This window comes from Mangifera indica, chromosome 13, assembly GCF_011075055.1.
Source record: "Mangifera indica cultivar Alphonso chromosome 13, CATAS_Mindica_2.1, whole genome shotgun sequence".
NCBI lineage: Eukaryota > Viridiplantae > Streptophyta > Magnoliopsida > Sapindales > Anacardiaceae > Mangifera > Mangifera indica.
In genome coordinates, this window is record NC_058149.1 from 3,906,030 (window position 1) to 3,978,118 (window position 72,089).

The 72,089-nt window shown below is 31.1% G+C and overlaps 3 protein-coding genes across 5 annotated transcripts; all 3 read left to right on the top strand.

Annotated features, from left to right (window-relative positions):
- Positions 1-2,536: 2,536 nt before the first annotated feature.
- On the top strand, positions 2,537-4,737 carry LOC123194440 (AAA-ATPase At5g57480). The gene has a single exon (XM_044607633.1). It carries the CDS (start codon positions 2,938-2,940, stop codon positions 4,519-4,521), a length of 1,584 nt encoding a protein of 527 aa, XP_044463568.1. The 5' UTR covers positions 2,537-2,937; the 3' UTR covers positions 4,522-4,737.
- Positions 4,738-29,954: 25,217 nt separating this feature from the next.
- Positions 29,955-34,786, top strand: LOC123194805. Of its 3 annotated transcripts, none has more exons than XM_044608236.1 (6): positions 29,955-30,298; positions 31,167-31,281; positions 31,642-32,316; positions 32,473-32,571; positions 33,859-33,923; positions 34,436-34,786. In XM_044608236.1, exons 1-5 carry the CDS (start codon positions 30,213-30,215, stop codon positions 33,895-33,897), a joined length of 1,014 nt encoding a protein of 337 aa, XP_044464171.1. In that variant the 5' UTR covers positions 29,955-30,212; the 3' UTR covers positions 33,898-33,923; positions 34,436-34,786. The 3 variants fall into 3 exon arrangements, with proteins under 3 accessions (XP_044464171.1, XP_044464170.1, XP_044464172.1); XM_044608237.1 differs by having other exon boundaries at positions 29,956-30,298; positions 32,473-32,575; XM_044608235.1 differs by lacking the exon at positions 33,859-33,923 and having other exon boundaries at positions 32,473-32,575.
- A 1,305-nt stretch (positions 34,787-36,091) lies between these two features.
- Positions 36,092-38,679, top strand: LOC123193902. The gene is made up of 2 exons (XM_044606974.1): positions 36,092-36,465; positions 38,345-38,679. Exons 1-2 carry the CDS (start codon positions 36,298-36,300, stop codon positions 38,390-38,392), a joined length of 216 nt encoding a protein of 71 aa, XP_044462909.1. The 5' UTR covers positions 36,092-36,297; the 3' UTR covers positions 38,393-38,679.
- Positions 38,680-72,089: the final 33,410 nt, after the last annotated feature.

The window sequence follows — 72,089 nt, forward strand, 5'->3', positions numbered from 1 at the left end:
CTTAAAGTTGAAAAATGATCAATTCCCACATTTTTCCAATTTTTTTCATCAATTTTAATAGTAAAAGGGCATTAAGGTAATTTGATCTATCTAATTTAGGGTTTAGGGTTAGTTATATTAAATTTTTTTATTATTTTCATTCCTCATATTCCTTTTTTTGTAAATCTTAAATCAAGTGGATATATTATTATTTCCACGATACAATCATCATCTTTCTTTTTTTCGTCCTCACTACTTTTTCTTATGTTAGTCTCCATAATCTCCCAACATTCAAATGTCGATGTTGCCTCACAAATATTTGTCTATGCCAACAAATGCCACTCCAACTTTTTCCCATACTTATGATACGTACCACTAAATCATATACAACTCTCTTGGGCTTGTGTCTTTGATGCAATCAAGTCTCTCCTCTCAAAACTACAACAAAATCAAATGTAGTGAGCATATATTCATCGATGTTATACATAGTTATGGACTAGCTTTTTATCCCAAATTAGCCACAAAAACATTCTTATGCATAAAAAGTTTAATATCCAATGTTTGGTAAGGTCATTAATAATTGTTAAACACTTTGGTGTAAAAGACACATTACAATTTTGTCAAATAATGTTTAAGGGGTGGTGATGGCGGTGTCGATAGTGGCAATAGACGGTTGTTTGAATGTAGTGACAATTTATTTGTAGACTGCGTTGGTGGTGTTGTCAATGAAAACATGAGATAGTGATAGTGTGGTCATTAGTAGTAGGGAGTGGTGATGATGGTGTTTTCCATCTATTTTTATCGCAAATCCTTTATAATTTACTATTCACAGAAATAAGTATTTTTCACTTCTTTCACCGTAACATGTACAAATTCTTCTTATTAGGGCTGGATTCGAACCGAGCTAAGCTCGGCTTGCTTGAGCTCGAGCTCGGCTAGGTTCATATATGGCCGGCTCGAGTTTGAGCTCGGCTCGTTTCGGACTCGAGTTCGGCTTGACTCATTTTTCGTTATCAAAACGACATCGTTTTTAATATATATTGATCAAAATGACATCGTTTTGTATAAAAAAATTTGTCAAGCCAGTTCGAGCTCGGCCAAGCCCGGCTCGTTTCGGGCTCGACCGAGCCGAGCTCGAGGTGGCTCGGCTCGAGTCCAGCCCTACTTCTTATTTGTCCGATAGAGGATTCTAATTTTCTTTCAACTTCTTCTTTTATCCCACTAATTAATGAACTCAAAAACCCTACTATAATTGTAACTTCATGATTTGTCTCAATAACATGAGTTCCGCATACTTCATTAGCCAAGATGGTTTCATGCTTAACAAGTTAAGCAAAAGTCTATTACTATGATAAATAAGATTTTGACTTCATGTTAGAATTTGTTTTCTATCATATCTCCACAAGTTGGATCATTTGAGCTCAAAATCTCACTGCCCATTTGTCTCCCTTGATCCAATTACTCATCCTTTCTAGTATCAACATTCTTATAATAAGTTTCATATAAGCTGTCTCTATTGTACACCTTCTAACTTTTTTCAAAAAAGAGGAAAAAATTTAAAGTAATAAAATAAATCGTATAAGTAGTTTCATCAATCTAACTTCATTACGAGGGTATAAAAACAATTAAATTTATCACATTAATATTTCAACTTTAAAAATAAATATTTAAATGTATTTTTGATATAATAAAATTTATTAAAAGAAGATAAAGATTTATTGATTTTTAATTTGAAAGATTGTAATTTATGGTTTTCACAAACAGAAAATATTATTGCAAGTAAATGGTAGAAGTCACCTGCAACTAAGAATTAGAAAGAAGCATGCATAAAATGCATAATTTGATATTATGAATCACAAATGGGAAGGGATTTATGGGATTACAACTTACAAGAAGACAAGTAGGGGCCAATGTGGAAGCAATGATCGGCGTTTGAAATACACGCGATGGGAGAGGAAAGTAGGGGAAAGAAAGTGGCAGCACCTAGGTTATCCCTCCTCTAACCTGCCCTCTTATTAGTTAAAAATTCATTGAAAGGCCTGCCCTGAGCTGAGCCTCTGACTTATATTAGACTATTCAGACTCAGACCTCAGAACACAGGCTAAACAAAAAACACACCCTTTTGCACACACCCCATCATAACAAATCTATAAACCCCTATTAACCTTAACCCACCAGGATAATTAAATTAAAATTAACCCCTTTTTTAATTCCCAAAAATATTATCCTCCAATGGTATCTTTCTGAATTCATCATATAAGATTTTATCTACCTAATCAAGCAATTGCTTTGCTTGCTTCTGCCATGAAAATAAATAAATAAATAAATAATCTTGGGTTTCTTTAACTTTGCCACCTTCACATGCCCATTTTAGTGTCAGTACTTTAAAATTTAGTCAGAAAAATTTACTGTAGTCTGCATCCAGGGAAAAATGGTTACTTGTGATTGTTTACAGGTTTTGTGAAACTGGGTTCTAATTTTTAACCTTCATTTATTGCCACTGACCTTGTGCAATCTCTCTTTCTCTTCACTAGTGACAGAGCAGAAGCTGACAGAGGTGAGCAATTTGTTCAAATCCTTCATAATATTTGTACAGCCAAAAAGCCCAGCAAAAACTCCTGTCATTCACTCAAGTCCCCAACCGCCCAACCCCATTTGGCCCCATTTCTGATTTCCGATCTCTTCCCAACTCAACAAATCCAAAATCCCTTTTTTCCTTCTTTGCGCCTCTTGTACTTAATATCCTTTTTCTTTCTTATTATTGTTGTTATTATTTTCTCACTGTTTCTATTTCTCTCAACCCTTCATATTCCTCCATGTAACCCATAGCATCTTCTCTATAAATTCTCCAAGTTTCGCCTTTCCAACCCATTAAAGGTTTCATCTTTCTTCTTTCGCAAATACTTTTGTAATACATTTATCTTTCTTCTTTCTTCATAAACACTTCGGAGGTGAAGAATGAAGGAGTATTGGACTTCTTTTGCTTCTCTGCTTGGTGTTTTAGCCTTTTGTCAAAGCCTTCTGCAAGCTATTTTTCCACCAGAACTCCGTTTCGCTTCTCTCAAATTCTTCACCAAAATTTTCAATGTCTTCTGCTCGTATTATTACTTTGACATCACAGAAATCGATGGTGTTAACACCAATGAACTCTACAACGCCGTTCAGCTTTACTTGAGCAGCTCCGTTTCCATCTCCGGTAGCCGCTTGAGCCTCACTCGTGCTCTCAATTCCAGTGTCATCACCTATGGCCTTTCAAACAATGACTCCATTTACGACTCCTTCAATGGCGTCACCGTTCTCTGGGAACACGTCGTTTCTCCGAGACAAACTCAGTCATTCTCTTGGCGACCTCTCCCTGAAGAGAAACGTGGCTTCACTCTACGCATCAAGAAGAAAGACAAGTCTTTGATTCTCGATTCCTATTTAGACTTCATCATGGAGAAGGCCAACGATATCCGAAGAAGAAATCAAGACAGGCTCTTGTACACAAACTCGCGTGGTGGATCTTTGGATTCGAGAGGCCATCCATGGGAGTCGGTGCCCTTTAAGCATCCCAGCACTTTTGACACTTTAGCCATTGACCCACAAAAGAAGACGGAGATTATGGAAGATTTGAAGGATTTTGCAAATGGGCAAGCTTTTTATCAGACGACTGGAAGAGCATGGAAAAGAGGGTACTTGTTGTACGGACCTCCTGGTACTGGTAAATCTAGTATGATTGCTGCCATGGCTAACTATCTTGGTTATGATATTTATGATCTTGAGTTAACTGAAGTGCATAACAACTCAGAGTTGAGGAAGTTGTTGATGAAAACAAGTTCAAAGTCAATTATTGTGATTGAAGATATAGATTGTTCTGTGAATTTAACTAGCAGGAAGGGTAATAAGAGTAAGGGTGGTTCATCAGGTTCAAGAAATTATTATGAGCCTGAAATGAGATATGGGTCTGGTGGCGATGAAGGCAATAATAATAACTCAGTTACTCTTTCAGGATTATTGAATTTTACTGATGGGATATGGTCATGTTGTGGCAGTGAAAGGATTTTTGTGTTTACAACTAATCACATTGAGAAGCTTGACCCTGCATTGCTGAGAAGTGGAAGAATGGATATGCATATCTACATGAGTTACTGTACTTATCCTGCATTGTTGATTTTGTTGAAGAATTATTTGGGTTATCAAGAAAGTGATTTGGAAGGTGGGGTTTTGAAGGATTTGCAGGAGGTTATTGAGAAAGCTGAGATGACTCCAGCTGATATCAGTGAAGTGTTGATAAAAAACAAGAGGAATAAGGAGAAGGCAGTGAAGGAGCTGGTTGAGACATTGAAGGTGAGAGCTGAGAAGAGGTTGAAGAATGTAGGGTTGAGGGAGAAGAAGAGTAATTCAGATTTTGTTGAAGAGGAAGAAGAAGAAGAAGAGCAAGAGAAGAGGGCTCTTGAGAGTCCTAATAAAGAAGAAGGAACAGACTTCAATGAGGATCAAAACAGTTTCAACAAGGAAAATGATGATGAAGAAAAAGAAGATAAAAAGAAAATTAAATGATGATTATGTATTAATTAATTAGTCTTAAATATTTTTTTCTCTTTTTCTTTTGTGGTTAATTAAGGTTAAGGTTGAGAAAGCTGAAGATGAAAAAGCTAAGCTAGAACAGCAGATTGATCTGCAAATTTTGTTGGTAGGGCCAGTGGGGGAAGGAAGAAATGGAAAAACTACAAAGAAAAATTAATATATATCTATATCTATAATATTCATGTTCAATCCTCATATGTTTCACATATATATATATATAAAATCTTAATTAATGAAACTATATAGTATACATCTTTTATATATGATTCTGATCCAAAGATAAGGTTATTTTAAATGTGGGTTTGGTTTGCCACGTGGGATTTTTGTGTTTTTTTAATGTTAATTTTGTTCTCTTGAAGAATTTTTCAATGTGTACCCATCACATGCAACCATAACAAGTAATCCTCTTGGAGTATGCTATTATTGGAACCCAAATTTCAATATTCATTTCTAACTAGCTGGATTGCCTGTCTTTAGTAAGAGGTAGATTATCAACCGGCCTTTCCAGAATAATATCATATTGGATACTGTGTAATTATCCTTTTCTTTGGGAGAATGGTTACAAATTACATGTCAATTCAATGTTGAGAAATTATGCCATGCTTGAAAATTTGGGTTTGGCTTTGCCTTAGCCATTGCAATGAAGTAGGGAGGTTGGTAGATGCATCAATCATCTCACTTATTTGAAGAGCAATGATTTGTATACCTGATTTTGATTACCTAATTAAATATCTAGATAATATGTTATTATATAATTATATTATATTATTTTTAATTTAAAATAATCTAAAATATATATTTTAGATATTTAATTTAATATTTAAAATTGAATACACGTAGATTTATTGATTAAAAATATATTTACTCGTAAAGACATGTTGTGATGTTTCCCCAATGAGTTCACGACGTTTGTGTAAAAGCTTTCGTACCCTTCTCAATTCACTTCTTTTGCTTTGCTTTATATAATTATTAAGTTCCAACTAGTGCAAATAGTTGATTTGAGAAAGTGATACTTCCTAGTCTTTTTCATCAGTTTCATAGGATGTTCTTCAGCTGAGCTAATTAATGGATAAGATTCTAGAGGCCCTTGAGCGATTACATTGAGTAAAAGTAGAAATAATTGAACAATGGGTCATGCTTTCACTGGCCAAATTCAAGTTAGGTCAAACAGTTAAATCAATCAATATACAATATGTTTGGTTTAGTAATATTTTATTATAAACAATAAATTATTATTAGATTTTTTATAAAATTATTATATATAAATTATTAATATATTTGATAAAATTGGTATGTATAATTTATTATATTTGGTTAATAATAATAAAAAATACTAATATATTTATTTTATTTTACTTAAATGTTTTTAAAAAAATTTTTGCATGCAAATTAGTGATACTATTCATGCTAATAATATATTATAATTTTTTTATGTTGTTAAATTATGGAATTAATTAATTAAATTATTTTTTCAAATTATCATCTATTGCCAATATATTTTTTATAAAATATTTTCAATGTTATTTATTATTTAAACTGAAAATTAGTTTATTTTTCCTAAAAAATTTAATAATGATAAAATTATTACAAAAATTAATATTATCTTGATAATCTTTTTCTATTTATTGCTTTCAACATTACTCTTAATAATCAAAATTGATTACTAGAGTAATAAAAGATTCCTTCAAATCAAACGTTTTTTAAAAGATTTGGTAATGTTATCAAACAAAAATTAGATTTGATTCGGGTAGTTCAAATAAGGCTCAGTTCAAGATTAGCTTAAATATGAAAGAGATTATTTGAGATCGATGAATTAAGGTTTGATATTGACTAAAAAACTATTTAACTCTCAATTTTATCTGAACCAGTTTAAACTTGACTAATTTATGAAAACAAGTTCAATCTTTAACTTCAATTTTGTTTGTTCAATTCAAACTCGAATATATCAAAATGAATCTAACCCTAATAAATAATGTAGGATTTTTCAAAAAGGTAAATCATCTTAGTGTACTTTTGGATAAGATTAAAGGGGTAGTTTAGGAATGACACAAATAAAAAAGTAGAAACAATTAAACAAAGGGCAGATTTTGTGCTGGCAAAAGAAGGATTGAATAATGAAAGCAAGGAGAAAATCTAAGCAGGATTTAGTGAGAAAAAGTTGACAATTTGTAGTGTGTCGGAAAGGCAATTGGTTGTCAAGCCACATTATAGAGATCAGCTTGCCTTATGTGCTGACAAAATGACAGCAAAATCTAAATCCCCTCTACAAATTTGGCTCAAAGTTTGCCATACATATTAAATTTAGCATGAAAAGGAAGACTTTTTTTCAACCATGTTATGCATGTTAAACGTTTCTATGTATAATAAGAATGAAAAGTTATTACTTTAGCCACATCTTTTTTTGATAGGCTTATATACAATATTCATCTTCTTTACTTGCAAGAAAAGAAGAGAATTGCGAGCCACTTTGTTTATTTTTTTGGGGTGAATTTTGGCCAATTAAAGGAGGACGCTTTCTAATAGTATCATTTGGACGTGGGTAAATACAATCAATATATGTATTTTGTCTGACAATAAAATTATGTGCATCTAGTTTTAAGTATTAAATTATCATTAGTTGATTGAAAAATTTTGAATTAAAGAGAAAATAACATTCAATAAAATGATAACATATCATTTAGATATGCACTTAAGTACTCAAAATTAAGTATAAATAGTATTACTCTTTAGTCAAATTTTTTAATTTAATAAAAATATGTATATTATTAATATATACCAATCTGTATACATGTCATTATATGATTATATAATTTTGAAATTAGAAAAAATATAATAGCTAATCACATAGTGATAACTTATCGTTAATATATAAATTAAAATTTGTCATAAGTATACATAGTCTTATTTAAATTATTGTTTAATGACAAAGAGAATCATGTTATCTTTTATTGATTAACTTTTGAATAAGATTGAGAAGAGAACATAATAAAGTGTACAAGAAGAACAAATTATATAGACCTTAAAATCACTCCATGAATTTCTTTAACACATCTTTTTCACGAATCTTTTCATAATTAAAATTTCTCAAAAATTGGATTCAATGAATGTCTAATATTCTACCTCTAAGAGGGTCAAAACCTAATCTTCAAAAACACAACATGTGCTTATACCACAAATTAGTTTGGCTTGCCCATAAACCAACTTAACAAGAAAGAATAGCATATTATACATTGTTTCAAACTTGAATCAAGCTAACCCACTTGACCAAGAATAAATGTTAAATCTAATTGAGATCATGATTAAAACTTGTTTTTAGCCTTTAAATTAGAATGATTTAAGGTTGAATAATGTGTATACTATTGAATTAGGATCAACCTAAAAGATTGATTTTTGTTTAAGGATTAGTTAAAATATTTCATATAAAGATTCTTGTAAGTATTGTAAATATACCCTTTTATAAGTTTTGATTCCCCCATAGCCCACATGTTTAAAAATTTTCTATTATTTGTTTCTAACCTTAACCTAAAATTCTATTTGACTCTCCAATTTTTCAAATTTTACAATTAACCCAAATTCCCTGTTCATTTTATGAAGTTTTTTTTTTTTCACCTTTTCTTTAATAATGAGAAAATCTTATTTAAATCAAATCATCTTTTGGGGGTAAACCTAAAATGCTGACAAAAGGGATTTAAACTCTTACTTTCTTATGCTTAGAATTCTTTCTATCGCCACTCCAAACTATCCTTTGGGAGCTTCTTTAAAACATTATTGAACCCTTAATTATCCAAAATTTTATTATTTTTTACACTTTTTTACATTATTTTTCGAAGGGAGAACAACTGTTTCCCACCTAAAATATGCTAAAAAGACAAGTACCTTTAAAGTTGAAAAATGATATATTTTCATGTTCCATCAAATTATGTTAGTAAAATTTGTTATATTTTAGTGTAAAAGTAAAGAAAGATGAAAATGTTTTTAATAAAAGAAAAGACAAAAGTTATCTTTATTGTTAATTATCAGTATATCCTTATTCTTTAATAAAATTACAAAAATGCTATATTTTTTCTTTTCCTTTTCCCTTCCCTTTCCCTTTCCCTTCCCCCTTGCAATCAACCACCACAACTCATGGCTCACCCAACATTGTATGTACATAATGTAATGTATAGAATACCACTACATTTAACCACACAAGTATCACAAAGTTGAAAGAAACTAATTTATATCATATCTTTTCCTTTTATTAAACCCCTTAAATCACATATGATTCAACATTTTTGAACCCTTCATTATCCGAACCTTGATTGTTTCTAATTTCATAACACAAAAACAATCATGGACTTTATGTATTTGGTTAGATACTAAACAAACTACACTAAAGTTTCGTCAATGCCTTAATACTCTTATACATCCAACCACATATTGGAAATTTTAGTAAATACATCAACAATCGTTGACCATGATGGTGGTGGGGGTGCTTCTTAGCACTTGGTTGGTTCTGGTGGTGATGGTCCTAAAAATCATTAGTCATGGTGGTGGCAGTGGTGTCAAGTGAAGGAAGAAGAAGATGAAGAGAGAAGAAAAGCAAGAAGAAAGAATGGAGAAAATTTCATATTTTCAAAAAAGTAAGAAGCAAGAAGGTCACAAAAGATTAGGCTGAAAGTAATGATTTTCTTCTTGCTTATTTAAATATTTAAATATTTTTTAACAGTTAAAGTTATTTAAATATTTAACAGTTAAATATTTCTCATTTCAATTATACCAAAACAACAAATTTTAACTCTTAAAGTGCTTTTGGTTTAGATAATATTTTATTATTAAAATTAAAATATTATCTTGAAGATAGATTAATTAGAAGATTATTAAGTATAAATGATAACTATGTTTGATAAAATTTGATAAATTTTGATAAATATAAATAATTAGTGTTTGATTAAAGGAAATATAAAAATATTAGTATATTATTTTATTTAAATACTTTTAGATATAATTATTTTAAAATATTTTTTTATGTTATTTGTTATATTAATTGAAAATGAGGTTATTTTATCTTAAAAAATTAATAAATAAGAATATAATTATAATAAAATTTAGACTGTCTCCTTATATTATTTGTCAAATCTAATAAAAGATTATCTGAATATTTTATTACTTATAAATAAAATAAAATAATATAAATAATAAAATATAGAATATCAGAGTAATTTTTATTTATCCCAACCAAATGCCCCATAAAGTTGAAAAAAGACAAATTTTTACTTTCAGCCTAATTTTTTCCATTAACTTTAACTGTTAAAAAATATTTGAATAATTTTTTAACCTTCTTGCTTCTTGCTTTGATTGTATATTTTTTCATGCTCCAATGTATTCATCTCAACAACAATTTCCAAAACACTTGACTGGGGCCATGAAAGAACTAGTTATTGGTGAAGATGGTCAATGATTTAGCAAATTATATTTCTCACCTAAGGGGTGGGGAAATCATAACTTCACACCCTTTGAATTCCTAAACTATAAACACTTATAACCAAAACTCAATTTGTTAATGGAAAAAAAGCCTTAACATAATATCAAACAAGTAAATAATCATATTATTCATTAGTATTTTACTTTTATGAATTACCACATTACTCTTAATCAAGTCACCGATAATTTGGTTGATCATGTTATTGAAATTATACTACAAATGTGTGATCTTACCAATGTGATTCAACAATCAAAATTGTATTGAATAGATGAGATTTAGGGAGATATCTTTAGGAGGTGGTTTTCTTATCTCTCAAACAAAGAACCACACTTGGACTATATAGTTAGGATGTTGCATTTTCGAAGTGTTTGATTGCTCATGGTTGAAGCTGAATAGGCCTCACCATTGAGCTGCCTACCATGGTGACTCTGAGGCTGTCATTTTGTGGCGTACTCACGCTTGTTTTAGGGCAACTATCAATTAAGGCTACCATGGCTAGCAACTCTAGATTTCTAGACCCTACACATAAGATGCAACCCTAGAATGTAGGGATTGAATTAAAAAATAAAATTGCGTTTTTGGTGTAAGTTTGTAATTTAGTAATTCAAAGATTTTATAATCTACAAACATTCATTGAATACAAGAAAACTACGAACATATACATATTTTTTAGTATTTAATTGAATATTCGGATGATATATTATCATATGATTAAATAATTATTAATTAAAAATAAAATAATATTTAATCATATAATAATATATAATCAAAATATTTAATTAAATATTTAAAACCGAATACACAATAATAACTTGAGGTTCTAGAAACATGACCACCAATGCCAGGCAAAAAGCATGATCAAGAATCGTTTTCAGCCATCATCCCATACGAAAAAAACAAGCGAATTTATTCTTGTGGTTCCCCATTGATTTGAAGCAAGAAATGGCCCACGAAAAAAAAAAATACGTGGTTGGTAGGCAAGCTTCGGCTTTGCTAACATTATAGTCCAATGATGTTGTTCTTGTACATTTTCAAAAAGTTATAATAATTTCAAAGGTGCCGGCTTTTTTCTACTTCTTCATATTTATTCTTCTTTGAATGAATTTTAGGGTTTTTAAATATATTATAGCAGGAGTGGAGTAAGGATTCCAATTTCCAACTCTAAGACGCCAAATAATGTAATATGTTTTCACTTTTATTATTATGTTCGTGAGAAACTGCATTTTTATTCATTAAAATGTGTGTCTTATCACGTTTTTTTCATTTTTATTATGTTTGTAAGAACTGTAAAATTATATTTTGAAGTTTCAATCACACTATTATAGCACGTAAATATTATGGATATTATTTACTTTTTTTTTTTTGGTTTTTAATCTAATTTTTCTAACTTATTTTATGCCATGTAAATTTATAAATGAAAAATTATTGAGGCAAGCCCTGCACTATTTTATTAACCTCTTCAAAGGAGTTGGCAATCAATTTTACCTGTTGGGATTAATGTTGAAGATCGTTGATGAGATTTTTTTGCTGCTAAGTGACATACGCATTTCTTTTCTCACTGTTTGGATCTAAGTCTATGGTTATGACAGTAGCAACTCAAAGAGAATACTCTGATAAAATATGTGTATAAAAATTAAATATAACACTCTTTGACAAATCTTATATTGTCAAAGTATGAAGAGATATTAAGTTTGTTTATGAATTTCACATCAATTAGGGAAGAGGAGATTTAATTGGTTAAACACCATGTGAACTCTTTAAATTGTCAAGATACATTATGAGTTATAAAACGTAAAAGCAAAACTATGATAAATTGGATGTATAGAGTAGACAATATTTTGATAATAGGTTAAACTATTGTACCAAAGATGTTATAATTGGTATCAGAGTCGTTCTGTATATTCTCTTGAACGATAGTAGGACAAACCTTAACAAAAATGTTGAGTCTTGTAAGGAGGGGTGAATATGACACTTTTAGACGAATCCTATATCGGTAAAATATAAGAGAGATGTTAAGTCTATTTGTATATCTTACATCAGTTAGAGATGAGAGGAATAGTCAGGAATAGTCTGTAATATTTTAAACAGTCAAGACGTGTTATAGGTTATAAACTCCAAAAGTAAAAATATGATAGACTGTGTGTGTAAAGTGAATAATATCTTAAGAGTGGATAAACTATTAAACAAAAAAACTTACAAGTATATGTACATAAATTATAAGAAACTGTCTTTATAATGACTCAATTGAGGATCAAAAAACTTATAGAGAACTATTAGATTTTGTGAGAGACTCCTTACCTCACTTGGGATGAAACTTATCTAATCCTAAGCATTGAACGGGTGTTTTCTTATGTGTATTGTTGCTTCTCTTCCTCTCTCAATAATCTTGTTTATTTAAAATAAAAGAGAGTGTGCTTACAATCTTATCAATTACATTTAAGATTTAAGTTCAAGTAAGGACTCCCTAATTAGTTACATTGAAGAATATATCACAAACGAAAGATAATAAAGTAAAAATTTATTATTTTCCGTCATAGATAGATGACATGAAAATGATATCAATTGATAGATTACATCATTTGAAAAAAAATGTCCATCTACTAGTAAAGATACAAATTGTCATTTTTACAGGTGGTCACTTTTCTAGTAAGTGCTCCACCGGTCGAGAGCTACCATATAATAAAGACAAATTTCATGGCGTGTGAGTATAAAAGACCGCTAATTGGGCTATGTTTGTTTTGAGATGAAGTATTTCTAATGAAATATCCCAAATATATTTTGTTTGTTCTAGAGTATCATCCATTTATGCCGCCCACATGGCAAGACTTTGTCAACCAAATGGTAGCCACTGAACTGATTGGATTACAATAAATCAATCAAGAATCTGATACTCAAGTAACAACGAATTATCACTTGATTAATTAATTCAATCAACTTTACAAAGCTTAGAATATGTAAACTATAATTTAAGTTGTAACCACTAATTTTATTCTTAGACCGAATAACCCTTTTGGAATATATTGAACTTACTTTAAAAGACCCAAGAAGGTGGGAACCATTTATTTATTTAGAAAATTAATTTTGAAAATTTGCAATTTTGTCTACAAGTTTATGGTTTTGGTTTAGGCCAAGAAAAATGAATCTATGCTCACTTTTCCTTTATTTTTTTTTCCAATTTATTTTTTACTATATCATATGAATTAGAAGTCTCAAATAGTTTCATACATGATTTGTAACAAAATTTGAAATTCATAGTCAATCTCCTCTAGATAGTCTTGGTCTTTATAAACAATATTACTTTATACACTAACCAATGAATACTAATATATGCTGACGGATTGACATTTTATTATATAATTAGATGCTTTTAAATTAGAGATAAAGTAAAAAAAAAAAAAAATCAATTGGGTAATATAAACTTGTATTCATGTTAAAATGTTAGGATTTTGACAATGAAAATTTTTGTTGAAATGTATATAATTTTCCAATTTCAAAAAAGTTTTTTGATATTTTATCATTTAAATTCATAAAAAAAAAACATTTTAATGTACTTTCTATTTTTTGAATCATAAAATTTCATCAAAACTTTTTTACAAAATCATCTAAGACCTATGTGACATTATTAGGGCAAAGAGGTATTTATGATAAAGTTTTTAAACTTTGGGGTTTTGTTTCATAGCACGTAATAGTATTCATTATAAGATTTTTAAACTATGGGTTCATTTGTAAAAAATTTTAAAGTTATCATCCAAACTATTCATTTCAAAACTTTAATTCCTTTTGTTTGAGAAATTACAAATTTCTCTAATAATTTATGTTTTATTATTGACGTTATCTTATTTGGTTTATTAATTAATAAAATATTAAAGTAATATTTAAAAGATTACAAGATATTATAGTAGTGATCTGAATATTACGTTCTCCTTAAATATTAAAAATATTAGTAAGTGCTCTTAATTTTGTTATAATTTTATTAATTACTTAATAAATTTAGTTTAGCATTATAAGAACATTCTTTTAAAACTATCAATCAAACATCATAATCTTTTATATATAATAATTAACCAAAACATATTATTAATTTATATTTATTAATCTTAAATACTTTATTTTCATAGTAATTTTTCACTTTCAGTAATAAAAAAAAAATCTCAAATCAAAAGCATCTTAAGAGTAATATGATAATTTTCTAATAATAAAAGTAAAACTTAAATAGAATAGATATATTACTTCATCTCGCATATGTCAGTAATATCATATAAAGAGAATTAATTATGCGGATATTTATTTATTGGGTTAGTAAAATTTTTTCTATAATGATAGGTATACAAAGCCACTTGCCCTCTTGAGTTTGAAATGAAATCATTGATTAGTAGCCTATAATCTAGAAATTAATAGGGAAAATTAAACTATACTTTTGAGGCTATGCTTAAACGCTTATGTTGAAGCCCAAGTTTATGCCAAAACCCAGCAATGAGTGTCCACTTGATTTCTTATAAGGCTCAAGGCCCTTTCTTTGGTTGACCTTTCAAGTTTACCCCAATGGGCTAAACACCCAATAAAATCTAAACAAAGATCCAAGTAGCAGTCTATTGCGCCCTTCTCCCTATTAAATTGAAAACTTTTAGACTTAGAGTTTAAGATGTGCAACTTTTACTTTAAGCAAGATTTTCAAAAATGCAAATACTTGGCAACCTTCTCATATTTTGGAAGGAAAAATTTTTTAGAGGTTTAGTATATATATATCCGTCAGCTGCTTTTCACTTGTGCAATACTTTATATCAATTGTTCTATCATGACCTCTTAAAAATTAGTACTTCTTATCAATATTTTTGCTTATTTCATGTGGCACAGGATTTTTAGAGAGATTGATGGCTGAACTGTTGTCACAAAAAATTGTAGTAGTTTGAAATGAGATCTTCAAGAAATTTCCTTAGTCATATAGTTTGACAAGCTCAAGTTATTGCAGCAACAAATTTAGTGACAAAATGACAATTGGTGGCTTCTTATATGATCATGAAGCGTTCCCTTTGCCAAGCATAAAACATAATCTGATTTGCTCTTCTATTATCTTGATTTACTGTATAGTCGTTGTTTGTAAAACTAATCAAATCAAATCTTTTATCCCTCTCTAATAACAACTCAAAATCGTTAATTCCTTGCAAGTTAAAACGATTTTCTTAACAGCTAAAATATGTAATTTTTTTGGGTTCTCCATATATAGGTGATTCAACTCACAAAATGCACTATTTATGATTTTGTTGCAGTTAAATACATCAAACTACTCCAATTTGCTTATAGAGTGTGTTGTCCAGCTTCTTCCTTCCATGATCTTTGTTTAGCTTCAAGCCAAACTCAATTAGATTACTTATAGGAATGCAATCCTTCTTATAGAACTTGTTCAAAGTTTCTTGCACTTACTTCTATTGAGAAATAAATATTTCATTAACAGATTGCACAACCTTTATGTCAAGGTATCATACCAAGATGAGACATTTTGAATTCAACAATCATAGAATTCTTAAACTTTTAAAACATGGCATCATCTTTTCTAGTAAATATAAGATCATCAATGTAGAAGTACACTATGAGCATTTTGCCTTCATCCAACTTTAACAAAAAGTGTGCTCATATATACATTTTTTTTAAAACCTTCTTTCCAAAATAAGTCTCAATGGGACTATACCAAACTTGAATTCTTTGCTATCAAAGCGATCACCAATTTAATTGTATCATGCCTTGCAACTAGATAAAAAACTTCTTTATAGTTGACTTCATACTTTTGTTTGTATCCTTAGCCATCAATCGTGTCATATGCTTGTCAACTTCATTGTTTTTTTTTTTTAAGTTTTGTTTTGAAGACCTGTTTCACTCCAATGGTTTTGCGCCCTTTTGGAAGACTAGATAGCTTCCTAGTATCATTTTTCAATGATTGCAATTTCATCATCCATCACTTTTTGTTATTTTGATTCTTTGACAACATTTGCAAAAGTTGTAGGATCACAATCTAAAAATAAAGCAAAGTGAGTAGTTGAATATTAAAGTTGGCCAATTCTAGTTACCTCATAATTTGACATCCATGGAAGCCTCTTTTGAATATGTTGAATGTGTGATTCAACTACCGCATCAATAGATTTTAATATAGTTGATGAAGTTTCAGTGACTGTTGGAGCTTCATTTGGTGGATTTTTAGGTATAAAAGTCACATAAATTTGTTGTTGTAAGGATTGTTGCCTTTTTTTCTTTACTTACGCCATAAAAAATAACTAGAGTAAATTGCTGCCCATTCCAATTTCAAGTGCTCTTTTTATAAAAACTGACATCTCTATTAGTCGTAGTCTTCTTAGTGAGTGGATTCTATAGTTAGATGCTTTGGACATTTTGCTTACACCGAGAGAGACACACTTTTCACCTTTATCATCAAACTTCTTCTTTTTTCTCATATGAGACATGTGCATAAGCAATTTAACAAAAAATTTTGAACACATCTATAACTAGTTTCCACCGACCAAGCTTCTTTCAATGGCACGTTTTGAATAAAAAAAATGTAAGACTTATGTTCAACACATAAATACTCCAATTTATTGCCTTTGACCAAAATTCCTTCGGAATGTTTACTTCTGCCAACAATCTTCTCACCATGCTAAGAATGGTTCCATTTTTACTCTTCGATATACCATTTAGTTGTGGTACATATGTAACTATAAATTCCTTACAAATTCCCTAATCATCACAAAAATTTCAAATTCCTTTGAGCAATTTTCTCCACCAAGATCAGTATAAAGAATTTTAATGGTTTTTCCTATTTCATTTTTGACATATGCCTTCAAGTTTTTATATGCACTAAAAGCTTCTAATTTCTCTTACAAAAATAAACTCATGTCTTCCTAGTATAATCATCAATATAAGTAATTATCTTTTACCTCACAAGAAAAAGAATATATCGGCCTACAAACGTCAAAATGAACCAACTCTAAGACATTTTTGCTCTCCATGACTTTCCTTGAGTGAATTGACTACAATGTTGTTTGCCAATAACACATTCTTTACAAACTTGAGAAAAACATAATAACTTCAGGAAGACTAGTCACTATAATTTTTTATTAGAGGTTCTTTAACCCACCAAATTCAAGTAGCCATATTTTCGCCAAAGCCATGAGGGTTTTTTTATTTTAGCCATCAAGCAAGGTTGAGCACTACTAATCTTTAACAAAAACAACTTGTTTGAACTCATTTGAACAACATCAATAGCTCATCTTGAAGGATCATATATTTCATAAGTGCCTTTCTAAATAATTATTACTTAAACCTTTTCCATCGATGGACCAACACTTAACAATTTGCTTTTCAAGTCTTGAATATAAAAAAACATAAGAGACCGTTTCTACAACACTATTCTTGTAACAAGTACCCTATTAAATTACTTCTTTAGCATGTAGGGTATTACTACGTACCCAGGATCTCTATACTATCACTTGTAATGACCCTTAAGTTCTTAGCCTAATTCCTTCCCTTTTTTTTTTATTTTGTTCTACACACACAAGTGTATACTTATAGACACACGAGGGTGTGTCCCTTTATTCTTTTGCACATCGCCCTTTCTTCTTACTCTCTCCCTATGTGGTATTTTCCTTATACACACGAGGGTGCCTCTTAGACACATAGGCATGTGCCCTTTTAGGTATTTATTTTACATTCCTTTTTAAGACTTATCTTAATCTTCCCACTTTACAGAGGTATTAAAGTTATTTCACCCCTACATATGGTCGTGCTAAGCTACACATGGAAAGTCCATACATTCTAGTTAATCATTTACTGGTCGACAACGTGCAACGATTGTTGAAATGTTAGAGAACTCCATTTAGATTCTAACACTCTAGTACACAAGCATGTGTCCCATGCTACACGACCATGTGTCGAGTTTAGAATTCAAAAGAATAGATGCCTAATTGATCCTTAATTTGCTATTCACATATCAATCTCACTTCCAAGCATACTAAACATGTTTACACTCTAACTATCATGCCTTTCTATGTATCTTTAAACTTAATCAAAATTTAACACAATATAACTTCCAAATATAATCAATATGGAGCATAAACACTACAAACATATGAGGACATGCACATAAACACTTGAATCATAAAATCAATTGAATATCTCCTTCACAACACTAACTATTAAAATCACTCATAATCGCTTAAATTCATATTTTATCATGGCAGTGCTTTAATTAACAAAAGTAATACTATGTGTATCCGCTTTGTGTATACACTTATATGTGACATCACATGATTAAATGTTATTTTATCCTTAATTCAAAATCATCCTATTATGTGATAACACATATAAGTATGTATATACTTGTATACCAAAATTGCGTATACATAGTTTTATTGAATTAACAAACATTAGGGATAGATCATTCAAATACCATTGCATAGACAATTGAATGACAACCATTATTATTTAATCGAATTGACATAGTCAATCCCGCTTTGATTGTTATATTAAACATGAACATTTGAACATGAACTTCTCAAAATCACCTCAATAGAGATAAGGTTAAATACAAGCCTTACTTACCTCAATTTCATAGCAAATAGAACACACTAACAAACCTCCTTTCTTTTTTCCTTGTCACCACATCATCGAAAGATGATCATTGGAGCTGCTACATGGAAGTCGGATGATCAATCTCAAAATCCTTCACTCTTTTAGGAAAGTTTGTGCATTTAGGAATAATTGTAAAAATCTCTAAAACACAGTGAACTTGCCTTACATAAACCTGAAACCATGTACAATACACATGGGTGTGTCCAAAGCACAGATTGTGTGCCATTAAATTTGAAAATTACATAGAGATCATCTTATTCGGTTGATGTGACATCGACACATGGGCATGACCTTGCCATACACAACTATATGTCACTCTAAACTCATAGTTTGACTTTAAAACCTTATTAACTCATGCAAGCATTAAATAAACTTATGCATAAAGACCGTTTTACCCTCAAAATGTACCTGTGGGTGTTACAATTTGAGGAATGGATAAAGGTGGAAGCCTTTAAAGCATATTTCTTTGTAGTTGAATTTCAATTCATCTTATATTTGTGGACCAACAAGGAGATCTAAAGTTAGAGGTGTGCAAGGTTTGGTTTGGTACAGTTTGAGAGTTTTTTCAAACCAAACTAAAAAAAATGATTTGAAAATTTTTTAAACCAAACCAAACTAAAAAAATACAGTTTGATCAGTTTGAATTATAGTTATTAGTATCTTACAATACACGATATGATACTCATGATATAATATGATACAAGTGAAATAAAAAATATATAATAAAATATATCAAATTAATATGATATAATAAATGTATCACACAATATAGTACATATCCTACGATACTATACATATTACTAATACGGATCAATACACTTTTTTAGAGAAAATGATAGTGCAATAAGGGTGTATATGAAAATTTTTAAAATGTTAAGGGTGTTTGTGATATTTTATTATTTTAATTTTTAAAAGACATATCATACAATATGATACAAGGTTCAACTATCATGATTTAATTAAATTAACTAAATTATAGTTTTCTAAAACATAATATATACGTGTAAAATAAATATGAAATATATATACAATATACATGTAAAAAAAATGACAAAATAAATATTAAAAAAAAGTTGTACATCTAATTGTTTATTGAAAAATTCGTCAAACATAGTTATATTGGTAACGTCGTTAATTTTTATTATTTTGAGTTCTAATTCCCTTATGTTGTGTGGAAATTTAATTCAATTTAATGAAATTATTTATATTTTACACTTAGGAAGTTTAAAACTGAAGCAGATTTACGAATTAACAAAAAGTTGTGACGCTAACTAGGCGTGGGCACGTGAAATGACGAAAGCAGAATTCGAAAACTAAATTTGGATGTCCAGATCAGCTGAAAAAGTCTACAAAATGTCAAGATTTGCTTCCTAGAAAAGGGATAATTATTAGCTGGAAAAGGGGATTAATTGAGATAGATAAGGAAAAATATTTTTGGAGGAAGGATATACATTAAAATATATATCTTTTCCTTTTTTTTTGGGAAGCTATGTATCACCTTTGCTTGGTTGGATTAGGAGATTATGATTGACTTTTATTTCCAGATTTTAGTAGGGAGAAAATATATATACTTTTATTTTTATTTTGCTGGGGGATTATTCATCCTTGTAATTGGAGGATTAGAAAGCTAAATATGGCTTACAGTGGCTGAATATTTTCTCTTGGTTGAAGGGATCTGAAACCATGGAACTACAATGATTGTGAGATTTATTTTTGTTCTTTAATGCATCTTTTTAATTATTTAAGTATCGATTATCTTTCTGAATTATTTTTTATGATTGTATTGGTTGATTGCTAAGGCGCATGATTAGTTTATCAATTAATATAATCTACTGCTAGTTTAGGTGTTGAATCCGTAATTATTCAATCCATTTAATCGAAGTGGCAACTAGGTTTATCGTTTGCTGCGTCAGAAACTGTAAATCCTAGGAAAATAATCAACTGGATTAAATGCAACATCGTATGTTTGTGTTGTCTTGCTTCGTTAGTCTTTCTAATTCGTAATACTATTGTTTAATTAAATTCGAGATCGTATTTGAATTATTAATCAATAAGGGTTGATTGAAATACATGTTTTTGGTTAACTAATCATAAGGAAGGACAAGTAATTTTAATACCACAATGAATATTTGAATAATTAATTTGATATTTTTGGTTTCGATGATCAATAGTAGTTTCAATGGTGAATATGACCGTAGACCAAAGTTTGTTTAATTGATTATTTGTTTTAGATTATTTCATTGAATTTTTATTTATTGTTTTTTTAATTATAATTTGCATTCAATTCAAAACCCCCATTTATTTCCTTGTTTTGATTGATTTGTGACAACGTAATAATTAAAACTCTTCGAGGGAACGATCCTTACTTTCCTTTACTATATTTTTGTTACAGGAATTTAAGATTTTAATTTGGGTGTCGACGACAGCACATACCAAATTTTGGCACCATTGCCAGGGAGTTTTTACTTTGTATGTTCGTTACACAATCTTCAAAACAAGCTAATTTACAATTTAATCCAGAGATTGAAAAGATTGCAAAAAGGCTGAGAAAAGAAGCAAAAAAGAAACTACAAACACACAGATCTGCTCGCAAAATAGAAGAAATTATGGTTGAAAATCGGACTTTAAGAGAGCTTGCTGCTTCAGATTTGAATCAACAACCACACTGCATTTCTTTTCCTAATTTAGATGTTAATACTACATTTGAATTAAAATCTAGACAAATCTATCTTTTACCTATTTTTCATCGCTCCGCAGGTGAAGATCTTCATAAACATTTAAAGGAATTTCATGTGGTGTGCACAGGTATGAAACCGAATGCAGTAACCGAAGAACAAATCAAGATAAGAGCTTTTCCATTTTCTTTGAAAGATGATACGCAAGATTGGCTTTATTATCTCCCTGTTGGAAGTATCACCACTTGGCATGAGATGAAAAGACTATTTCTGGAGAAATTTTTTCCAGCATCAAGAGTTGCCAATATAAGGAAGGAAATCTGTGACATTAGACAGTATAGTGGAGAGTCTTTATACGAATACTGGGAGCACTTTAAAAAACTCTGTGCAAGCTATCCACATTACCAAATTAGTGACCAGCTTCTTATTCAATATTTTTACGAAGGACTCCTATCAAATGATAGGAATATGATTGATGGAACGAGTGGTGGAGCATTGGTTGACAAAACACCTGAAGCTGCCCGAAATTTAATTGCAAACATGGTGTTGAATTCACAACAATTTGGGAATAGATTAGACCATTCGTCTCAGCGTGTCAATGAGGTAAATGTCTCTTCCTTTGAAAGACGACTTGATGATCTAACTACTCTTATACGTCAAATAACTGTAGGAAAAATGGAGGCAACAAAAGTTTATGGAATATGTTCAATGGGGGATGGTGTGGCTGTTGGGATGATTGAAAGTTATTCGAAGGTTGATTTGTATGTGCATTCCCATAACGAAGATTAGGATGATCTCTCCAACCTGAGTTGTAAGTATTCGAATAAGAATTATAATTATGATTTCGCTGCTACTGTCCTAGAAATCCACCTACTGCATTAGCTTGTTCTGAGCAGTCCATGTACCATATATATATGTATTTTTAAAAAATATGGTTTATGGTTTAATTTGGTTTAAAAATTGCCAAAATCATATCCAAAATTGAAAAAACGGTTTGAAACATTTTCAACCCAAACCAAACCATTTTATAAATTAAACCAAACCAAATCATAATTTTTAAACGATTTGGTTTGATTTTATAGATTAAACCGTATTACATAAACTCTTATCTGAAGTTCATCAAAAGAAAGCACAACTATAACTTTGGATTCTTCTATTGAATTGAAGACATAACCGAACTTTGGTACCAAGGAACACAATATTTTCTCAACAATGCTAGCCTCTTCCTTTTTTCTCACCAAGGAATCACATTTTGTTGGCAATTCGATGTCCTTGCAAAATAGTCCATTACAGTGTTGTTGAAAGACTTCATCTGGGTGCAGTATAATATATTGTGAAGATTGATGGCATGTCCTCTGACACTCCAGTGCTCTGGCATATGTCCCATGCCACACGACCATGTGTTGAGTTTAGAATTCAAAAGAGTAGATCCCTCATTGATCCTTAATTTGCTATTCACATATCAATCTCACTTCCAAGCATACTAAACATGTTTACACTCTAACTATCATGCCTTTTTATGTATCTTTAAACTTAATCAAAATTTAACACAATATAACTTCCAAATATAATCAATATGAAGCATAAACACTACAAACATATGAGGACATGCACATAAACACTTGAATCATAAAATCAATTGAATATCTCCTTCACAACACTAACTATTAAAATCACTCATAATCGCTTAAATTCATATTTTATCATGGCAGTGCTTTAATTAACAAAAGTAATACTACGTGTATCCACTTTGTGTATACACTTATATGTGACACCACATGATTAAATATTATTTTATCCTTAATTCAAAATCATCCTATCATGTGATAACACATATAAGTATGTATATATTTGTATACCAAAAGTTGGTATACATAATTTTATTGAATTAACAAACATTAGGGATAGATCATTCAAATACCATTGCATAAACAACTAAATGACAAACATTATTATTTAATTGAATTGAAATAGTCAATCCCACTTTGATTGTTATATTAAACATGAACAAATGAACATGAACTTCTCAGAATCACCTCACTAGAGATAAGGTTAAATACAAGCCTTACTTACCTCAATTTTATACCAAATAGAACACACTAACAAACCTCCTTCTTTCTTTTTTCCTTGTCACCACATCATCAAAAGATGATCATTGGAGCTGCTACATGGAAGTTGGATGATCAATCTCAAAATCCTTCACTCTCTTAGGAAAGTTTGTGCATTTAGGAATAAGAATAAAAATCTCTAAAATGCACTGAACTTGCCTTACATAAACCTGAAACCGTGTACAATACACATGGGTGTGTCCAGAGCACACGATTGTGTGTCACTAAATTTGAAAATTACATAGAGATCATCTTATTCGGTTGACATGACATCGACATATGGGTATGACCTTACCATACACAACTATATGTCACTCTAAACTCATAGTTTGACTTTAAAACCTTATTAACTCATGCAAGCATTAAATAAACTTATGCATAAAGATTGTTTTACCCTCAAAATATGCCTATGGGTGTTACAATTTGAGGATTTGATAAAGGTGGAAGCCTTTAAAGCATACTTCTTTGTAGTTGAATTTCAATTCATCTTATATTGGTGGACCAACAAAGAGCTCTAAAGTTAGAGGTGTGCAAGGTTTGGTTTGATACAGTTTGAAAGTTTTTTAAAACCAAACTAAACAAAATGATTTGAAAAATTTTTAAACCGAACCAAACTAAAAAAATACAGTTTGATCCAATGTAAATTAAGATTTGAACCATAGTTATCAATATCTTATAATACACAATATGATACTTACGATACAATATGATACATGTGAAAAATAATACATATCATAAGATGTATTAAATTAATATGATATAATAAATGTATCACACAATACAATATATATCCTATGATACTATATATATTACTAATATGGATCAATACACTTTTTTAGAGAAAATGATAGTACAATAGGGGTGTATATGAAAATTTTTAAAATGTTAAAGGTATTTGTGATATTTTATTATTTTAATTTTTAAAAGACATATTATACAATACGATACAGGGTTCAATTATCATAGTTTAAACTTTTTAAAATTATTCATTTATATATATATATACACCATTTAATTAAATTAACTAAATTATAGTTTTCTAAACCATAATATATACGTGTAAAATAAATATGAAATATATATACAGTATATATGTAAAAAAAAATGACAAAATAAATATTAAAAAAAAGTTGTACATCTAATTGTTTTTTGAAAAATTCGTCAAGTATAGTTATATATATGTATTTTTAAAAAATATGGTTTATAGTTTAATTTAGTTTAAAAATCGCCAAAATCATATCCAATATTGAAAAAATAGTTTGAAATATTTTTAACCAAAACCAAACTATTTTATAAATCAAACCAAACTAAATCATAATTTTTAAAAGATTTAGTTTGATTTTATAGATTGAACTGAATTACGTACACCCTTATTTGAAGTTCATCAAAAGAAAGCACAACTATATCTCTGGATTCTTCTATTGAACTGAGGACATAACCGAACTTTAGCACCAAGGAACACAATATTTTCTAAACAATGCTAGCATCTTCCTTTTTTCTCACCAAGGAATCACATTTTGTTGGCAATCCGATGTCCTTGCAAAATAGTCCATTACAGTGTTGTTGAAAGACTTTGTCTGGGTGCAGTATAATATATTGTGGAAGATTGATGGCATGTCCTCTGATCTATGTTGCTGCTGTGGAGCCTGAAGGAGAAGCGAAACTGTAACTCAAAAATCTGGAATTACTTGGAAACTTTACGAAAAGAATTCAACACAGGCATCCCTTTGCTTTTCCTGCTTTGACTTGTTTTAATTGATACAGGATTGAGCATTGGAGTTGATGCAATCACAAAGGGAACTTGTTGCTAGAAGAAGCATTTCATGTGCGACTTCCTCAGACTTCTTTGTGTGCTTGACTTGTATAAATCCAAGTGGAAAGAAAAAACCCTTTTTGAATCCCTTTTTTCATGAAGGATACCCAACCAATTTCAACATAAACAAAGAAAAACACAAACCGGCAATTTGAGTCAAGCCTCTCAATCTGGCAATTCGAGAAGCCAGTACCTCCTAAATCAGCCTAAAGACCCATACAAATATATTTCCCCTCATCTTCCCTCCTGCTGCAACCTAATCTTTTATTATTCAAATTTCCTGTAAAAGAGTCCTGGAAGTTCCCTTTGTCAAGAATCCTGTGCTCTATGAAATCCTTTTTCATGCGAGCATTTATATTAATTTAGATCTTTCCTGTGTATGATTATTATTTTTACAGTCACAAGCTAACTTGGAAAGTGAATTACAAGTTCTTGAAGACCTCCAATCCACGTTCACTGGCATGATGGAAAATCTTGGTGCAGAGATTTTGGTGATTAGTAAAGAAAAATCTTCCAGTACAAAATTCATAATTTAAGCTGAAAAGCTTTCCTTCTTCTGAAAAGAGATTTCGGATCATCATTGCAGACAAAACACGAGTCTAAATAGTTCTACAAAGGAGGATTATCTCCTTTATTTTAACTTCATGCTCTGCTGGTTGAAAGTGAGCTGTCCAGATTCGTGTCTTGAGGAGTCAAGATACCCTTGCCAATACGACCTGGCTGGCAGCATATTCCATATTGTGTCTGCATCAGTTCCGGAAAGGTCTTTCAATTATTTATGATACTAATGATATATCCACACAGCATAAACACCATTTGCCCACATGAAGTGTCACTCCTAGTCTTCTCATATGTTTCTGTGGAGCATAGTGATAAATTCTTGCTTTGTATTAGCCACCACAAGTACAAAGTCAATGACCCAAATATTATGCAAAGTTTCTGAAGATTTGTTTGTCCCTTTCATGAAGGCCGAGAACATGGAATCTGACTTTGTAGCAACATTTATTTCCAATTGCAACTTTTGCTGGCGCATTTAAATAATTTATCACAACTTTATCTAATATTTGTGATGGCTGATATAGAGAAAACTAATAATATTAATGGCATGCGTACATGCCCATTACTTTTAAAGGCCAAATGATTATTTTCCATCCAAAGTTTGATAAAATAACAAATTCTTATTATATAAATTTTCAAAATATATTATTTTATTTATCTATTAAAGTCAATAATTAGTTGTAACAATAAAAGATATATGTGTCGGTTTCACTTTATTTCTATAACTTCTTCTTTCTTAGTCGAAAATCACACCATTTTGTGTGATTTCATTCAAAATTATACCGATTTCAATTTTTCTTTGTAACTTCTTTTTTTTTTGGTCAAGAATCACATTGTTGGGTGTGATTTTATTTGAAATTGAATCAATCAATACAATTTTAAATGTCATCAACAATGAATGTCGCTAAAGACTATTACATTTTATTTAATTTACATTTTTAATTAAAATTAATATAAATTAAAGATAACAAATATATATTTAATAACATTTGAAGGGTAAAGTATTGTCTAATTTGAGATTTTTTTTTAATCTTTTCAATAATTTTATTTAAAAAATTTGTAATTTTTTAATAAATTTAATATAATGGTGAAAAAAAAATATTTTCTAATTTATTGTGTGAAAATTTGTTATTGCATCGGGTGGAAAATAGTCATTTGGCCTACTTTTAGATGGGTGGTCAATATGCTATTAGGCAAATTTTTTAGGTTCCGGAGGTGGAAGAAGTGCTCCTATATTCAGGATAAGATTTGAAAAGCCAAATTGACTTGAGATGGTAATTGCCTTTTTTTCTGCCAAAATATTATTTCTAAGACCAAAGGACTATTTCCTATTCAAAATTTATCCTGATCTAAAAATTATATTTACGACAAATAAAAAATTTAAACACTTATTTGTAAATTAATTGTTATTAAAATTTATAATTAGAGATAAAGATAAAATCATTATTTTATCCCTGAACCCTAAAATCTTAAATTTTTTTTATTATTTTCTCTTCTTAGTTTAAAAAATTAACAATTTTTTTTTATAATTAAATTTAAAAAAATTCACTTTTCCCCTATTTTTAGGTTTTATCTCAAATAGTTTAGAGAATTTGATTGCCGATCTTAGGATTAGGGAATCCAACCGAAGATCTTCTTGAATTTGATCGACAATCTTCTCTAACAAAAGGCAACATTTTGTGGTCTAGATTTAGACGACAAAACTTTATTTAGATTGAGAAGAAGTGACAGATGATGCGACCTTCGTAGTCGTGTTTGGACAATGTGCATCATTTGTTGTTATGTTTGGACAATGCAACGAAAGACAATGTTGTCTTTCGTGGTGGTTGGTGATTGTCCTTTTCATCATTCGAGGTTAGATTTGGAGGATGGGTAAAAAAATATTAACTGTTGATCAGAATGGTGATGACTAGTGATGAGAAACAAATTATAGAGATAAAATTTAAACTTTTTAAACTTTCAGAATTGAGTAAAGTATTAATTTTTAAAATCTATGAGGAAAATGATATTAACTTTTAAAGTTTTAAAGTTTAATAATAAAACAATAATTTTATCTTTATTTTTAATAAAAAAATTAATAATAATTAATTTATAAATAAATATTTTCATTTTTATCTATTATAAGTGCGTTTTTTAAGTTTACGCTAAAAACTTGGATGGGACATGTGGTTTGGCCTATTTTTAATTTGTTCTACCGTTGTTGCTCTGTTAATTGGTGAATTCTGTACGATCTAAGAGTTGTCGAATTTTGACCATCAAGATCATGAGTCATGGAGCAGGAAATAATACATGACATTATTTTATTGGGTTGTTGTTTATTGACAGCATGAAGCAGCTGCTCAATGTTTTTCACGTTAGACGGTCTAGGCCAGAGGCAGACCATATCCCTCGAGGCACCCTCTTTGTAAGGGCTCTTCTTAGGCATCAATTTTTAATTTTAGTATAATCTCAAGATTTATGGTTAAAAAAAACTTAATTTTTCTTATGAAATATGAAAGTTTATGCCCGGAAATTGCTAATTCTTTAATATTTGTCTAAATATTTTAAACCAAAATTAAAAAAATTAATAATTTGAGTAATGTTATATGCATCCAATTTTAAACATTTCATTACATATTCAATTGGCGTATCATCATATGATTAAATATTATTTTATTTTTAATTTAAAATCATTTAATTATATGATGATATATCATTTAAATATCTAATTAAATAATAAAAAATAAATATATGTAGTTTTATTATAATAATTTTAGTTGGTATTGTTTTCCTTTTTCCTTTATTTATTAAAATATAAAAATATTTAATTGAGCATTTAAAATTAAGTATATATACTTTTATCAAATTTTAAAATATGCTAAAAAATTAAAAAAATAGTCTAAAAACTATAATACGTTAGTATAGTATGATTTTATAGGGGACTAAATAAATAAACCCAAATACACCTTTATGATTAATTTTTTTTCTCATTAAAATATTATCCTTCAAATCATAATTAATATGTGTTTAGGTCAGATTCAATTCAGATTGAATTGAATAAAAATAAATTTAAGCTTAATTTAAATTCAAAAAATTCAATTCAAGATTTAATTAATTGAAATGCATATTTTATATGTAATTTAAATTTGTAAACAATTTAGGTAAAATTTAAATTTGAATGTTTGATTTAATTTTAACTTGAATTATTTATTAAAATGAGTTTAATTTTTAACTCAATCAAATCCGTCGTCGTTTTTGGGTGATGTTATTTTGTATATTTAGTGGAAATATTAAATATTGTGAAATGAAAAATACTTTAGTTTTACAACGACAACCATAATTATTTAATGAATGGTGGTTATGCGAGGCTGTGACGAGGACTGTCACGTGTTACTCCCATTGTTTTATTTTTATTAATTTTTATCAATTTTTGGTAGAATTAATATATTTTAAATAATAAAAATATTTTTTAAATTTTAAAAAAATAACGAGAATCTAACTTTTTTATGAAGTAATGAATATTTTTCTAATTTCTCTTCGATTTTTATTTAAATCTCAATTAAGTGAAAACAAATTGAAATGATGACATTGAAAAGGCTCGTTCATCAACCAAATTTTCTTTTAATTTTAATTTTAATTTTAATTTCTAATATGCCTTGCCTTGTTTGAGAAATTCTTTATTATACTATTTATTAGTAAAATATCATGCGCCAACCGAACAATGCTTCCTCAATATTCTCCATTATGAGCACAGAAAAACTGATTCACCATCACAGCCGTGAAAAAAAATAAAATAACTAAATAATTAATTAATTTCAACGGTCCACAATACGACAATTTTTTTAAGGGCCCCAAATAAAAAGTTGATGGAGTAGCTGTTCCACCATCCACCTCTTTATTTTCTCTCCAACCGCCGACGCCGTTTTTACTATTTTTAATTTATCCCCTGTGAGCGTTCACATTTCCATTCCCGATCCCTGCTCGACACGTCAGCGAATTTTCAAAATTAATTTTAAGAATTTTTGAAGATTTAATTCTGATAATTAATGAAGGATTTCCCGGTTTATCTATTAATAATTTTAAGATTTTATGACGTAGTGGTGGTGAAATGGGAAGTTAACGTGTCAAAGGATGATTGGCGTTATATGTTACATATAGTCTCAACCATAACAGAAGATAGAAACTTTTATTTCTTAAATCAGAAACAAAAACAAAATCCGACTTACCCGAACCTTCACCATAGGAGGGAGAAGAAGAAGAAGAGTAAAATTACTAATACGGCATCGTTTCGTCTCTTCTCTTCTCTCCTAGTGTCTCCTTTACTTTCGCTCTCTTCATTCCTTGCTTCTCTTCAGTTCCCAACCTAACACAAGAAGGGAAAACAAAATCATTCAGCTTCCAACGATTTGTGCTTATTTTTTACAGATAAAAATTATATCGTTTTGGTGAAGATGATGGTGGAAAATAATAGCTTTGATTTATGGAAAAACGACTCTTTTTTTTCTGCAGCTGAGGAGGTTCAAGAATCAACTGATAGGTATGTTATTTTGATATTATTTTATTTTTTCACCTGCTTGCGTTTGGTTTTTGTGCTTGATTCATTTGTTAATTGTTTATTTCACTTGTATCTATGATGTGAGCTGTGGATATGTATAAATTCAATAATTTGATGGGTTTTGTGATGTGGGTTTGGGTTTTTTAAGGTGGAAATTCAAGGGATCCTAACGCTTTGGTTGAATATAATCTTTAGTTATAGTATATGTTGCTTTTTAGTTTTTCTTTTCTATGTATTTTTTGGGGTTTGATTTCTTGTTCTTTTTGTGTGTTTTTTTTTTTAAATTTTGATTTACTAAATTATTAGGTTTGAGTTCTGTGAGACTCTGTGTAACGGGGCATTCTGAGCAGCAAAGAAATAAATTTGCCTTTTTTTTTTTAAGATTTGATTTGGGAGGGAAATTTTCATGTTATAGTTCAATTAGATGTTCATATGACATATGACGGTCTTGATTACTTGTATTTTTATTTTAAAAGTGAGAACCGAGAAGTTAGATATTTGATTCGTGTCTTAACGGGGTTTTTTATTCAATATTACAAGTTTTGCAATTCACTAGTTGTACTATTCTCTTTTGTAAGTTTGATGTTCTTCTTGGTGTGCATATCCGCAGATATTTTAGTTAATCTGAAGTTATTATGAATATGCTATCAGAACACACTGCTTTGGTTTAGTTGTCGGTTTGGTATATTATATGTGCAGTTAACATGAACATACAAAAGAATCGGCTTTGTGTAATTTAGACCTATCTAAATTATTCTGTGAATGTAATGATAATAGAGATTTCCTAATCTCATTTGTAACATTAAGCACCATTTTTACTCCTTGAGTTGTTTTTTTTTCCTGTTTGCAGAATGGAATCAGCATACAGGTTGTGGATAAGAGAAAGGAGAGAGCGCCTAAACCGAGAGGATTTAGATGAACTCTGTAGGGAGCTCCAAACGGCTTTAGGTACTGCTAAATGGCAGGTATATTTCCTTTTCTGATAAAGTCCTTTATTTCCTTGGCTGATTAAAAATATGGCAGACTTGAACTCTTTTCAGTGATCATTACTTTCTGAGAGTCTAGTGAAGTTCCTAGTTTTGTGTTATGCATTATTGTTTTTTTTAAAGAAAATGAAAATTTTTGAATAAATTGTTTGGTGTGTCTGAAGAATAAATTCGAACTTTTCTTTTTAGGTCTTTATAAGTATCATAATTGTGTAGTCTAAATATTCGTGTGATCTAAGCAAAACTTTTATACTAAGTTTTTCCTTGTTTATCTTTTTTTGGCTAATCAGTTTCCCCAAATATTGATTTTGTTTTATTGAACTGTGAATGTTGAATAAGTTGGAAGAATTTGAAAGGGCTGTCAGGTTGAGTTATAGCCATCGTTGCAATGATAATGCATCAGCTAGGCATAGACAATTCATTGCTGCCATTGAGAACCAAATTTTGCATGTTGAAGCAGCATTAAGAGAATCTTTTAGTGAGGAAGGGAAGCAACCCCTTCAGTGGATAAACTTGGATGAGGAAGAACGTGATGATTTAGCCATGTTTCTCTCTGGAAATTCCCCAACCTTTTCTTCTGTGAAAGATGAATGCAACAGGTCCAGATCTCCTGTGAATAACTCACATCTAAAGAACAGCCACCAAAGAAGAGATGCAAGACTTAACTTTAATGTTATCTCCCCTGGACAGAATTGTGATGAATTAGAAGTTTTAAAAGATGCTGGCAGTATTAATAAAAATAGTGAGTGTGTCATAGAAGTAAAAGATGAATCTCCTGGAACAAGCAATGACATAATCTGTAAAGCAGATAGAGGAATTGGTGCTAGGAGAACATGCAGTTCGCCAAAGTTCAGTGCATTGAAGATTGTAATTGCTGATGAAGGTGGAGGAAATAACAAAGTGACGCAATCTGTGGAGGCAACACCTAAGGAAAAAGGTTTCAAACCTGTTTTTTGGAAGCAGAGTTGTGTGGAGAATCCACAGGCAAGGGGAGTCGTTAATGTGTTCAATCAGGTAACATTTACATGCATGACTGATGACTCTGACTGCACTCCATAAACTTGTTATATTTTTCTGTGTAGCGATCTATAATTTTGTACATATCGATGGTTGAGCATGATTATAATCCATAGAAGTCCCAGGAAATCTAATAATCATGTTGCTCTGCAGCTTTTTGTTGGGGTTCAAAGAAAGCGGCAAAATACTGTGCTTCTGCCATTTAACCGTTCTGTTCGACTTATGCTTGTGTTGATGCTAACAGTTTTCTTGGTTGGTAAGCTGTTGATTGCTTGAATTATTTTTAATGAACCAAACAGGAGTACCATTTTGTGATTGAAACTGCATGTATTCATTTGCTTTATTGAAGCATTAATTTAGAGTTCTTACTCCACTCTTATTCACCCATTTATTTTTTGCCGGTAAAACTCATTGGAATCTGAGTTCTGAACTGATTCAGTGGGAAGTATCAATTTCAACATGATTATAGTTAGTTCTTTTCATTTGTATGGTCACCGTTTGTGTACAAGGAAAAACAAATTCTGAATAGCTGAGTTGCATACGTGGGAACTAGATGGATAGAGATGAATTAATTCTATGACAGCAATTAACAGTGTCAGGACTTGAGCTTGCTTTAGGAATATCAAGTTTCATTTCTCTTCAAGATGTTATGAAATATGAGTACTTACCTTTTTCTTTTGTGATTATTGTTCAGATCATCTAAATCTTTTAAACTTGTTATATATATGATAGCAACTTTGAGGATGATTTTTTTTTTGGTGATCAGTAGATGACATTGTATGGTGTACTTTTGCTGAATTTGTTTATAGACAATTTAAGTAAATTACCAGAATTTTCTTGTGCACATTGCATACTTCCAGGATTAGGTGGTGTAGGGGGAATGTGATGTTGCCTTCGTAAGTGCTATATTGTTAGGGATGATCAAATTAGAAAATATACTTTCGGTGAGAATTTTTGACTATTAAAGCTGCACTATTTTAAAACTTACTTATATTAATTATTTGAATGGACATCTTGTCCATTCTTGTTTTTCTCCCTACCTGTTTTATATGATCTTTTTGTTTCTTAGAAAAAAAGACAAAGGAACTTATATTAATTATCTCTCCATGCCTATGACCACACGTTCTGCTCTTGTGAACACTATGCACAGCTTTAATATTGAGTTTCACTGCATTCTAAGAAATTCTGAGTTGATAGACAGTTAGTGTCTGATTGTGTTGTGCTATACCAGTCAAAACACTTGCTGAAATTTTTTAGCATGAAGGGAATATCATTTGTTATATGAAGTTACTGTAAACAATTTTGGAAAAGAGCAGTTTTAGATTCAAAATTGTTTAATGTTAGGAGTTCTGTTGCCTTGAAAGTGACTTTTTTTTTTTCTAACCTCAGTAAAATTATTTGACAATTGTGTACAATATCATTTGAAAGATAAAATCTGAGAGATCTTTGAATCTGAATGTTTTTTCTCTACTGCTAATGGTTTTGTTTCTTTTTTAGCAAAACATGCTAATGAGGGGTTCTCATATTTTTATTCTGCAGTGCCGTTTGTGCTTTATTCAACATGAGAACAAATCTTAGTTTAATACTCATAATCAAGATCAGAGGTAATTGTAGTGCCTCAGCTACTCAAATTATGTTACATACAAATTCTCAGCTTAGTCATCTATATATTGATGTTATGGATTCGTCAGCTTAATCTTGGCAAGTTAACAGTTTCGATGAGGCTCTTTAATGTATAACCTAAGAATTAAAAATGATCTCTGCACTGATGATGTACATATGAGTTCCTCTTTTGAAATCAAAAGGCATGACACCTCAATAATTTCCAATGTAATTTAAACCCAACAATAGTCTGTTATTCAACTTCTGTTTATGCTTGGGGAGTTGGGGGGAGGATTATATGCCTCTTTGTTGACCTCGTAAAGTCTAAATATTTTGAACTTAGAACCAAGAGAGTTGACAGTTAAAACTGTAGGTACCATTCAGTGGGTGAGTAGGGAAGTTCTTCTCATGCCCTCTAGTTGTACCTAAAGATACTGGCATGCATGCAAAAGCCTCCAATTGCTCTTTGTTAATTTTCTGAACATCCCAACAATTGCTTTCTGTTGCACTGCAGGAAATGGAGCTATTCATGAAATTGGAAATGCCTGGGGGCAGAGGATGCTTGTTATTCCACAAAGTTGTCCAGTCCTTTTATAATTCCGGAAGTAGCCTAAAATTAAATAGAGATAGGTTTTCATTTTAGATGTGTCTGCCATGGAAGCTGTAAATTGATTCATGTAGTTGTAAACATATCGTTGGAACTTGAACTGAGTGCTGAGAATCCCATTTGAATTTGGCTTCAAACTGAACATGGATGATTTATGGAAGAATTGTCAATCATGCATACAGGCCAAAACCACGACTTTTCTATGTATCATTTATATTCTTGTGTAATTTAAGAGTCCCATCTTTACATTTGGTTGCACTTAGATGTAATTATCAAATCTAAGAGTCTTTTTGTGGCACCTTTAGGCAAATTTAATATCGAAGAAACATAGAAGAGATATTAGCTTAGTCTGTGTATCCTAAATTGCTTTGAATGTTAAGTTTAAACTGGTTAAATAATATAAAAGCTTTTTAAATTGTCAAGACGTAAAACCGATAGATTAGAGATGTTAAAAATAGTATCAGATTTGTTTTGTGCCTTCTTGAGTAATGATGAGACAAACTTTAATGAGGACATTGAGTCCTGTAAGTAAGGTGTGTATGTGTCACATTTACACAAATCTTACATTGACAAAACATGAAAGAGATGTTAGGTTTGTATGTACATTTTACATTGCTTGGGTATGAATCTTACATTGTTTGGGGATGCTAAGTTTAGATTGGTCAAACATTTTATGAGCTTCTTAAACTATCAAGACACGTTTTGGATTGTAAAGCTCAACAACAAAGTTATGATATATTGTGTGTTTAAAGTGAATAATATCTTGACAATAGAAGATGTTATTGGATAAGATATGTTATATTTTTTTTCTAGTTTGCATTGATAAAGATTTATACAATTTGTTTGATCTGGTTAGATTCGATTTTAGTCAAGTTTGCAATTAGCTGGAAGTTTGGGTTAAAATTATAGTGTTCAGTTTGAGTTCAAATTGATGTATAATATTATTTAAGTCAACAAAATAAATTGTATCATCAAGAAAATGAATAATATTATTAACAAAATAAACCGTATAATCGGAAAAAAAAAAGGACAAATTGATCTTTAGGGAAGCTACTCAATTTGGAGATCCAGAGCGAAATTAACTTATTCAAGTTGATCTGTGGATTCAATTTGAATAGGCACTCAATGGATAGAAATGTGTTTGTTCAGGAGAGCGAGATTTAATTAAGTATAGTTTTAATAAAATTTTCTTACTGGAAAACTACAATATTATAATATGAAATTCCTCACAAATTTCACAACAATTGTATAACCGGTGGAAAATATTAAAGCAATCTCTCAAAATAAAAATATGTTCAAAGGATATTAAAATTTGAATAATGTTATGTGTATTTAATTTTTAGTAATTAATTAGATATCTAATTAATGTATTATTATATGATTTAATATTATTTTATTTTAATTTAAAATAATTTATATAATAATATATTATTTAAATACTTAATTAATTATTCAAAATTTGGAAACACGTAATTTTATTGGAAATTTTACGAGCAGTGGAGTAACCTAGAACTCTCCCAGTCTCCCTCGTCCTTAAGGGCATGGGGGTATGGCTGATATTTTATAAATAAATAGGAGTGGAGGAAAATTGATTAAAACATTCAAATATTAAATTAGGATGAGGGTTTGTGTGATTAATTTGATCAGAATATGCTAGTTCTCATATCCAAACAGTGGGCATTTCATTAACATCGAAGTTTCAACCACAGCTGAAAACAGACCCATCGAACAAACGGGATACTGTGAAGAGAGAAATAGCAACCGCAACAATGGGAGGAGGAATGGAGGCAAACAAGAACAGGTTCATAGAGGAATGGGGCGCTGCCCGTGAGAATCTGGAGTACAATTTCAGATGGACTCGCCGTAACTTGGCTATAGTCGGCTTCTTCGGCATCGCTATCCCAGTCTTCATTTACAAGGGCATCGTCAGAGAATTTGTAAGTTTCTTTGTAGATCCTTCTAATTAGCTACAACATTAATTCAGCCTTATTACTTTGATAATCAAAAGGGTATGATTTATTATTAAATTAAGCTCTATTACAAAGCCCTAATTCAATGTGTTTAGGAATCTGAAAGTCACAGGACATTCTCTTCGAGAGATATGATGCCTTTGTGTGTCCACTCGATTTGATGAAACTGTTAGTTATGAGGTAATGCTGTGAGATGAGGCACTGAGCTTTGTAGCCTTAACATGATTGGGGAAATCTCTAGGGCTAGGCTATCTGGTAAAAGCCTTTGGTCTTGACATGAGGTTCAGGGTTTAAATTAGTTTTAAGTCCGTTTTTGAATCTGTTTGAGACCACCTACTTGGGATGTCATGTTATACAAGTTTCCTGGTTATCAAGGTTGGTGGGTGTGTTTGATGTAGCGCCTACTTTAGAGCATGGAGGATGGTGAATCTGTTGGAGATATTGAGGGATTTTTTGGTATCAAAAGAAAAAAAAAATGTTGGGGATTTTCATTACATAACCAAATATGTGAGTGATAGTTGTGGTACAAATAGAATATGATATAAAAGAGTGTGGTTGTGGTGGTTGTCTTGGGGAGGGCTGATTCAGTATTTTTGGTGTAAGCGATCAAAAAGAGAGAAAAGCTGTGAGAAAAAAAAAGACTGTCTCTTGTAGGTAAACTTCCTAGTGCCTGTTAAATGTTTTGGTTACTAAATTTGCTCCATTATGTTTAGGCAATGGTTTATGGTATGTATGAGCTTATCCTTTGATTCATTGTGCAACCAAGTATGGTAGTGTGGAGAGAACCATTTACATTTTGCGTTTATATTCCATAGTATTGGAGCATGAATGGAGTAAGAAATGCTAATTTTAAATTGTTGGTCATGATTCGACTATTAGTAAAGGCAATACAAATAAATCAGATTCATGTTGCCTTGGTTCTTTAAAATTTATTGGGCAGATTCAGTTAGTTAACAAATATGTGAAGGATTTTTGTTTTTGTATTTCTGTTGTCATAACAAGCCAATGAACATCTCATTAATTATTGCCAAGCTGGGGTTTGGGATTAGAAAGGGGATAGCTATGAAATTTGTAAGGCTTACACGCACTATCTTAATACCCATCCTCAGCTTTATCACTACTTGCATTTTTAAGGCTTTTGCTAGTATAACGTAAGGATAGCTATGAAATTGGTTTGGTTTTAATTTCTACCACATGGTAATTGTTTGTTTTTGACTAATTTATCATTTTTTGTGCTCTTGTGTTTCCTATTTTTGCAATTGGCAGGCTACATGTGCATTTCCTGAACCTTACACTCCCCATCTTATTACCCATCCTCAGTTCTATCCCTTCTTGCATCCCACAAGTTTTAGAACCATGCAAAGTTAATCAGTTCCAACATTAATCCCCAATTTAGAACCAATTTGTTAGAAGGCTCAGGGATATCAGCAGATTAGAAAATTTTCATTAATTTTTATTCACATTTTGCTATTTTATTATTCTTCAATCATTAGAAAGGGAACTTATTCATTTCAAGTATAAATTTCAAATTAGAGAACTTTTTTCTGGATTTAGCAACTTTTTCTGTTGATTTCAGAAGGTAGGAATACCTAAAATGGTTTTTCCCCTCTTTCCCCAGAATTCTAAGGGAGAGGAGTGAGTACTCATTTGGACGTGATTTGCAGGACATATGTTTAATTATGTCTTGCAAATGAATATCAATGTAGACATATAATTTGCTTTAACTTGTTGGCATAGATTTAGTGACACACACCTTGATATATGAAAATTCTAATAGGATCTTTTCTTTTTTTTTTCCTCTTTTTTGATTATTAATTCTCCTGACATTTTGCTAACTATTTTACAGCATATGCAAGATGAAGATGCCGGCAGGCCATATAGGAAATTCCTGTGAGGTCTTTTCAAAATTTCCTTTCAACTATAATTATGATGAAATAAAACTGAGTGTTCCATTTTCTGACTTTTGTGAACTGCTTTCAATTGGAGTTGTATTTTGTATTCTGGTCCTTGCTTAGAAAGCTGAATATTGCAGGGTATCATAAGTTTCTGTTTGATAATACTTGCTTCAATTTATTGTCACTGGATCTCCACTCTGTGTGACCAGTTGCAATTTTATTCTTCTGTTAAACTTTAAATTGCACAACAGAAGCTGCACAATGTGATAGGTTCTTTGTTACTCCAGTTAGGGTTCCAGCATTCAGTTCTAGTATAAATCACTCTCTTCCTTCAGTCAGTTTGTAACACTTGTGGATGCGTGATTCTTGGTTCAAACTGATCCTAGGTCAGCAATCAGTCCAATTATTTTCCCCAAGGTGGAGGCTCTACCTTAAACATAATTTTTTATATATATATATATATATATATATATATATATATTTGTCTAAAATCAGCCAGTCATGGATATAGATACATTAAGGATGAATAACATATTTCCTTGCAAGGTTTGTTGCGAATACTTTTTAATCCACGAAGTTTTGAAAAACAATTTTTATCCACTCATCAAATTTAGACTACGGGCAGAAGATATTTTTCTCAGTTGTAGAGTATATGGTCATTTATACCTCTCAAATTTAAAAATTAATTTTGACTGTAGATACCCAGATAATGAGATGTCATTAAGTGATTGATTTAATGTTATTTTATCATTAATTTAAAATTAGTGTATCACACGATGATTGGATGTATATAATTTTATTACTCATGATTTAGTGTTTAATTTGAAATTATATGTAAATATCTATTCGGATACTTAAATAATGTGTTATTATATAATTGAATGATTTTAAATTATAAAGTAGTATTCAATCATATGATAATATCTATTATTATATGATTTTATTTTCTAATTACAAAATTCTAAAAAAATAAAAACAATTTAAACAAAAAGAAGAATGGGGATAAAGGTAGGGTGTGGAGGGCCTATTTTAAAGAATTACAACCCAAGGAAAAATAAAATAAAAATTAAGCATCTACAAAGGTTCTTTGGTTGTATATTAAGGGTTATGCATACATGCATCCATATATATATATATATCAATTAAAAATAAATTTTAATTATTATTATTTCAAGTGTTTAATTTTTTTTGTCGCTAAAGTTTTACAAAATTATAATTCAACCTTTAAAGCTAAAAAAATTTTAATTCGGTCTATATTCAATAAAATAGGACAAAATCAAAAATTTCAAATTTATTAGGTGTACAGGTGTGTTGTTCAATCGTGCATTTGAAATTTAATAAAATTCCAAAATATTGCATGGCTAAAGTCATGACATGGACATGGCTAAAGTATGACCGAGGTGGTAAACACCTCATACAGAGAGGCATGACTGGACCAAAATTTGTCCAACCATGCACCTTGTGAAAATGTGGCAAAATACCATGTTGAGTCACAACTAGACCAAACACCTAATGGTCACTAATTTTCTTGGTCTAGTCGTGCACTACTCATGGTGCTACGATTGGTCCACTTGACACGTCCATGCATTGTTGGCACTATGTCATGCATAAATGGTTTTTCAGCGTAGTAATATGAGTTTTCTAATGACAAAAAATCTAAAAGACTCTAGTTCTCAACAAGTTAGTCATCGAAGTGAGAAAATACGACACGTAAACCACACTCACATTGGTGGTAACCCTTGAATTATGCAATCAATAGAATTCGAAAGCGATTTCGTGTAACTACATGAAACCTATGACTTTCAACCAAAATTTAACCTATAAATTTTAACAAAACTCAAACAAAAATCCAATAACATCACTCAACAATCTAACATTGTTTACGTTGTACATGATTCTCAACAAATCATGTAACGACACAATTACAAATCATCTTTACCAATTTTAGTTTAGATTAACCCGGGTACATGCAATCAACACACAAATTAATTAAATTATTTAGCAGGCATATATATTTTCATGAAAATATGTTAAACGATGGCTTTGATATCACTGTTGGGTTTTTAAGCATCAGTAACTAGCACATAGAGTTAAAAAATTTAAAAATATAGAATTTTGAAAACTTTAACGAAGATACTCGTTTTAGACATATAACCATGAAGATACAAAACACAGAAACGGTGTTTTAGTTTTATACTTGTGTTGGGGTCTCCTCCAAAACTTTGCATGGGTAAAAACAAACGTTATACAACCCCTGAGAGGCATGGGCTTGGTATCCACTCGAAGCACAAACATAGAAGAAACGATCGAGGGTGAAGGTTGTTAAGGTTTCTTTTCTGGATTTTGTGTTCATGAGAAAAATGAGAGAAAACAAAAAATAATGGTTATGGTTTCTCTTCGGTATGTGTTGTGTTATTTTAGTTTAATTTTAATTCACTCTTTTATATGTGTAGGCATTTGGGTGCAACAAAGATTTTATTCAGGTTTGGCACCTTAAACAAACACATGCATGACTGGCAACACATTCCTCAACTTGTGTGTCACCTATCAAGTTCAAGTCATGTATAGGTGGCACCAAAAGTGTGCCCCTTGGTGTGAGCTTTGGCTTTGCACAGGTAGACAAAATATTGTCCAACTATGCCAAGCTTATTTTAATTTGCATACCAAGTTTAGCTTGGTCAAAGTAAGGTCAGTTGGTTCTCTTTTTTCCTAAACACCAGAATTATCGTAAAATAATCTCCACCTCTAGGTTTAAATCAATCTCTATATAAGTGTGATCTATAAGCTCTCTATCGAATTAGTAGTATGTGAATTCAAATCGAATTTAGACACAAATCAAAATTAGTCTCTAGTAAAACATCATTGTTATTCAGACAATAGAGTGTTAATGAACATCTTTTAAGTTGTTACAATGTCACAATTACGTGTAATTCAATCCTTTCATCAATTAATATCTCTCAAGACTAAGACATAGAAAAATATTTATCTCAATAGTTCCTTGATATGAATTGATATACATCAATTAGTAACACAAATTATAATACTACTTTATCTCATTGTGGCCACAAATTCAAGCAATCATGACTATCATTCAATATTCTCATGTGAGATATCTTCTCAAATGTTCGAGAGTGATGAGTCTTTTATAGATCAACTATAGCTTCCATGTATGTCATAATATAGCCGATTACTATCTTTATAGTTATCCTTATTATGGTAGGACGTTAGATAGTGTTAAACTATATTGATCTTTACACGCGATGGTTTGATGACCTTAAGTCAAAGGATCACATACACCGATAATATAACATCCCTCCCTAAAAGTACTACCCATCGAAGGAGAAATGTTACGAATTAATATTCGAAGTGTCTATTTTTTTTCTTTTTAAAAATACTTTAAAATAAATGCATTATTAAAGTGTTTAGGAAGCATTCCAAGAAAACTGAAAATCTGGAAGCGAACAAAAGATGTATATACTCCTATGAAGACTCATCTGAAAGTATCTGAAAACAGGGAGTAATCATATGCAACTGTACCATAATCTCAAAAAGTCAAAAGTCGATAAGAACATGTTACTGTATGCATGTAATATAAACCAGAGATAACTTGCTCCAACCGGATCTACCTACATTGACCTGACCCTGCCTCGCAGTTACCTCGATCATCGGTACCTGCAATCAGGAAAGAAAAAGGAGTGAGTGATAAAAACACTCAGTAAGGGGAAAGAATCAAGTAAACTATCTTTTTTTGTTTCCTGTTCTAACTTACTTTTGGGACTCAACCTCACTCCTAACCTCTATAAGAGATTGAGGGGGGTAATTTAGTTCACTCTTTACTATTTGGGTCATACTTTGTCCCATCTGGTGTTTATTTAATACTTTATGGAAGCTAACTATAGGGATTTGACACTTTTATAAGCTCAAGCTCTTTTTCTTTCATTACACTATTTTTGAATCTGAATTGAGCTCTACTGCGAGCATGCTCTACTGCGAGCGGACCCTACTGGGGGTCTATGTCCTATTACGGACGTGTCCTACTGCGGACATGCCCTACTGTGGGCGGTGTAGTGTAAAGTGCCCCCTCATAGTTTATAGCATGTATGCGGGTCTTATATCTTACTAATTTTGCTTCCATTTAAATTTATTCATAATTCACCAGACATTACTCTTGGGACGACCCCTAAATCTTGAGCCCCAAATTCTTTTTCTTGCTTTTCTTTCTTTTTTCCTTTATTCTTTTCTTTCCTTTCCTTTCCTTTCCTTTCCTTTCCTTTCCTTTATTTTTCCTTTTCTCTCTTTCTTTCTTTCTTTCTTGCCCAGAATTAAGAAACACTGTTTACAGAACAGTCATTTAGCAGGGCAGCCTTCGTTTCATACAATTTAATATCCCAAACGGTTTTTAATTCATACAAGCTATATATTATTGGAAAGAGGATTCAAAGAGCTTTCCAAAGAGCTATAATAGCACTCATAATTCAATAGATAAGACAGTCAAAACGTAAGCTAAATTCAGTGATAAAATTACGAAATACTGTTCACAGAACAGACATTTAGCAGGGCAGCCTTCTTTTCATACAATTTAACCGCCCAAACGGTTTCTAATTCATACAAGCTATATATCATTGGAAAGAGGATTCAAAGAGCTTTCCAACAAGCTATAATAGCACTCATAATTCAATAGATAAGACAGCCAAAACATGGGACGAACTCAGTGGCAAAAACTGTAAATATCATGCAACTTTCTGCCTTAAACCAAATCACACACATAGACATCCCAGATGGTAAAACAACATTCCTCAACTTCAAAATCACCATTTATAACATAGATCCGAGGAATCGAAAGCTTAAAACATGCAACATATCAATAATGATTCCCCTTACCTTGTTTCAAGCCAAATCTTTGCAAATTGACTTCCTTCTCTTTGTTTTGCTTCCTTTATCACCGAGACCACTTTAAATCAATACCAAAACACACTAACATATTCACATAACATGCATATAAACATAGATAAAAGGGAAAAGAAGGAGATCTTTGGTTACCAAAGCTTCCAAGTGCTTCCTTTTCTTTTTCTTTCCTTATTTATCTTCCAAAATCCCCTCAAAATCACTCACTGTTCTTAAAATACAACAAAAAAATGAAGAACACTACCTTCTTCTCTAGGAGACGAGAAGATGCTGGAAAAATGATCAAAGAAGCAAAGGTAAAGTTTCTTTCTCTCTTCCTTCCTTCTTTTATTGACTTTTGGCACATATATATTGACCTTTTTTTTTTTTTAAATATATATATCTATATATACTAAAACACACACACACAATCGGAAATATCTCCAAACAGGATCAAAAGACGTAATTACCCCTGAAATATATCTGAGTATATATACTAAAACACACACACAAAAAATTAGAAATATCTCCAAACAGGGTCAAAAGACGTAATTACCCCTGGAATATATCTGAGGGTATTACAACTCTTCCCCCTTACAAGAATTTTGTCCTCGAAATTCATAAAAACAACTCTGGATACTTCTCCTTCATGGTTTGCTCCATTTCCCAGGTGGCCTCCTCTACCTTTTGATTTCTCCATAAGACCTTTACTAGAGGAATCTGTCGATTCCTTAGTTGCTTAATTCTCCTATCGAGTATCTGAATCGGTTTTTCTTCATAACTAAGGTCTTCTGATAACTTAATATCTTCTGTATTCACAACTTGGGAATGATCACCAAGACATTTTCTTAACGATGAGACATGAAATACATTATGAATCCGGTCCATACTCGCTGGTAAGGCCAATCTGTAAGCCACGTTATCAACTCTTTCAATTATCTCATATGGACCAATAAATCTGGGAGCTAGTTTTCCCTTCTTTCCGAATCTCATCAAATGCTTAAATGGAGCAACCTTTACAAATACAAATTCACCTGCATTAAATTCCAAGTCTCGACGTCGACGATCTACATAACTTTTCTGTCGATCCTGTGCATGTTTTATTCTCTGCCTGATCAATTGGACATCATCAATCATTTTCTAGGTCAACTCAGGCCCAAGAGATCGGGATAACACCTCTCTCTCTCCTATCTCATCCCAATGGAGAGGAGAGCGACACCTCCTACCATATAATGCCTTATAAGGTACCATTTGAATAGTCGTCTGGTAGCTATTATTATAAGCAAACTCCACTAAGGGTAATATTTCTACCCATGTAGTTTTATGATCAAGACAACAAGCTCTTAATATGTCTTCCAAAATCTGATTAACCCTCTCTGTCTGACCATCCGTCTGAGGATGATAGGCTGTACTAAAGGCTAAATTAGTACCCAAGGATCTTTGAAGACTCTTCCAAAAAGCTGATACAAATCTTGTATCACGATCAGATACTATGGTCTTGGGTACCCCATGCAATCTAATAATCTCTCTAACATATAATCTTCTCAGCTGATCTGTGGTAGTAGTATCTTTGATGGGTAGGAAATGAGCTGACTTAGTCAATCTATCAACAATCACCCAGATAACATTACATCCATTCTGAACTCTAGGGAGTCCACTGATGAAGTCTATGAAAATATGCTCCCATTTCCATTCTGGAATAGGCAGAGGCTGAAGTAACCCTGCAGGTCTCTGGTGTTCGACCTTAATTTGCTGACAGGTGAGACATCTGGTAATAAACTCACCTATATCATTTTTCATGCCTAACCACCAAAAATATCTTTTTATATCCTGATACATCTTTACACCTCCAGGATGGGCAGTGTAAAGAGAACTATGAGCCTCTGTAAGAATTTTCTATCTCAATTCAGTCCTCTGAGGAACATATACTCGATCTCTGAATTTGAGAATTCCATTCGCTACTTGAAAATCTGTCTCGAGACCCTCTTGAACCTTCTGAATTTTCTGTTGACACCATTCATCTTGTGTCTGAGCCTCTTGAATCTCATTTATGAGAGTGGGCTGAATCTCTAGTCTAGTGAGGACCCCAATCACAAGCTCAATCTGTTCTCGGTCCATGTCTTTCTGAATTTCTCTCTGGATCGTCAGTTGTGATATCATCACATTTCTACTGAGGGCATCTGCAACCACATTAGCTTTGCCTGGATGGTATTTAATATCACAGTCATAGTCTTTTACTAACTCGAGCCATCGCCTCTGTCTCATATTTAATTCCTTCTGAGTGAAGAAATATTTGAGGTTCTTATGGTCAGTATAAATATTACATCTTACCCTATACAAATAGTGTCTCCAGATTTTTAAAGCAAAAATCACTGCTGCTAACTCCAAATCATGCGTAGGGTATTGGGTTTCAAATTGTTTCAACTGTCTTGAGGCATATGCTATCACCTTGCCTTGTTGCATCAATACTGCTCCTAAACCACCATGTGAGGCATCAATGTATAAATCATACTCAACTCCCTCTTCTGGAAATGCTAACACCGGAGTAGTAGTCAATCTTCTTTTCAATTCTTGGAAGCTTGCCTCGTAAGCATCTGACCACTGGAATGGCGTTGCTTTCTTCGTGAGGGTTGTAAGAGGTCTAGCTAATCTGGCAAATCCTTCCACAAACCTCCGATAATACCCTGCCAAACCCAGGAAACTACGAACCTCTTTGACTGTCTTTGGTCTCTACCATTCGACTATTGCCTCAATCTTATTGGGATCCACTGATATACCCTCTGCTGAAATCACATGCCCCAAAAAGGTAACTCTATCCAGCCAAAATTCACATTTTGAGAATTTGGCATACAATTGTTTCTCTCTCAATCTTTGGAGGGTAAACCTCAAGTGCTGCTCATGCTCCTCTCGACTATAAGAATATACTAAGATATCATCAATGAATACCACAATAAATTCATCCAGACAGTCGTGAAATACCCTGTTCATCAAATCTATAAATACTGCAGGGGCATTTGTCAATCCGAACGGTATCACTACAAACTCAAAGTGGCCATACCTCGTTCGAAAAGCTGTCTTGGGTATATCCTTCTCTGTCACTCTCACCTGGTGATAACCAAATCTTAAATCTATCTTGGAGAAGACCACAAATCCCTTCAACTGATCAAATAAATCATCAATCCTGGGTAACAGGTACTTGTTCTTAACTGTGACTTTATTTAACTCTCTGTAATCAATGCACATTCTTATAGACCCGTCTTTCTTTTTCACAAATAGGATGGGAGCTCCCCAAGGAGAATGGCTCGGTCTGATAAAACCATGATCTAATAACTCTTGAAGCTACTTTTTCAATTCTTGTAACTCGACAGGGGCCATTTGATAGGGTGCTCTTGAAATAGGTGTTGTGCCAAGTGTCAACTCTATGCTAAACTCAATCTCTCTCTGGGGAGCTAATCCCGGTAGCTCACTTGGAAACATATCTGGAAACTCATGTACCACTTGTGTTTCCTCAATAGTTGGGTCTGACTCAACCTTACTCACTATATGAGCCAAATATCCTGTACACCCCTTTTTCAACATTTTATTAGCTTTTAACATACTGATCATCAAACTCCAGATATGACCCTCACCGAACTCGAATTGATCTCCAGAGTCTAGGTTAAATCTCACTTTCTTCTTTTTACAATCAATTTCAGCTCTGTATCTCCCCAAAAAGTCCATCCCTAAAATCATGTCAAAATCTGGCATTTCGAACACAATCAGGTCTACTAGTAACTGTCGACCCTGAATCATAATACTATGTCCTAGTAGCATTGTCTCACTAATGATTGACCCCCCATCAGGCAACTCAATCATAATCCTCTAGGTTATTCTAACAGGTTGCAACTTTAACTTCTCAAGCAAACTCTTGGTGATAAAACAATGAGTAGCCCCACAATCAATTAAAACATAAATAGGAGTATCAAGATAGAGAATCTGTCCCGTGACTGCTGATGGGTTAGCCTCTATTGGGTTCTGGGTTATCGTATAAACTCTGGCTGTGGCCCCTCCTATAGGCTGTTGTTGCTCTACTCTCACTGGGGCAGCTGTACAAAAACGAGCAATATGTCCAGGCTGACGACCTCTGAAACAAACTGCCTGACCTGTCAAACACTCTCCTCTATGGTGCTTCCCACATTTCTGGCAAGCTGGTATCTCAGGTCCTCTTTGTTTCTTTCCACTCTTCCAGTTCTTTTTCATGCCTCTGAACTGGAGAGGTCGTTTACCTTTCCTGTCTCACTCTGGAGGAGGGCCTCTCTGTACTGAAGCTAAACCACTACTCACTGGGGGAGCTGGCATGGTAGAAGGAGGTGTAACCTTTTGCCCTGTGGTCTGACCAAACCTTCTCCTAACAAAAACTTCTGCCCTCAAAGCTCTATCAAGGGCCTCTGCATAAGTTCTAGGTGGCTGCGCCCCGGTCATAACATCTCGAGCTATCTCTGGATCCAGCCCATACACAAACTTCTACATACGCCCTATTTCTATGCTAGCTATCTCGGGGGCATACTGGGACAATTGATTAAACTTTGTGGAATATTCTTTTACAGAGTCTGTCCCTTGCACTAGATTGATAAACTCTTGGGCCCTGATACAAGTAACATCGGTGCCCTTGTACTCTGCCTCAAATCGGCGCCTAAACTCTGACCATGTCATTTCTGAGACATTGACTGTCTCCCTGACTAAGTTCCACCATATTCTTGCCCCCGATTTGAAAAGATAGGTGGCATATCTCACTCTTTCTTGGTCAGTCATGTCAAACAAGGCCATGACACTCTCTACTAATTCCAACCACTCTTCAACTGCTATTGGGTCCCTTGCACCATCAAATTTTTGAGGTTGGTGCATACTAGGGAGGTTGAAAATAGGATGCAACTGAGTCCTCACTGGGGCTGTTGTAGATGCTGAAGTAACCTCCTTCATATCATTTCCCTGGATTAGCGGCGTATGAGCCGTCTCACTTCCCTGTGTAGGAGCACCTTTGTGCTCTCTCATCATCTCTTTGAAAATCTCTCGCACATCATGTGCACTGAGTGCCCCTTGGGGTACTTGAGGGGCTGCTCCTTCATTCTGGCTCCTTTGAGAGGGATCTATTGGTGTTTGACTCATAGGTCTTGAAAATGAACACATTAGTTTCATAAAACTCAGCAGGTATAAATGAAAACTTAACTTACAGTGATCGACTGCGAGGGTGGTCAGCGTGGCTGAAGGGTATTTCATCTCTGTGTTGCTTTCATTACTCCATTTTGTTTTAGAAAACATCTTTTGGGTTCCAAAATCATGCTCTGATACCAACTTATAACATCCCTCCCTAAAAGTACTACCCATCGAAGGAGAAATGTTACGAATTAATATTCGAAGCGTCTATTTTTTTTCTTTTTAAAAATACTTTAAAATAAATGCATTATTAAAAGTATTTAGGAAGCATTCCAAGAAAACTGAAAATCTGGAAGTGAACAAAAGATGTATATACTCCTATGAAGACTCATCTGAAAGTATCTGAAAATAGGGAGTAATCATATGCAACTGTACCATAATCTCAAAAAGTCAAAAGTCGATAAGAACATGCTACTGTATGCATGTAATATAAACCAAAGATAACTTGCTCCAACCGGATCTACCTACATTGACCTGACCCTGCCTTACAGTTACCTCGATCATCGGTACCTGCAATCAAGAAAGAAAATGGAGTGAGTGATAAGAACACTCAGTAAGGGGAAAAAATCAAGTAAACTATCTTTTTTTGTTTCCTGTTCTAACTTACTTTTGGGACTCAACCTCACATCCTAACCTCTATAAGAGATTGAGGGGGGTAATTTAGTTCACTCTTTACTATTTGGGTCATACTTTGTCCCATCTGGTGTTTATTTAATACTTTATGGAAGCTAACTATAGGGATTTGACACTTTTATAAGCTCAAGCTCTTTTTCTTTCATTACACTATTTTTGAATCTGAATTGAGCTCTACTGCGAGCGGACCCTGAGGGTCTATGTCCTACTACGGACGTGTCCTACTGCGGACAGGCCCTACTGTGGGCGATGTAGTATAAAATGCCCCCTCATAGTTTATAGCATGCATGCGGGTCTTATATCTTACTAATTTTGCTTCCATTTAAATTTATTCATAACTCACCAGACATTACTCTTGGGACGACCCCTAAATCTTGAGCCCCAAATTCTTTTTCTTGCTTTTCTTTCTTTTTTCTTTTCTTCTTTTCTTTCCTTTCCTTTCCTTTCCTTCCTTTCCTTTCCTTTCTTTCCTTTCTTCTTCCTTTTCTCTCTTTCTTTCTTTCTTTCTTTCTTTCTTTCTTTCTTTCTTGCCCAGAATTAAGAAACACTGTTTACAGAACAGTCATTTAGCAGGGCAGCCTTCTTTTCATACAATTTAACATCCCAAACGGTTTCTAATTCACACAAGATATATATCGTTGAAAAGAGAATTCAAAGATCTTTCCAACGAGCTATAATAGCACTCATAATTCAATAGATAAGGCAGTCAAAACGTAAGCTAAATTCAGTGATAAAATTACGAAATACTGTTCACAAAACAGACATTTAGCAGGGCAGCCTTCTTTTCATACAATTCCGCCCAAACGGTTTCTAATTCATACAAGCTATATATCATTGGAAAGAGGATTCAAAGAGCTTTCCAAAGAGCTATAATAGCACTCATAATTCAATAGATAAGACAGTCAAAATGTAAGCTAAATTCAGTGATAAAATTACAAAATACTGTTCACAGAACTGACATTTAGCAGGGCAGCCTTCTTTTCATACAATTTAACCGCCCAAACGGTTTCTAATTCATACAAGCTATATATCATTGGAAAGAGGATGCAAAGAGCTTTCCAACAAGCTATAATAGCACTCATAATTCAATAGATAAGACAGCCAAAACATGGGACGAACTCAGTGGCAAAAACTGTAAATATCATGCAACTTTCTGCCTTAAACCAAATCACACACATAGACATCCCAGATGGCAAAACAACATTCCTCAACTTCAAAATCACCATTTATAACATAGATCCGAGGAATCAAAAGCTTAAAACATGCAACATATCAATAATGATTCCCCTTACCTTGTTTCAAGTCAAATCTTTGCAAATTGACTTCCTTCTCTTTGTTTTGCTTCCTTTATCATCAAGACCACTTTAAATCAATACCAAAACACACTAACATATTCACATAACATGCATATAAACATAGATAAAAGGGAAAAGAAGGAGATCTTTGGTTACCAAAGCTTCCAAGTGCTTCCTTTTCTTTTTCTTTCCTTATTTATCTTCCAAAATCCCCTCAAAATCACTCACTGTTCTTAAAATACAACAAAGAAATGAAGAACACTACCTTCTTCTCTAGGAGACGAGAAGATGCTGGAAAAATGATCAAAGAAGCAAAGGTAAAGTTTCTTTCTCTCTTCCTTCCTTCTTTTATTGACTTTTGGCACATATATATTGACCTTTTTTAAAAAAAAAAAATATATATCTATATATACTAAAACACACATACACACAATTGGAAATATCTCCAAACAGGGTCAAAAGACGTAATTACCCCTGAAATATATCTGAGTATATATACTAAAACACACACACACAAAAAATTGGAAATATCTCCAAACAGGGTCAAAAGACGTAATTACCGCTGGAATATATCTGAGGGTATTACAGATAATGTTTAGAAGATTTATTCCATAAACATTGAACAATCAACCATATGGATATCCTATGGTTAGGTTACTCCAATGAACACGTCTACAATATGCATCTATATATTGCACCAAACTATCTATAACAGCTTAATTGCGTGAAAAATGTCTCCATTTTCGATGGTGTTGTTCAACACTGATAATCTTATCATCATTGCATGTGTCATTGTTTATTGTAATGTCAAAATTACGAAGGTATCTAAAATGATCATTAAAAGTGTACATAGGGTTCCAATGATCACTCATTTAATCCCTTAGTCATAGTTTTATCATTCTAAGTGTACGTATGTTATTTGTATAATCATATAAATAGATAACTTATGAATTGAATAACAATAAATCTTTTAATAATTATTACTATAAAATTGCATTTACAAATATCAAATTCAATTGGCTCTAAGAGATCCACCTTAACATTGAGTTGACAATGAACAAATATAAGATCATTGTGCAGATGCATTAATTACAATTATAAAATAACAAATCATTTGGAGGAATGATAAAAATTCAACTCTAACTTTGGAGGAAGATATTCTGATTACTAATTTGTGTTATGAACAAATAGTACATAATTTTTTACTAGACAATAAAATCTTCTGATTATTTAGTACATATTTATGTGAATTTTCAATAATTCTATGCATTATTGTAAATCCTAGGTGACCTAGATGCTTAGGCCAAAACATCAAAATCTTTGAATTAGAGAACTTTTGGTTTAATATTATGTAAGTTTCAATTGCCTTTATAATTATATAATATAATCTAGAAGATAAAATAGATAATTTTTTAAATACATGCCTTCTTCTGGGGGCATTGACAGTTATACAAAAAAATTTTATACCGTTTTCATTCATGGTTTTAATATGATAACTGTTATTTCTTATATTGTTAAAATTAAGTAGATTTATTGTAAATCTACTTAAATATAATTAATCATTAATGTTTAATTTGGTCTTATGTTTCAACAACATTGTGGCTCATTTAGAGCCTTCAGTTAGGCTTGTTGACTCTGAAATAATATTTACTTTAGTTTTAATTAATGATAAAGTTAAACAAAATTCTTTTCTTTAAAACTTTTTGTGTGTGTTGTTACATTATTTACCAAATAAATATTTATTGCATCATCATCTTTGGGTGTTAAAGCTTCAATTTTGAAATTCAGTCTTTCATTTAAAATTTACATTAGTAATTACAAAATACTTAAAATGAAAGAGTATATAATACTAATCACACAAAATAATGTACATAATTTTTTAACTTCAAAACAAGAGATTAAAATGGATTTTAATCTTAAATATTTTGGACACTACTATCACTATCAAGTGACTTACATTTTTTCTCAATAAGAAAATTTGAAATATCAAGATTCATCAGATCGATAAGATTTAGAGTATCAACAAATTTGATTTGATCACTTTTTCATTATTTTTATGAATACTTGATATAGATCTATCAAATGTCTAGGTATATGATAAGTACATGACTAGGGTTGAATTCAGTATGGTCAAGCTTAGCACAGTAAATGGTCAAGCAAGCTTGAGCCGAAGCTTGGGCTTGACAAACCGAGTTAATAGTGGCTCAAACTTGAGCTCACAAGTTATTGAGCTACTCGTGAGCTTAGCTCAAATAGATTTAACAAGCACAAATCGAACCCAGCTTGGTGAGCTCTAGGTCTACTGTTCAAAGATCATTTGCCTTTTTCTTTCTTTTCAATATTCCGGAACAAAATTGAGCTATGATAACTTATCTAATAAACTAAAAATGCATGAATATCGTTATTTCAATCTAAATTCATCAAACAATTGAAAAATAACAAAAAATAATAAAATTACTCATAATACAAAATATGTAACATATATTATGAAGTCTAAATGTACTTATGACAATAAATAACATAATCTTTATTCCTTTTTTTGAAAGTCATCCTCAAGCATACAAATTAGAATTAATTAAATCCAAAATAACTCCAAAACACATTAAAGTACTATTATAACTTAACATATCATTCATAACTTATACTGTACTATAGATTTTTTTGTTCATCATAATAAATGAAATCCAAAAAACTCCAAAACACAAATACAAGCTGAGCACAACTTCAAAATCTAGAACAACAAAAACTACATAATAGCTTCAATTGCATTTTCAAGCATACAAGTCATGTTTTCTACCTAATACGACAAGTGACAAATGACCGAAACCTTATATTAATACAAAATACAAATTAATGAAAAAGGGCAATAGGAAAAAATTATGTCTAGTACCAAATTTTATTTTATGAAAACAAGAACAATTAAGAATCGAATACTATTAAACATTATAAAAACAAGAAAATTTCTTAAGCATCAAATATGTAGCCATTCATCAACAAATATATTTTACCTTATATTATGTTTTCATTTGTCTAGCAAGAGAAGTTCAACAGTCTCACTTTCATCTTTATAAAATTAAGAAGAAATGAGAAATATTAATCATACTGCCAATAGTTTAATGAAAAATCAATTTAAAAAGTATATAATTATAGTAAATAATTGACTACCTGATCTTGTTTGAGAATATTATAAAGTGTTCTCATCCAATTGACTCCACACATAAGTATATTGACTATTTCTGGTGACAGAGATGGTCTGTACGTGTCAATCACTCTACTACCAACACTAAATACGCTTTTAGAGACTATTGTTGAAATAGGAACCATCGAGATATTGACCACCAATCGTGAAAGAACTTTATACTTATATTGATTATCCCTCTATCAGTAAAGTGCATTAAAGTTGTCTAAATCAATATCATCAAGTATCTCAACACCACGTTTTTCAAAATACGTTTCTAACTTAGACTTCACAATTTCTTTCGAATATGTTTTTTTTTTTTTATAATCCTTCAAACGTAGCCAATTAAATCCGTACCCATATTGTTTATTTTGAGAATATCTAGAATTGAATGATTTGCCTACAAATTTCATATTAGAAGTTGGGATATGTTATAAAGTTTCAATTAAGAACAATGATTTAATGTACCTAACATACTTGATGGTGCTTGTTGAGTCGTTGGTTGAGATTGTGGAGGTGCAAATGTAATTGAAGGATTGTCTGATGACATCATGTCAACATATTTGTTGTACAACTTCTCTAGAGTTTGTTTGACATTTTCTATCTCTTTAGGGACATTTTCTTCCCCATATAAAATGAGAAATGTCAAAGTAATCTTAAGGAACTTTATCTTAAAATAATCACAAACCAAAATAATAAGTTATAGACATTTTCGTTGTATACATACATACATACATACATATATATATATATATATATACATATATATATATATATACATATATACATATATATATATATATATATATACATATATATATATATATATATATATATATATATATATATATATATATATATAATTGAAGGATTGTCTGATGACATCATGTCAACATATTTGTTGTACAACTTCTCTAGAGTTTGTTTGACATTTTCTATCTCTTTAGGGACATTTTCTTCCCCATATAAAATGAGAAATGTCAAAGTAATCTTAAGGAACTTTATCTTAAAATAATCACAAACCAAAATAATAAGTTATAGACATTTTCGTTGTATACATACATACATATATATATATATATATATATATATATATATATATATATATATATATATATATATATATATAATAAACACAATCAATTCTAACTTTATTACTGAAGATCCATAATGCTAGTAATCCCCATCAGAAAATTCACCCGCCCTAGTTTTTTAATCACCGCTGTTAATATAACATGATCTTCATTGAATTCCAATTTTTTAAGGATCTCTTTTATTCTAAACACTTCCATGAAATACCTATTTGCAATTGTATACTGCAATTCAGAAATTAATTTGTTTATAACATCAAAATTTGTTAAAAACTCACAAACAACCTCTAATCTCTCATAATCTTCCTTGGTCAGGTAATAAGTATAGCTTGATTCAACAAATATGTAACAAGGAAAAACCTCTCTAAACTACAGTGTTGTAGTTAGCATTTTGTACATATTATTCCAGTAGGTAGGACAATCCAAAACTTTCTCTCTTTGATTCCACACTGCATAACAATTTTTGTTAAATTTTTTTGTCTAGCGTTGCTAACTCTTATGAACTTCACACTCTACTGAATATTGTCTATGATAGGTTTTATCGCAACCACCTTATCTTGGACTAACAAATTTACTATATGGGCAGTGCACCTAACATGGAAAAATTTTCTATCATATAACAAAGGTCTTTGCATTTGAAAATCTTCTTTTAATCTCTTAATGCAACTATTATTTGTAGTAGGATTGTCCACTATTATAGTTTTCACCTTCAAAAAAAAAAATATTAATAAAATTATATACAATAATATATATATATATATATATATATATATATATATATATATATATATATATATATATATATATATATATATATATTCTTACAAAGAGTTTTCAAAGTTGAATTTACCTTATTCTCAATCCCTAAAACCTTTAAACACTCAAAAATATTGTTCCTATGTCAATTCCTCTCCTAGGTAGAGGTAGATGCACAAAATTTATAATTCATTTATTTAAGGATCATGAATGGTCGAACTAATGTGTTGTGATTACCATATACTCAATATTTTGGGAATTTAACTTTCAAAGATCTGTAGTAATACTGTAACATCTCTCCCTAGAAGTACTACCCACTGAAAGAGAAATGTTACGAATTAATATCCGAAGCGTTTATTTTTTTCTTTTTAAAATACATTAAAATAAACGCATCATTAAAAGTGTTTAGAAAGTATTCCAAGAAAACTGAAAATCTGGAAGCGAACAAAAGATGTATATACTCATATGAAAACTCATCTGAAAACATCTGAAAACAAGAAGTAATAATATACAACTATGCCATAATCTCAAAAAGTCAAAAGTCGACAAGAACATGCCACTGTATGCATGTAATATAAACTAGAGATAACCTACTCCAGCTGGATCTACCTACGCTGACCTAACCCTGCCTCGCAGCTACCTCGATCACCTATACTTGCAATCATGAAAGAAAAGGAAGTGAGTGATAAGAACACTCAGTAAGGGGAAAGAATTAAGTAAACTATTTCCTTTCCTGTTCTAACTCACTCTCGGGACTCAACCTCACTCATAACCCCCATAAGAAATCGAGGGGATAATCTAGTTCATGCTTTACTATTTGGGTCATACTTTATCCCATCTGGTGTCTATTTGATAATTTCTGGAAGTTGACTATAAGAATTTGACACTTTTCTAAGCTGAGCTCTTTTTCTTTCTTTTACTACACCATTTCTGAATCTAAATTGAGTTCTACTGTGAGCATGCTCTACTGTGAGCGGACCCTATTGGGGGTTTATGTCCTACTATGGGCAGTGTAGTGTAAAGTGCCCCTTCATAGTTTATAGCATGCATGCGGGCTTATATCTTACTAATTTTGCTTTCATCTAAATTTTTTCATAACTCACCAGACATTACTCTTGAGACGACCCCTGAATCTTGAGCCCCAAATTCCTTTTCTTGCTTTTCTTTCTTTTTCTTTCTTTTTCTTTCTTTTATTTTTTCTCTCATTTATTTCCTTTATTTTCTTTTCCTTTCCAAAACTGTGAAATACTGTTCACAACCCTGTTCATTTGACAGGGCAGCCTTCTGTTTCATACAATTTTGCAGTTCAAATGGTGTCTAATTCATACAAGCTATATATCATTGGAAAGAGGATTCAAAGAGATTTCCAACAAGATATAATAGCACTCATAATGCATTAGATAAGGTAGTCAAAATGTGAAATGAAATCAGTGGAAAAAACTGAGTCCCCTGTTTATTTGGTAAAGCAGTCCTTATGGTTCATACCATATGTATCAGTTCAAATGATCTCTAATTCATATAAGCTATATATCATTGGAAAGAGGATTCAGAGAGCTTTCCAACAAGCTATAATAGAACTCATAATTCATTAGATAAGGCAGCCAAAACGTGGGACGAATTCAGTGGCAAAACTGTAAATACTGTCCAACTCTCTACCATCAACAAAATCACGCACATAGACACCCCAAATGGCAAAACAACATTTCTCAACTTCAAAATCATCATTTATAACATATATCCAAGGATCCAAAAGCCTAAAACATGCAATATATCAAAGATGATACCCATTATCTTGTTTCAAGCCAAATCTTTGCAAGTTGGCTTCCTTCTCTTTGTTTTGCTTCCTTTATCACCAAAACCACTTTAAATCAATACCAAAACACACTAAAATATTCACATAACATGTATATAAACATAGATAAAGGGAAAGGAAGGAGATCTTTGGTTACCAAAGCTTCCAAGTGCTTCCTTTTCTTTTCTTTTCTTTCTTGTCTTCCAAACTCCTTCAAATCCTTCATTTTTCTTCAAGAAAACAGAGAAAAAGCATGAAGAATGGTGGCTGCTGGAATATGGACGGGAAATGATGGAAAAATCTTTGTTTTTCTCTTTTTATCTTTATCTCCTTCTCTTTATCTCTTTATCTCTTTTTTTTTTTTGTCTTTTTGTATTTATATATATATATATATATAAAAACACACCCATACATATATATATTTAAAATGAGAAATATCTCAAAACATAGTCAAAAGACATAATTGCCCCTAAAATGTACTTGAGGGTATTACAAATACTGATCCTTCTGATTTCCTAAAAAAATTTTTTCAACTTTATATGCTCTGTTTGATAAACTCTAATGCAATTAGCTTCTACTTGTTTTTTTCCAACTTTTTCGTAAAGTGGTTGAAGAACTTGACAAAATTAATGAAATCGGGATGCCCAATGAAATTAAATGGCAATTCAAATATCATAAACATGTAAGCCAATGTCTCTCGAACCTGAAACACCAACAATATAATCATTGCATTAGTTAATACAATTTTTCTCACAAAAATTTCATAATAAAAATAAAGTAATTAACTAAACTCAAACTCTCTTTGGGTTGCTCATAATTCAAATTTGTCTTTCCAATAGTTGGGGTAGGTAACCTTACCTTTTAAGGCTCTAAGCCCAAAATGGTTTGTTCTCCCACGACTAAATTCATCACCATCATTTTCTTCCTATTAACACATTGCCCTACATGCCTTGTCAAATGGGTAATAGCTCTAGTCCTTTACAATTTCAATTTTCTTTTGCAATACTTGCATACTGCACATGTAGAATCTTCAATAGTAAAAAATGCTTGCAATGAAGATCGACTTGCTTTGGATGGTTCTACTCTTCTTGATCTCATATTCTATGTCACCATCAAAATTAGAGAATTAGTTGTAAATGTAATTAAAAGCATGAAACAATAACAAAAGCATATGAGCTTCATATGATACAATGTATTAATAAACAATATTCAACATTATTTTGACATGCAACGGCTAGTATTATTTTTTAATTACTGGATGCTTGTTGTTTTTTGGCCTAAGAAGATTGTTAATAACACTCAAACAATTAAAATACAGGATGTTTGTTTAGTTATTGTGCAAATAAATCTTGATTACATATGCCATTGGAACAAGTATGTCGACAAAAGTACATGTATTAGATCTTGCTACTAGCTAGTGTGTAATCTCATTTCGTCAAATTTCACACATCCTAAGCTAAATGCAGTTTAGTTGCTGATTTTTGAAACTTTGTTTTTAATAAGCATTTAGTATCTAACTTGATTGTGTCCTGTTGTTGTAATGATATCGATCGAATCTTATCACTTTTAAAACTAAAAAAATTATGTCTACAGCTTATTTGGGACCGATAAGTGCTTGAAGGTCCTTTCAAACTTTTGCTTAAAGTCACTTACAACCCTTTATGTAAATGGATGTGTCGGCATTAAGGTATGACTAGATGTGCTAATGTACTAGCTAGGAATTATCTGATAAACTACACAAGTGAATTGAATTTATGGTGCCACATGGTCCTTCAAACACCTACAGATGTATGCATGTGTAATACAAACACTGATGTTTCATTGCTAGTTAATTTTACAATATTTCACTAAGCATGAAATATTTTTGTGAAAATGAAGCCGCGAGATGCCATTGGAAGAGAAATTAGTAAATACTAAAATTAGACATTGGAATAAAACAAATCAACCTCTAATGTATTGCAAACTGGAAGATTTTTTATTAGAGTCTCCCTTTGTTTCACATCCTTGATTTCATATCATTTATATTTTCATAATACAAATCAAATCAATAAGAGCTAACATTCATGTGAAAACCTGGATACTGGATATAACAAACTTGGATATGTAACATAAATTCAACAAGCTAAAATTAAATACTAAAATTACAAGCTGAAATCAAATTAATAAGAGCCAACACATATTTTTGAGATTGGTTAATTCCAAAATTACAAACCCTAATTCTAAAATTAGGGTTTAATCAATTCTAACAATAAATAAACAAATGCAAGTAAACAAATAACAAACAAAAAACCTGTTAATTGTTATGTTCTTTTGTTGTTGTCGTTGAATGAATGAAATGTGTCGAAATTCATTTTTTATTAATTTTTTAAATAGAGCTCATGGAACTTTTTTAGGTTTCGCTTTCTTCTTTTATACATACATACATATATACATATTTGTTATTAATTTTTGTACACACTTAATGGAACTTGAGATTGTCTGGTTAGAATGTAATATAGGTGGATGAAAAATTTAGGCACAGGAAAAAGACCGGTTATGAGTTTATGGTTTCCCCACTTTGGTTGAAGAACTTAAATGTAATTTATTTTGGTTTGCATACTGCTGGTGGTTTTTTTCTCAACTGCTGAGCTTCGAGTTTTGTGAATGCAGCAATTTGATTTAGTTCATTAGTTTTTTCTGTGCTATTCATGATGCTGAACTCTACTTCATATGGTTTTCTTCAAATGGCATATCTTTTGTTCACAGGACTTCCTGCATTCTTTGTTTTTGGAAAGGCTTCCATCAATGTACCCAATTGTGTAAACAACGTATCTAAGAATGCTTCAACAAATGGAAAACCTATTTTAGTATCATTCTTTATTCTATAATTTTAATCTTTTGGCTTCCGAGTTGGCTCTTTCACTTTTATATGCAATAAACAAGCGTCAGAGATGAAAATCCAATGTGGTTTCTTTCTAGTCCACTTTTGGAAATGGCACAATTTTTCTAAGTGTTGTAAGGAAATATTGCCTGAAACTGAATAGCCTATCAAAATCTTTTGCTGTACTAGTTATTGGTTTCTTTTGAAGTGCAGGTCCTCTATGGGCTGGAGTACACACATGCAATACCTCATATTAGAGAACTGAAAGAAGCATCGAGCTCCAATGTGTCTAGACCATTAGATATCAATTATGCTAATGTTATTTCTACAGCTACATCTCCATCGGAAAATCATAACAGTATAAATGAAGCGGCTGGTGGCTGTACAACTGATGATATTTCTGGTACTAGATATGCAATTGGAGGCTTGATCTGGAATATTTTAGAGGGACATAAAATGGAGGACTACTGATGGTATTCTGGATTGCTTCTGACATTTCAGCTTTTGCAAATGTTGTATTGACATTTAAAAGTTCTGAAATAGGTAGATAATTTCTATATAAAGTCTCTCTGTCTTTTAAATTTTTGTTTACTCTTCCGATTACTTTTTGATAAAGACAAAACGTTGGTTTTTAATTATAATCCTGCAAAACTGTGGTGCACTTCCTTGTGTTTTATATGTTTCCCTTGGCGATTGATTCTTTGGTTTAATGTAAATAGTAATAATAATGTTAAAATACTGTAATTCATTAATTAGGAATTTAGACAAACCTATTTCTATCATTACGATGTGGAAAATTCATGAATAAATGATCAATTATCCATCTCTGGAGCAACTTTTCCTTCTCAAGTTCCAAAAGCAATAAAGAGAAGGGGTGTCAAAAATAATATCGCCAATGAAAAGGGGATCTAATCTAACCATTTTTATTTTTATTTTTATATTAAAAAGGTTAATTAGAGTCTCTCATCAAAAGCTCAGTAACCTTTATTAACTTACACTTAAAATCAAAATTAATAACTATAATATAAAATGTATCATATCGTTTTTAAATTATCACATCAAGCTTATTAAATAAATTCTTTCTAGATTATACATTTACATTCTAAAAATATTACTTAGCAAAAAAAAAAAAAAATACTTATTAAAAAATTTTTGGGGAAATGATATTTCATTATTCTAACATGACCACTAATTTGTAAGAAAATAACATAGTCTAGAAACAACACTTTAACCAAAACAATTCTACCAATACAATTGTCAATAATGAATCACGACAATTTTCATGTCTCAAAAAACAACACAAGATGTCCATAATTATAATTATTTATAATTATAGCATGTGGATCTTTAATTTGGAAGTATAGTAGGAATAGCCTCTAAATGTCATCATAATTAAACATACTATTATCTGTCTGTTTTTTTATAATTTCTCTTCAATCTTTATGTTTCAAAAGAAACAAGAGAATTCCCACAACCTCAAATTAAGTTAGCAATTTTCAATGAAGTTTACATATTTCACCAATAATCTCAAGATATACAAAAGAAATGTTTATACAATTGTCATACTTAAGAGAAATTTTATTCTTGAGACATATATTGTATTTATACTACAATATCATCAACTATATAATTGTTATGCTTAAAAGAGGTCTTATTCTTGAGATACATGTTATATAAAACAGTATATTCAAATATATGCATATATATTTAATATATTTATTTTAATCACAATAAACTTTATTAAGGTAACAAGATATATATTAATGACTCTTCCCACTACCTCAGGATATCAAAAGACTTTAGAACACCCATATTTTGTACATGTTGCTAAAAAACAATGGGCTCAGTCCTTTAGTTAGGGGATCAACCAACATGGAGTATATACTAATATATTCTACAACAATATCACATTTCTTTACTAAGTCCTTGACTGTAAAATATTTTATTTTCATAAATTTTGATTTACTGCTAATCTTGTTTTTCTTAGAAAAGAACACAGTTGCATTATTATCACAGTAAATCATCAAAAACATTTAGATGAAATCAACTACTTGAAGCTTAACAATAAAATTCTTCAACCATATTGCCTTTGTGGTTGCTCCATTAACAAACTCCACATACATGGTTGAAGATGCTATCAAGGTTTGTTTTGCACTTTCCCATGATATGACCCCACCAAAGAGTATAAAAATAAATCTTAAAGTAGACTTGTAATTATCCACACAACCACCAAAGTTTGAATTAGAATACCCCACTACTTCAAGATTCTCAACTTTCCTATATACTAGCTTGAAGTCTTTTATCCTCTGTAAATATCTCATGACCTTTTTAATTGTAATCTAGTGATTAGTACTTAGATTAGAAAGATAACTACGACCAAGCACATTCACAATAAATATAATGTCCGACCTAACACAGACTTGAGCGTACATAAAACTTTTAGTTGAACTAGCATAAGAAACATGAGACATGCATGCCCTCTCCATATTATTCTAAGGACATTGTTTAATACTAGGTTTATCTCCTTTCACCATAGGTACCTAACCACCTTTACAATTGTACATATTAAGCCTCTTCAACATCTGTTCAGTGTAAGCCTTTTGCGATAATCCTAGTAACTTGCGATCCCTGTCATAGTGAATCTCAATACTAAGGACAAAAGATGTTTTCCCAAGGTCTTTCATATCAAAAGCCTTAGACAAAATTTGCTTTTGCTCAAGAAACAAATTACCATCATTGTTGGCTAATAGAATATCATTAATATAAAGCACTAAAAAGATGAATCTCTTTATACTAATTTTGATCTATACACAGTAATCAAATTTGTTTTCAACAAACCCATACGAAGTTATTACCTTATTAAATTTCAAATACCACTATCAAGAAACCTGTTTCAATTTATATATGAACTTGTTTAGCTTGCATACTATATGCCCTTTTCCTTCAACTTCAAAACCTTCTTGCTACCTCATATAGACTTGTTCAAAAAGATTTCCATTTAGAAAAGTTGTCTTCATATCCATTTAGTGAAGTTTTACATTAAAACGAGTTATCAAAGCCATAATAATTCTAAATGAACCCTTAGTGGACACAAGGGAAAAAGTCTCATTGAAGTCTAAACCTTTTTCTCTAGGTAAAACCCTTAACAACCATTCTGGCTTTAAATCTATCAATTTTGCCTTTAGAGTCTTTCTTGGTCTTGAAAAACCATTTACAACTAATAAGTCTAACTTTAATAAGTAACTCTATAAGATCTCATACACTATAGTCACTCATAGGCTACATTTCTTCTTTCTTAGCCTTAAACGATTTATCTGACTATAGGCAAGAAGTGACTTTTTTAAAATTCATAGGATTTACAATTTTACCAATATCATAATTAGACTTATCAATATAGACATAATAATCAACAAAGATAGCTAGTTGTCTCTATTTAGATGACCTTTTAACTGGAATTTCAATAATGGGCTCATCAGGTACAATTTCAGACATAGGTACCTAAACTAATAAGGGATTTGTAATAAAAACAACAATAGTGGCTTCATTCTAAATAGGCTCATGTTCTATAAGATTCTTTAAAACTTGTTGTCTAGGCTTCTCAACAGGAGCATGTTAAATACCACTATATACATAAGTTAATAGCTTCGATTTAGATAAACCTTCTTTAAATTCCTTCAATGGTTGAGAGCTACTACCTTATGCTAAATCTATCTCAAGAAATTCAGTTGTCATTGATTCAACTACTTTGGTGCGATAAAAAGGGCAATAAAATTTGTATCCTTTAGAATGTTCAAAATATATACTATTGTCATAATATCTTCACCCCACAAATAGTTTACCCTTCTCATCATATTCTTAAAGATGTGATCATACCTTTCAGCTGCACCATTTTGTTCAAGAGTCCTAACCATAATGTATTGAGGAAAAATCCCACAATCCTACAAATACCTGGCAAAATGTCCCGTCTGTTGCCTTGAATTATTATATCTACCATAATACTCTCCACCTCAATCTGACCTCATAACTTGATAACTTTCCCAATTTGTTTCTTTGATTTTGTCTTAAAAATCTTGAATTTCTTAAGGTTATTAGATTTTTCATTAATAAAAAAAACATCCTATATTTGGAATAGTCATCAATAAAGGTGATGAAATACTTGTTACCACATAAAATGGGCAAATAAGACCCACTAATATTTGTATGAATAATCTTTAGAAGCTTTTGACTTTTGGTTGATCCATATTTCTTAGTATTTGTCAATTACCAATTATACAATCAACATAAGTCTCCGGATCTTGAAAATATAGAGGTAGAAGAATTTCATCTTTAATTAATTTTTCAACCTTTTTTTTTAGAGATATACCTCAGCCTTTTATGCCATAATAAAGATGACTTTTCTCTAATCAAAGGTCTTTTAACACAAACCTTTCAACATTCAAAGAATAATCAACACTACTAGGAGCCAAACAAAGTCTACACAAATAATAAAAAAGAAAACAACTGCCAATAGATTGTGAATTAAACCATAAATCAACCTTTTCATTACCAAAAATAGGTATGTAACCATATTTATCCAATAATGAAACATAAATTAAATTCCTCTTAAAATATGGTACATAAAAACAGTTCTCTAAACAAAGTTCAAAACCAGTCTCTAATAATAAATTAATAGTGCTAACATAAAAGACTTCAACATCATTTCCTACTTTGAGTTTGGTCTCCCTGTTAGTTGGTTTGTGCCTGTTGATTAGAACCTATAAAGAAGTAGTCATATGAATAGTAACACCATTGTCAAGCCACCAACTGTCCTTAGGCACATCAAAAAGATTAGATTCATAGCACATATAGGCTAGGGCATTACTTTGTTCTTTCTTCTTATTTTCCAACCAAGTCTTGAATTTCTTACAGTTTGCTTTCATATGATCTTTCTTCTTGTAGAAAAAAACACTTGTCATTCATCTATGCTTTCATTTGAGACTAATCTAAATTCCTTCTTTTAAAACCATCAGTATTCTTAGGACCATGAGACTTGAATTTCTTATTAAGTAGTTTTCCCTTAGCTTGACTTTTAGATAAACCAACCAAGTTTATAGTTTTTGGTTTCTCTAACTTTAACTTGTCTTTTTTAACAACACATCTAGTAATTAAGTTATTTATTATCCAATTCTCTCTCATAATATTATAAATTCTTTTAATTTGACTAAACTCTATAGGTAAGGAATCAAAAGTATAATAGACAATATAATTGTCATTAATGGGAATTTCATGTTTCTTTGGTTTTGATTGTATCCCCACAATCTTCAAAATAAATTCCTTAAACCTCTTTAGAACTATCATAACTTACACTTAACAACTCACTCTCAAGTGGGAAGCTTCAACATGATCGAAAACTTGATATCTCTGTCCAAAGATATTGAGAAAATCTCTAACATTTATGGTCTATGGTAGACTATTCAAAAGATACTCAAGAATGGTCTTTTTCATAGAAATAATGTTGAGCTTATTAGATCTTTCCCATTTGGTATAATATTCTTTCTTAGTTATGGAACTCTGATAAGTGGGTTTAAAAGGTTCATCAACTTACAAGATCATATCAATTTTAGCAATACCTAGTGCAAATTTAATATTAGACCTTTATCTCTTAAAATTTGTACTATTTAGAAACTCAATAGTAGAATTATTGTTGTTCATTGTAGTAGTAATTGAATTCACAAGTAAACAATGCAAATGATTAGTAATATGAACAATTAAACCATTAGAATAACCTTAAAATATTATAAACTATTCCAAATTAGGATCACTATTACATCACCATCAACTTTCCTTTAGGTAAAGAAAATGGCATGCTATTTGATTCTCAAAGCACAAGGTTATTAAATCATATGAGGATCTTACGAATAAATTATTTTTGAAAAAAATATCCTTTTTGGATAGATAAATTCTCTAGACCAATATTCATCCTCTCTTTAAAAGAAAACACTTGCCGATTGAATAAATACAACCACCTTTGGGTATATTAGATCTATTTATGACTATGTATTTAATATAATAAACCTTATGCTACCATTAGTTTTAATACACACAATAACCATTTTTGGGCAGGGAATTACGTGTATTAAGACTTAAAGAATGTATTGCTACCAAATAAAATATTTCATGAGGCTCGATAGATGCATCACTTTAACGGTTAGACATTTTGACAACAAAAAAATTGTCCTAATAAAGATTTCATGAAATATCAACCTTTATTATCTATGACAATCTTTTAAGGCAAAGTTGCATTAAACACAGTGAACAAACACCATTTATAAAATTTTAATGCTCAAATGCAATAATTTATAGCAGAATGAAGCCATATATGTATTATAAATGAAATAAAACACAATAAAATGAGCATATGCACTACTAAAAGATAAATAAACACTCTTTAGTGCCAATATGTGCTAGAAAATCACCGTCACATGTCGTGAAATGTTGCGCATGCACCATTAGGCGCTAGGAAATAGTCACTCGTGTCGTCACATGTTGACATAATACTTGACACATTGTCGATGCACCTTTACATGCTGACAACATCACCCATGCATTTCCCATGTGCCAATGCACTTACAATTCAGATTGACTAGGTTATCAAGTCAAATAACCCATTTGACCAAATTTGGGTTGGCTTGTTGACTGGTCAACCATTGACTATCAAGTATGCTAATACTTGTTGACTGTACAGTCTAGGTAATCGAGTTTTTCTAAGCTGATTTTGACCTACATAGAAATAAGAATTGTAATTACTTTTTCTAAAAGCTGATGCCAAATTGACTGATTCTGATCACTGATTAGTCTAGCAACCATGGGGAAAATCAACACCACTTACCAACGACTTCCTCTGGTGCACTCCCAACCAATGATGACGAGCAAATTGATTAGAATTAAAGTGAAGCCTATGAAAATTACGTGACAATGCCAACCCCAATTTCAGTCGATTTTTGATCAATTTAGAGTTCAATAATATGTTAAAAAACGTGTATGATGTTCACTAGATGCAAACACATGATTTTCATGCTCAATTTGCAATTAATTTAAGAAAATTTCATCAACTCTAATTCATGAATTAATGCAAAATTAATCCAATTTTAAATGAAAGGATACATATTTTATACCCTAAATGTGCTACTCTAATGCCAAATGTTAGTAAAACATTATTTCACAGCACAATTATAGAATCAAAAACTTTATTGATTTTGCTCTAATTGCGTAAAATACTGTAATTCATTAATTAGGGATTTAGACAAACATGTTTGTGTCATTCCAATGCAAAAAATTGATGAAGAAAGGATCGATTATTGATCTCTGAAGCAAGTCTTCCTTCTCAAATTCCAAAAGCGATAAACAGAAGAAATGCCAAAAACAATATTAGGAATTAGAAAAGGGACTTGATTTTTTCTTTTATTCTTATATTAAAAGGTTAATTAGGCTCTCCCATCAAAAGCCTAATGACCTTTATTAGCCCAAACATATAAACCAAATTAATAACCACAATAGGAAGTGTATTAGGTTGTTTATGAAAGATCACATTGAACCTATAAAATAAATTTTTTCTAGACTACACATTCACATGGTTTTATATTAAATAACAAAAAAGTTTAATCAATGTATGCCCACATTATTCCAACAGATAATGTTCGTTTTAGTCAGATATGATGCAATAAAGGAGCGCTTGGTGACAGATGTATCTCACCAATTAAAAATTCTGAAGTGTAGATACTATTCACAACAATTTCATTTTCCTTAAACTATACTTGCAAACTATCTTGAGGTAAGTCTTAATAGATGATAAACACCATGCCTAATGATTTGAATTGAAAATTTATCATATGTGGCAATGTGATGTTTGCATTACTGTTTCTTGCACTCAAACTATTCTTTTGGACAACAAAAGGTTCTATTCTCTAGTTATAGCTCCATTAAAAAAGTGTGGTAGCTTTCGGCAAGTATTGTTTAGGATTTCCTTTCTTCTTCACTGATTTTTAGAGTTCCTAACTGTGTAACATTTTTTCTTCTTCATTACTAGAAGGCACCATCAATTCATGATTATAGATTCAAGTAATCACACTTGAATTTGGTGTCATGATTTCATCCTTGAATTTTCAAAGTTTGAATTTGATTTTTTTTCTCTCTTTAGAGGAGGTCAATGTTGTGCATGTCTTTCTTTTGAAACTTTAAGATGACCTACTTATTAAGCATTATGTTTTACATTAATTCTTTGTAATTGATAGTTAATTAACATTCAATACACTTCTAAAACTCTTTAAGTTATTAAATACACAAGTTATGTTTTCTTGATGATAGAAAACATTTTTTTGATTAATATACCTACAAATAAAAGGTCCCTAACCTAATCAGTATAAAAAAAAGCATGTGACAATACTATCACTGTACTGCTATTTTGCATTTCACTGGTATAAACTAGAAAACACTCAAATGAGAGGTGTGAGTTTGTGTTTTATTATTTTGCTTGAACAACAATGGCTAGAGCATCAAGTATGTTTTCATTATTCATATGATGCATTTCAACAAATAGATAAGTAGCATTAGCAATATTGCTTTCAGTAGTGCAAGTATGTTTTCAACAAATAGATAAGTATGTTTTCACTTTTGCCATGTTGTTCAGTATTTAGATCATAGTTTTCTTCCCATTTGTTTTGCTTTATAAGATTAATCGTATATGACACGCATATATATGACATTGATATCATATAATTTTATGTAACTGATTCATATGACCAACTGAATTTTTTGCTATCAATTTGATTATTTTTATTCATGTATTTGTCTCAAGATCTACAAAATTTTAATGTTTTAGTGTATGAATTATTGTATGTAGGTATAATCTAATTTAGTATGCATGTTAGTTTCCATTATGAGTTTTTTTATTCATGATTGGATTGAACATAAAGATATAAATGTGCAAAAAAGAATTTTAATGTTTGATTAAAAGAGAGTTTGGTGGGCTTGTACATGCGAACTATGGTACAAAGTTTTAGTCTTAGTTTTAAAGACCGTATATGCATGTATGTTAAACCTTTGTTTTTTTAAAAAAAAAAGATATTAAATATTTGGTTTCTTATTATTTGATATAGATTTCTATGGATGCCTCATTTAAGTATTGGATTTCCATATTGATATCCTAAGAATGACCACAAAATCCTAAGTCATAAAGTATGTATATATATATATATATATATATATATATATATATATATATATATATATATATGGATAAAGATTAATAGACATATAAATTTTATAATTGATTTATGGAATACAATTATCTTACCGAAAAAAGGTGATTCTTTTTATAAATTAATTATGAAGTGGAGAATTTAAGATACAAAAATAATATTCTAAAGCCTTCAGGTATGGATTATTCTTTTCATATTTGAACTACAGTAGTCTTAAAATTAATTGATAAATTAATTGGTGTAACCTTTGCCCATAAAGAGGTTAGACTTTATCAATTTTTTTATTTATTTTTCTGTTTTGTTACATAAGATTCACATGTTTCTTGGTTTATTGCAGTCTTTGCTACTACTTTATTTAATAACATTTTTCATATTCCAATGCTAAGTGGTGATAAGTTTGTTGATTGAAAAAACAAATTCTCTTACCACTTAGTTGTATGAATCTTGACCTAACTATATGTGAGGAAGAGCCTCCTCCTTTTATGGAATCAAACACACCACGACAAATTGCTCATTATGAACGATAACAGAAATCCAATCACTTGAGCATGATGCTCATGAAGGCTCATAAGAGCAAGAGCATTAGGGGATCAATCCCTGAATGTAAGAAGGTCAAAGATCTAATGAAAGTTATTAAACAATTTGTAACTTTTGATAATGCATTAGTAAGCACCCTTATGAAGAAGCTCTCAGGAATGAAATCTGACAATTCTAAGGGAGTACATGAGCACATTATAAGGATAAGAGATATTGCTATTAAACTGAAGTCCTTGAATATTGAAATTTCATCTCACAAACATTTTAACCTTTAAAATGTCATATTTACCCCTTATATAACATTTATATGAATATTATTATCCTTCAGAAGGCGTTAGCCAACCCAGATAATCAATTCTCACTCTTGAAAGCTTGGTTTATTAGTGTGACCCTTTAGGTTTACTGTGACATAGTCGTGAGTCTCCTTTCAGACAATTTGAAAGGCATCTGAAAACCCAATAACTGTGGTAAACATCTAGCAATATGTCATAAGCCCTAAACCATAATGAAGAAATACTCCATCAAACCTAAATCCCTAATCATACGTTCAATATAGGTAATATCATTCCTTTGTCAAGTTTAGATCAATTTCAGACTCATAGACCGTTAAAGCCATAATTTTGATTCTATATCAATTCAAATATTTGAAACTTGTCATTACGTACATCGTTCACATGATTTACATTATACTCTAGCCAAAGATTTAATTTCCAATATTTATCGATGTTCTCTTCAAAACTCAGATCTAGGTCGAATAAGTAGATATTCAAAACTCAAAACTTTCTAAGTCAACAGATCTCGTCTTGAGTATCATTATTCTCTATATACAAATAACACATAACCAATATAGTTAGTCATACGAAATGTGATTAACCCCATATATATACACCATACGAATCACGTGTATCCATATCGAATTCGATCATGATGTCTCAAGTTAAAGGATTATTTCATACACTAGTATAATTTTATGATAAGTCATTGACTATGTTTGATGACCATGTGACTTATTGTTATTTGGTCATTATGACCAAGACTTATCCATATTTATTTATGAATGCAATTTTTTAGATGTGCATGGTAACAATATTGGCATAAAGTGTAGTATTATTAATGAGAACTCATATAGTTTATGACATAGAAGATTAGGACACATCTTTGTAGAGAGAATCAAAAGACAAATAAATGATAGAGTTTTAAAAGCCCTTGATTTTACTAATTCTGGTACTTGCTTGAGTTGCGAAAAGGGAAAGCTAACCAATAAGACCATTAAAAGTGCCAAAAAGAGATATGAAACTTTAGAAATCATGCACAGACATATAGACCATTTGATATTCTTTGCTTTAATGGCTAAAAATATTTCCTTTCATTTATTGATGACCATACTAGATATATGTATCTTTATCTACTACATAATAAAGCAAAGACATTTGATGCCTTTAAAATCTATAAAGTAGAAGTAGAGAAACAAAAGGAAAAGAAAATTATGATAGTAAGGTTAAATAGAAATGAGAAATACTATAGAAGCAAAGGGACAAATGATAGGTTCATTTGCTAAATTTCTTGAGAAAAAGGCATAATTGGTCAGTATATTATGTTTGGTACACCATAACAAAATGGTGTAACTGAAAGAGGGAATCATACGCTTATGGACATAGCGAGAAGCATGATTAATTATACTAATCTTCCAATGTCCTTTTAGAGTAAAGCTTTAAAAACTATAATATATATCCTAAATAGAGTTCCATCAAAAGTTGTTTCTAAAACATTATAACACCTACAAGTAAGCCCAAAGGTATCTTAGTCTTTTTCCTTTATTCAAATTATGTTTGGAGTTTCATTCAAATAGATTTATAGAGGGAATGATCATGGATTGTAAGAGTGATGTTCGTTCATACCTAGAATAAGGAAAGAAAGTCATTTCATGTGAGTGTGTGAAAGTTGTTAATTAAAAGGAGCATACGCTTGTGTGTCTTATGATACACGTTTGTGTGTCGTGTATTGGGAGGTTTTTATTTAATTTTTTTACGAAAATTTTTATCCTAGCAGCCACCCAACCAAGGAAAAAAAAGAGAAACGAGAGAGAAAAAGACCCTAGTCATTAGAAAGGAGCCCAGATCACAGAAATCCTTGTAACAACGCCAAGAACTTACAAGCTTTGGATGAACAGTAAGTATAGTGACCCCTTCCATGTTTATGCAAGATTCATGAATATTAGGGATGTGTTATCGATTTATTGAA

Excerpts from the sequence above, each read along its gene's own strand:
- LOC123194440 (XM_044607633.1), top strand. The coding sequence starts at position 2,938 with ATGAAGGAGTATTGGACTTCTTTTGCTTCTCTGCTTGGTGTTTTAGCC.
- LOC123194805 (XM_044608235.1), top strand. The coding sequence starts at position 30,213 with ATGATGGTGGAAAATAATAGCTTTGATTTATGGAAAAACGACTCTTTT. Across the intron at positions 31,282-31,641 it reads TAGGTACTGCTAAATGGCAG|TTGGAAGAATTTGAAAGGGC; the intron begins GTATATTTCCTT and ends ATGTTGAATAAG. Across the intron at positions 32,576-34,435 it reads GCTAACAGTTTTCTTGGTTG|GAAATGGAGCTATTCATGAA; the intron begins GTAAGCTGTTGA and ends GTTGCACTGCAG.
- LOC123193902 (XM_044606974.1), top strand. The coding sequence starts at position 36,298 with ATGGGAGGAGGAATGGAGGCAAACAAGAACAGGTTCATAGAGGAATGG. Across the intron at positions 36,466-38,344 it reads AGGGCATCGTCAGAGAATTT|CATATGCAAGATGAAGATGC; the intron begins GTAAGTTTCTTT and ends ACTATTTTACAG.